Source organism: Aulonocara sp. 'chitande type north' Nkhata Bay, linkage group LG7, assembly GCF_057382095.1.
Source record: "Aulonocara sp. 'chitande type north' Nkhata Bay isolate Kocher_YH1m ecotype deep benthic linkage group LG7, A_spYH_male_GT1.1, whole genome shotgun sequence".
NCBI lineage: Eukaryota > Metazoa > Chordata > Actinopteri > Cichliformes > Cichlidae > Aulonocara > Aulonocara sp. 'chitande type north' Nkhata Bay.
Genome location: NC_141350.1, coordinates 26964695 through 27025642, shown reverse-complemented (window position 1 = coordinate 27025642; position 60948 = coordinate 26964695). Strand labels below are relative to the sequence as shown.

Sequence of the window (60948 nt, the reverse complement as noted above, 5' to 3'; positions counted from 1 at the left end):
ATTGCCGTGGCTGTGGAGGTGGGAGGGGTGTGTGTGGAATAGGGAGCAGGGGGTGTAAGGTCAGCCGGATGGCTCTCCAGCTTAAGTTAGGGTGATGGGGGTATGTGGCGGGGTGTGGTCTGCGACTCTGCTTCAGAGAAGGGGTGGTGCAGTGAGTTCAAGGGGGCAGTGCCAAGGAGGCTGGCAGGGCAGCTGGGACCAGAGAGTGGAGAGCTAAGCACCAACAAGGTTGTTGGTGCGCTCCACAAGGAATTGTAGACATTGTAAATAAATTGCCACTGTCCTTGCAATATTGTGTGATCATTTGGTCATACTTGCAAAGTGTAAATATCTAGAGATAAGATGGGATACATTGCTGTGTCAGACAGAAAGACAGTTCCAATGATTTAATTAGAGAAATAATCACTAAAATATTAGAAAAATGATGTTGTCCTGATAGCCATTATTTATTTTTTCTCTGAGCCCCTACATTCACCCCCGACTCTGCTCATTTTCTGTCTCCCAGCCCAATTCCGCTATCCTTCTGTCCTTCACACATTCTCTGTATTCTCCTTTCCCACAGCCTTGAGTCTATGTGACCCCTGGTGTGTCTATTGTTCAAAAAGTGGGGCAAGATGGACCAGCCATCTCCTTATTGAACCAGTAGTTGGGAAAATGAGGCCATGCTTAATGCCAGTTATTGTGTGTGTGTGTGTGTGTGTGTGTGTGTGTGTGTGTGTGTGTGTGTGTGTGTGTGAGAGAGAGAGGGAGAGAGAGAGAGAGAGGGCGCATGAGCAGGCAATGAACGATATGCTGTTTAATTCTAATCCTATAAGGATATCCTGTCTATTAAAGGATTATGGGTAGAAAACATATGCACTGTCGCATAATCACAACATAACAGTCTGTAATGACATAACTATAGAATAATCTCTTAATAATATTTTAATAGTGCACTGCAATCAGTGTGAAATGTTCTCCATGTAGTAACTGAACATTACTACATAGAGAAAAATATCTAAGAATAACTAAAATAACTAAAAATAACTAAAGTATCTTGAATAAGACTGGCTTGGGTTGAGAGGACAAAGACAGTACAAAGGCATGCTTTGGAAGAGAGCCAGAGATGAATAAAAACTAATGATTAAATGGAGAGAGGTGTATGAACAGAGAGTGAGTGAAAAGAAGTGAATGAAGAAGAAACTCTACACAGTACATTACGGGAAGCTCCAAGCAGCCTAGACCTATTGCAGCATAACAAAGGGAGAATTCAGGGTCACCTGATTCAGTCCTAACTACCTAACTATATGTTTTGTCAAAAAGGAAAGTTAAGCTGAAGGTGATTCTACAGAAGAAGGGCCTGAAAGCTGAAGCTCTCCCTCCCAGTCTACTTTTAAATACTCTGGGAACCACGAGTAAGCCCGCAGTCTGAGAGAGGAGTGCTCTAGTGGGCCGGTAAAGTACTATGAGGTCTTTAAGATAAGATGGGGCCTGATTATTCAAGACTTTGTACATGAGGAGCAGGATTTTAAATTCAAATTCTGGATTTAACTGGGAACCAATGAAGAGCAGCCAAAACAAACACAGATATGAGTCAACTGTCAAAGGCCATAAGAAGATCAATGCTGTTTCTGTACTGTACTCTCCTTTCTAAAAGGAAAAAAGGACGGTTAGCGATAGAGGCCTATATTTAGCGAAAACAGGTGGGTCAAGAGATGGATTTTTAAATAGAGGCCTAATTGCTGCCACCTTAAACATTTGTGGTATGTATCCCAATAATAGATACATTGATCAGATTGCAGCATTAATCAATCATAGGACTTCTTTGAGCAGTTTTATCGGAATGGTGTCTAAGAGAGACACTGGTGGTTTGGAAGAAGTGATTACTGAAGTTGAAGTAGACATATATGCATATAGAGTGTGTATACACATGCAGTGGACCCAGGGGTGGGTCCATTTCATACATACTGTAATAGAAGAGTTACAGCTCTTTTTAATTTTGAATACTTAATCAGTGTTGCAAGAATAATGTGATAGTAATATCCTTGGATTAGCGTTATAAACAGAAGGCACAAGGATTTTTGCAGGATTATATCCCAAATGAAGGTCATTGTCTGTAAAGACAACTATCAAGCAAATCTTTACCAACTTAAAAAGCCTGAAAACAACATCAAGTTAGTGTAAGAAAATCCTTCACGTCAGTCAGCCTGTGTACATTTATGCTACACACACACATACACTCAACAAAAATATAAACGCAACACCTTTGTTACTGCTCCCATTCCCCATGGGATGGACGTAGAGACCTAAAATTCATTCCAGATACACAATATAACCATCCCTCCCAAACAGTGGTCACAAATCAGTCCAAATGTGTGGTAGTGGGCACATCTGCTATATTGAGATAATCCATCCCACCTCACAGGTGTGCCACATCAGGATGCTGATCTGACATCATGAGTAGTGCACAGGTGTACCTCAGACTGCCCACAACAAAAGGCCACCCTGGAATGTGCAGTTTTGTCTCACAGCAAAATGCCACAGATGCCACAAGCAATGAGGGAACGTGCAATTGGCATGCTGACAGCAGGAATGTCAACCAGATCTGTCGCCCGTGCCTTTTTAATAATCATTAAAACCTTTATCATTTAAAAGCTTTTCTGAATTATTAATCACAGAAATCTATGATAAAGTATAAAAAACAAATCGTGCAACAAAAAAAGGAGGAGTCCACTGTGGGCGTGGTTTGTGGCTCATCTGCAGGGGTGGAGTGGACCAGTAGATTCAGAGGTGAACTGGCTGCTCCAGTTTGCATGCCAAATATCCATGGATATGATACTGCTGTCCAATGCATCCATTGGATGCATGTGTGATGGATAGAAAGCACAAAAGCATATAAGAAAGTACTTGTGTGAATGAAGAAAATAAGAATCAGACCATCTGCCATCACATTACTCCAGTGTTAGCAGCCTAGTATAGTATAAAGTATACTTTATACTGTGGCACTGTTCAAGTGACCTCAGGCAAACATCAACTGTAACAGTTTTTAAAACTAAGCTGAAGACTCGGCTTTTCTGTCTTTTCTGTAAGCTTATGGAAACTGCTGATTTTTCTATTGGTTGCTGTTGGGTTAGTTCATGTAAACATTGTGAATGTATGTAGGAAGTTGGGTTCCTAAAATGTTCCTAAAATGTTTTAGGAACCTTTTTATTCTATTTTACTTTAGTGTGAATCACCTCAATTTTATATGTACTATAGAAGTCAAATTTATTGAATCAACACCAGTTCCTTTCATCTCCAGCTACTTGCAAAGGTGAAGCCATTCCTCTGTTTCAGAGACTTTGAGAGAGATATCCATCCCTTCATTTCATCTCATCTCGACTTTTGGAATAGTAAGTCTGTCATCAGTTAGCCGACTGCTGCTGGTCCAAAACGCTCCAGCACGGTTACTAACTGGCACACACAAACGAAACCACATATCTCCCAAACTAACATTCTTACACTGGCTGCCAGTGAGTTTTTAAATTGATTTTAAGATTTAATTATCTAATGCTCCTAGCTGCCGCAAGGTCCAGATTAAAGCACTGAGGAGACCAGGCCTTTGCTGTGACTGCTTCTAAATTGTGGGACAAATTGCTCCTTCACATCAGGACCTCCCCAACATTGGACACTTTCAAGACCCATCTGAAAACCCACTTTTATTCTTTGGCTTTTAAATCAGAATGAGTTTGTACTGCTTTTATTTGTCTTATTTCTTACTCAAATCTTCCCATTTTATGCTTCTTTTCCTAAATAATATCAGGCATATTGTCTATATTATTATCTGTTTGGATGATCTTAAATGTACAGCATCTTGGTCAACAGTTGTTGTTTTAAATGTGCCATATAATTCATTTTGACTCTGACTACAAAAATGAATCATCATGAAGGTGTTTATCAGCTTGGTAAAATAAAACCTGGGTTTAACTGGGGCACATGAAAGGGAAGGTGTTTTGTGGCAGATGAACTGTACATAAAAATGTGCATGTTTTTAAAACACATAATGACTTGCTAACATGTGTCATTTCTTACAGGAAGAAAAAACCTTTGGATGTCAAAGAATCAAAAACTTGGAGAAACCTAGGTTAAAATAATGTAAAAATACCACAACAACTGGTCCCACATAAAAGTAAGTGCAGGTCGCGTTATCATTGCAGAAAGGATCAAATTACAGTTCAGCTGTGGATTTGTTTATTCTGTGATTTTTGAGGCCCCTTTTACTGATATATTCAACAAGTCAGCACAAAACATTTTGCAATCTGTGTGGTATTTCGGCAGGTTGAGCATCTTTTTGGAGGGAAAAGGGAGTGTGAAAGGAGGAGAGAGTAGAGCGAGCATTAAAATAATGTCAGGTGCGAGGGAGCGAAAACAGAGAGAAAGAGAAAACCAACCCAAGCAGCTGGTGTAATTACAGAGCGGCAAACACAGGGAGAATAAAGGGAGAGAAAAAACAAAAAAATGATATAAGATTGAATGCTGGGCTCCACCTCTTGCTGCCTCTGTGCAGCCCTCAACACCTGTCTACCAGCTGGACTAACTTCACTGGACCAGTTTGCTGTTTCTCTCTTAGTATTTTTAAACTTTTACATGCATTCTCTTAGAGTCCTGTATTTACGGCTCCAAGACTTATTCCCAGCACAACACAGCACATTACCTGGGCTGTAACATTAGCAGACCCTCAAAAGTTTGGAATAAAAACTTTTTTCTTTTTTTTTTTTAAATCTACAGCTTCTATAAACTATTACTGTCAGATGAATACAGGTTTTTATCATGAATATGGTATTTCAGATACCCTTCCGTTCTGGTAGAATATAACAAAGGATTTCCCCCTATTATTTTTTTCTTTCTTTTTTTTTTAAACACATCGTCACTGCAATGTCAAACACAAAGAAAGCTCAATAAACCAGGAATCCAGGATCAATCAGTGACGCCATTCCTGAGTTGCAGTTTCCAGAGGTTCCAGGTGTCGAGAGTGCCTACATGACTGAAACATGACCACTGCTCAAATCGGTTCATATGATGAAACATCACTGGCCCTAAGAATACTTAAAGAGAGATTTTTCATAGATTTTCCAGAGAGATAAAATGAGGAAGACTCTTGATGAAGCGGATATACTGGATCGCAGGTTGACCCAGGGCACTGCTCTGTGTCAGCGGTGGTCTTAAAATGTACTCCCAGTTTCTAGATGATACTTCCTTCAAGCAGTGGTACAGGAAGAAGCTCAGTCAACAGAAGTCAACATGATATACAGAACAAAGTTCCATCATATCTGCAGCCAACTACATTACACTACATTGCTCTCTCTCTCTCTCTCTCTCTCTCTATTTGCCTATTTGCACTACTCTGCCTGGTTTGCACTCAATGTCATTTACCCTTATATTGTATATTGTATAGCTTTCTTGTTATATGTAAAATTGTATTATATTATTTAATTTTTTTTACTTTAAAATATTTTACTTGCATTTTTAATCACTCTTATATTTAAATGTTCATTTTCTATTTTATCTAGGGATTGAGAGTAACGAAGTTTCTATTCTCTGTATGTCCTGTACATGTGGCAGAATTGACAATAAAGTTGACTTTGACTTTGACTCTCTCTCTCTCTCTCTCTCTCTCTATATATATATATATATATATATATATATATATATATATATATGTATATATATATATATATATACATACATATATATATAATATTATATTCATCTGTAAATTCTGCATGCTAATAATATCTAAACTTAAACTTAACTTAAACTTTCCCTCTGCTCTACATGTTCAGGTTTCAGATGTGGTCATTATGCTATCAGGGAATATACAAGTATAGGCTAAAATTGTGTTTGCAGTGGATCAAATACTTGTTAAGATTGATTCATTTGACCCCTTTAAAAGTCACTAATAAAGGCTTTGGAGCAGCACTCGTTTTGCTCTGCTTTTACCCACATGGGGGCAGCAGAGCATTTTGTAAAGACGACTAAACGTGATCAATTGTTAATGTTATTAAGGTGTTTATAGGAAACAGAAAAGGTTAATAAAATGAATAAATTGGATATTTGTATTTTTTTCTGTAGTAAGTAATCTCCAGCAAAGGTTTTGAAAAGCGTTTTCTCTCCTTTTAGGTGACTGTTGTTCACAGTCCAACAAAACACATGGACCCTGATGTTCACATATAGCACAAGGTCTACATATTATAGATTATAGATAGATTATTGATGGATGATGGTATGCCGTGAAAATGTCTGATGCAATTGAGAAATGATTTTAGAGATTATATCAAGTTATATGTAACATTTGTTCCTCGCGTGATATAAAATATTTAAATACGTTTAGATGGACAAATCAATGAGCAGAGATAAAAACATACACAGCTCCAAGGACCGAGTTCATTTACTATATCTACCAATAGGTGTCGCACTCGCCACACGAGGCCGAACAGCCTTATGAATACGTCTGGTCAGGTGCTACAATCGGAGGCTCGTTGGTCTAGGGGTATGATTCTCGCTTTGGGTGCGAGAGGTCCCGGGTTCAAATCCCGGACGAGCCCTCTTTTCTTTTTATTTGTACATTTCCTTGTTTCTTCAGAAAAGCAGTGACTGGAAGCAATTACTGCATGATTTTTCTTTTCTAACATCTACATGTTAGAGCAAGTTATACATTTCTTTCCATGATTTCTTTTAAAGCATTGTGACCGTATGTGATTTAGTGGTTGCCTTGTTATAGCTGAACTCCTCAGCAGCTCAGAGAGACACAGTGTTCTGGTTCCTCTGACTGTATCTACCTCCAAAGAGCTTTAAAGGATATGCAGAGGTAAAAAAGCCCACATGGGCTTTGCATTTGTTGTACTGTATGTAGTTTCTGTGTGCTTCTGTTTTGTATTTTCCATTAACCAAACCTTAGATGGTTTCCCCTCCCTGATTCTGGTTCTGCCACATTGCCTTCCTGTTGTACAGAAGATCTTGTTTCCCACCTTCTGCATCTGAATGCTGGGATGCTCTCCAAAACTGAAGGGTCTTCACCTCATATAAAGCAACTGCGACTGTTGTAAATTATATAAATAAAATTGAACTGAAGTGAACTGAATAACCTCAGACAAAACTTTCCTTAAAATAAAACCTTTATTATATAAAAATGCTTTTGATACAAAAAATGTCACAAGGGTAAATTACGCAAAGCATTCTTAGCAGAGACAACAAGTACAGGGTTTTACTGACACAGTGGTTTGAGGCAGGGCCTATAGCCCTCAACATAAATGTGTTGTGCTGCTAAAAAAGCACCCAACTTCAGCTACCTAAGCTGGAAATCTATTTTAGCTGTAATGTCACCTGACTGGAGATAATTTAATCAGGCAACAGGAACAAAGCTTACTCCAAGACCATGCAATTCCTGACCTTTACAAAGTGCTGCCAAACTGCACTTCCCTCTAACTCATCTAACACAGGTGAACTTCTTCCAGGCACAAAGGGGCAACAAAGGACACTTTCACCTTGATGACTGCTAAAAGAAGCACTTTTCTGACCCACTATCTGTCTTTGAACTTGAAAATGGTTAATTCTCGTGCCAATCTATAGTCTTTACGGTAACAGTGCCAAATATTCCTATAGGGAGTGAATAAAGTTGTGCCCCCTGGATCAACATGAAATATTGTTGGAGAAAATTCTTTCTTTGAAGCAGGACACAACCAAATTAAAACAGGTCATTCGTAAGTTTAAAATTGTTCATTCTTTTAGGAGCATGATCACCAGCTGTTACTACGACATCAATTTCTTGTATGTAACGAGCAAAGATTAATGGGTCAGCAAAGTCTCGAGATTTCATCCTCAGTGGACTACTAATAGACAACTTCTTCAAAATCTCTCCAGTAGTTATTATCTTACAAAATGTGGCAAAGCTCAGAGGCCAGAAAGTTTGTCTAACCTGAGGCAACTGCTACCTTTGGTTTAATTTAATCCAATTTAATTACATTTTATTTATACAGTTCCATATTAAAGCAACAGTTGCCTCGAGGTGCTCGGGATTACTCAGAATGCTTCAAACTGTGTGTGTTAGACTCACAGCATCTAAACCATCCTTCAAGCTCAGGTTATGCAGTGATGAGTTCATTGTACGAAAACCCGCAAGAGACTTTGTGGGGAGATCAGGGAAGAGTCATCTGAAGCATGGAGGTTTTCAACCTTTTAACCTCCTTCCAAAAATAACTCCTTCAAACCAAACATTTCAACTGACACAGAGACATACATAATGATCTACATACAAAGTACAAAGAACAAACATGGCTATAAGAATAATTTGCTATTAACTGTAAAGTAGCTTCACGATCTACTGTCAGTATAAGAGTGGCAATTTTGGCCTTTCTGTGTAATGATAGTAACTGATATCGTATATACACAATAGCAGCAAACATATTTTTGGTAAACAGGATGATGAGAATACAGAAAAAGTGATGGAAGAGGTTCTTAGTTACACCAAAAAGCATTAATTTCTCATAACTCAATCACTGACTTCATTACACATATTTACAATAGCTTTACATGTTGGCATTCGTCTGGTGTTTGCAGGCAGGCGGTGACTTTACTCAATGAAGAGACTGTTAGCAGTCGCTTTGTTGACTGGAGAAGGCTCTACTTCTTCACAAGGCACAGGGCTCAGCTATGGAGGATTGAAAGTTTGGAATGGAGGAACACAATGTGGGAAAAGAAGCAGACTTGACCTCTGTGATCATCCACTCATATTATAAATCAGTCATCAGATTTTTCCAATTCACCTAGCAAGCCTTCACATGCCTGTATGCTCCTGTATATTCATTCATCCTTCATTCACACACTCACTCACTCCACTGTCCTTTGTTTTCTGTCAAGCTGGGGATCACCCACTATGAATAAAGTATGAAAAACATTTCCATTATTTGTTGTTTGTTTTTTTTGTTTTGTTCATGTGATTTTTAACACTACAGTATATACAGTCCTGCTGACACAGATGCTGTGAGGAAGGACAAGACAGATCTGTGAAGATTGGGGGAGATGAGGTGGTGGTCTTTTGGATGCACTGGATCTGTGGTTTTCACACTCAATTGGTGAGGTCACTGCATGCTGAAGAGGAAGTAGCATGAGAAATCAGGATCCTTTTTGGACTGATGGAAACCCAAAACCGGCCCAGCACAGGAAGGTTTCTTCATTCCATGGAATGAAAGTTAAAGAGGGAATGCCCTGAGGCATGGCAGGGACAGCCTTGAACCTTCAACCTGTTCCATGAGAGTGAATGTTCAAGCAGGGCATTTGGAAGATTAGACAATGGCCACCCTGAGAACTCCTGGATGACTGGAATGATAAAAGGACCAATAAGGCACTTGAGCCTAATCAGCTGATATGAAGCTCTCGTAGCTAGCTGACTTCATCCCTTTCTTTCTCACAGGGGTCCCAGGCTGTTGAGGGTCATGAAGAGTCAGTGCAGGGAGAGGGAGGAGGGGGACATAGGTGGAAGTAGGAACGCTCTGTAGAAGGGGATGGAGGGCAGCTTTCCTCAGCTGACATGTACTGGGATCGGGGCGTGGGGGGTGGAGGGTATGGGTCAGAGTCTGAGTTGAGGTCCATGTAGTACTTGTGTTTGGTTTGGCTGCCATGGCCAGAGCCCTTCCAGCGACCCACTGACAGCCCCAGCCCAGCCGGCGGGTGGTGGGGAGTGTAGTCGCTGTCGCAAACATCGGTACTGCAGGGAGTGGTAGGTGGGACGGTGCCACGGACCGGGTTATAGGGTCTGAAGGAGAGATGACACAAACTTAGTTTTCATTGCAGTTTACATACAATTAATCTTTGTTTACATCATAATAACCGAAAAAAGTAAAAAAAAAAAAGATCGCAAAATCAACAGCAGGAGATGTGAACGTCTCCTGCTGAGGAGGAAGTCCAAAGCCCAGTAAAATAATTACAGTGTCATAAAGTTTGCAAGTGTCTGGTAAACACACACATGACAGACACTTGCATCTCTGGCATGTGTGTGCTTGGAGATAGGCAATGATAAGACTGTATGACCTATATGATCTGGTGGTAGATGGACTGTTGGAAGAGTAGAAGATCTCTGTGTTGTAGAGAGAGCGGTCAGTGGCTGGAGAGGGAGGAGGATTCAGGATCTACAAAACAGAACAAAAATCTGTAAGTAAACCGGAAAGTAAACCATAAACAGCCTGTGCACTGTGTGTGTGTGTGTGTGTACCTGAGGATAGAAGGCTCCCTTTGTAGATGAAGAGCTGCTGGATGAAGCTCCAGTCACATGATTTCTATCATAAAGAGGAGCTCCACTGCTGCTGCTGCCCATCAGACTGACAGAACTCATCATGGACTTCCCACAGGAGATACCTGCACACAATAGTTTACAGGTATTATTAACACCTGTGCTGATAAGTAGCAGTGTAACCATAGCACTGCTGCTGTGTGCTCCAGCTTACCTTGATAGGTACCATGCTGAGAACCGCTGGGGGTGATGAAGTTGAGAGGTACATGGGGTGTCCCGCTGATGTACTCATGAGGAAAAGTCCCACTGGGGCCTTTGTATCGTCGACACACCACACGCTGGCAGACAAAATAAGCTCCCCCGATGATGAAGACGAGCAGGATGATGGCAATAACTGGGCCGATAGTGTTGGGCCCAGTGCTAGGGATGCCACTGGAGGGAGGTGACACATGCTCTGAACATGGACAAGAAAAAAAGAATACAGTGTAAGACGGGAAGTTTACCAGAGAATATACAGCCATGTTTCTGCAGTTTGAATATCTCAGTGTTTTTACCGCAGGCGAGCTCATCTGATCCATCAGGACAGTCGGAGTAATTGTCACACTGTTGTTTCTTTGTGATACATTGATTGTCACCACAGCGGAACTGGTTGGGAGGGCAGATAGCTGGAGTAGAAGAGGAAACGTAGCAAGATGTTTCAATGGCATTTTTTTGTTTAAAAAAACAATAAAACCAAAAGCTGTCGCATTTATGTACATTTTATACGCAACAGGAAGAAGAACGATGGAAAATTATATGCCAGTGATTGGAAATTTTCTTTGTTTAGACCGAGCATGGGGGGAACTGTTACTGAATGCAACACAAATATGAGGTGGACAAGATAGCAGAACACATACGTGGAACCTCTGCAAATATTTCTGTTGCAAACAGACAAATCCAGCCATAGCAGTGGAGAATCAACAAAAGAAGGGTGACGTTTCAAAAAGTAGGTGGGTTGGTTTTGTGACTAAGGAGACCCAGGGAAGATGCTCTTTATATATTCTATGAATGATCAGATCGATGAAAATAAACACACTGAGAGCTCCAAGACAGACACGAACAGTGTCGCTGACTTATTGTTTTTATCTATGCAACTGAAATTTCAGCAGTTTAAAAAACCGCAGACATCTTTAAGCGGCAGTTGTGAGCCTGTATGAAAATGTGAAAAATGGCTGTTTGGTGCTGGCGCTACTCATTAGACCAAACACAACAATGCAAGACTACAAGGAGTCACTTTAGTAACTGGCTGTTTTTGTTGGTCAGGCTTCTGTGGCTGTAAATGCAATAGTCTTCTATTCTCCCTGTAGTTTAATTTAAACACAATCTGCATTAAGAGGAGCCAATAATGCTCCAAGCACGCACTTGGCAAGAATGGTAAGGAAAAACTCTTAACAGGAAGAAACCTCCAGCTCAACCAGGCTCACACATGGAGAGCCAACTGATGTGAACAGTTGGGGGTGAGGTTAAAGAGAAGACAGCAGAGGGAGGTAAGGTCACAAGATCCAGCCCTAACTATATACTCTATCAAAAAGGACGTTTTTATAAAACAGTTTTTGAAAAGCAGAAACTTTTTAGAAAGAAGTGCACTATTTGGTCAGTACAGTCCTATGGGTTCTTTAACATGATAACTATATACACTGATAGAGCTTTAGAGGACGTAGAGAGGATGATTTTTTAACCCCACGACAATTCTGGTCCTAATGAGGAAAAAATGACTTAGAAACTTCGTATAAAGAGTATTTATACATTTCATAACTGTAAGGGTTTATCTTACAATAGAAAGTGCTTCGAGGCAACTGCTGTTTTGATTTGGTGCTATGACTCATAGGTAAACTCAGGCTATTATTTGTTTAGTAGAAATATCAAGCATCCTAAAGAACACTGAAAGTAAAACCTAATTTATCAGTCACAAAACTTCCATGCATAATGCTGCAAACATCTGTGCCTGAGTTGAGCGTGTAAACCTACTTTCACAGTCCTGCTCATCAGAGTGATCAGCACAGTCCAATTCACCATTGCAGCGTCTTTGAGCATCAATGCAGCCTCCTTTGTCACATCGGAACTGGTATGTAGAACAGATGGGACAGTTGTCTTCATCACTGCCATCTTCACATTCTGGAAAGCCGTCACAACGCCAGGCCATTGGAATGCAATCAATCTCCCCTGTGGAGCAGGTGAATTGCTCTGTTGAGCAGGTAGGCGGCTCTGAGAAAAAACAGAGAAGACAACATATAAGGAAGAGAATGAAGCAGAGAGACAAGTCACAATTATCTGTGGAAGGGAGAAGCACTGAACTTTAGATTAGACCCTTCAGACTAAGAGGGACAAAACCTAAACAACAGGAGTGAACATGCATGCAAATGTATATACAGTGTATGTACAGTGTGTCATTAGACATTTAAACATTCCTATAAATAACCTCTGTCACTGTTAGAGTAATTACAACCAGCATTGCTTCCTCTCTGCTGCCTGTATTAATCTGTTGTGCAACAGTATAACTAAAACACAAAGAGTTATTGAATTGGAGTTGTAGAAGAAAAAGCCTTGAATGTCCTTGTACTTCTGAAACTCAATCAGATATGCAGGTCGGACATGTCTGCTTCTCTGAATTCTCCACCCAGAAATGAAAAGGCACCTGAGTGCTGTTACTGTGTTGCTCACCTCCACAGTGCAGCAGGTCCTGCAGCAACACCAGGTGCATGGGACAGGAGCAGCGAGGTGTTCCATCACCCTTAGCAATGCAGATGTGAGAACAGCCCCCATTGTCACGAGAACATGGGTGGGACGCTGTAGAAAGAAAAACAGCCATTGATACAAAGGCCAAATCATAAAGCCACACTAATATAGCTAATAGTTCTGTGGGAAAGATCTGTACCAAACTCCTGTGGGTCGATCTCTTCCACAGCGTGGATGGAGGTAAGGTATGATATCCGTCCCTGTATGCGTGTGCGCCCATCTCCAGTAAGTTTGTCCACCCTTTCAATCATCTGCTGCTGACGGTCAATCCAGTACAGATGGTCACCCAGCACTGTCAGCCCCATAGGCTGGAGAATGTTTGAGTCCTGTAGGACAATGCGATTTGCTCCTGGGATAGATGCAATGATATAATAAGAACAAGAAAATAGTTTTTCCTGGTGATGATAATTGAGAGTTTGTAAAATCCAACAACCCTACGTTGTTTTTTCCTCACTTCTCTAAATAAAAATATTGATTAACGACAACTCATTGCCACCAAACTAAATGTGTCAGTGTCTCTGGTGGACAACCTCAGGGATGGGAACAGTAAGCTTGGAGTAATAACCACTTATGTGATATATTTGAGCAATGTAAATGAAGCCTATGCATAAGTTCAATAAGGAACATCTGTAATCATTCATCTGCCTGCTTTCCTGGGTGTTCATCTGCTTTTCTGTTGTAAACACAACTACTGCATTCCCACGCCGTCAATCACAATACTGACAACATTACTCTACTCGCCCGCCTTGTGTGAGCCAATGGCGCATGGTTTAAATCTGTGCTCTCCCTCATTCTCCCTTTCTGACTTTTCGTGCATCCCCATCTGCACCTCAGACACCTCAGCCAGCGCACTATCCAAGCCTCAGTCTTCATCTTCACCACCACCAGCGTCTACACTCCAAGGGGCCCTGTCCTAAATCTGATCATCACTGGGATTTTGTTTTGCCATGATGGGTCATCTGGGTCTAATTGCCAAATACATGAATTTCTCTATCTCAATAAATCTTGTTCACTACTTCCAAATGATCTCTCCTTGTTTCATATTTGTTCATATTTCTATTTTATTTTCAATATTTACTGTGAGGCAATATTTGAGTCATATTCTGGCACTGTTCTTTGTTTTATCCAAATGTGTATGAAAACATTTCTTTCATATAAATTACTTCTTTTTATGGTGACTCACCTGTCAGGTCACTGCTCTCAATGCGTTTAAGGTCAGCATCAACCCAGAATAGTTTTCCCAGCTTATTGTCGAGTGCCAGAGCTACTGGTCTGATGAGACCAGTGGTGAACAAAGACTCCCTCTCTGTCCCATCCAAACTGGCACCTTCAATCTTAGCTGAGCGCTCCTGCACTGTGGTGAAATACATGTACCTGTAGAAGTGGACATGTGTCAGCAGGGTACAACTCAAGTTTATTAATAAAGCACCTTTGACGGACCTGAAGTCTCAAAGCACTATATAGCAAAATAAAAAAAAATAGGGATAATCACAATAAATTGTAATAAAAATAGTTAATACTGATATAAAAACAAGGTTAAACAGAATAAAATAGAATAAAAGAAAACTGATCATTTAAAACAGTTAAAATGAATTTAAGCAGTGTACAGAAGAAGCTAAATAAACTTGGAGTTGGAAACTCGTCCAACTTCCAAAGTGCTAAAGACTGAAAGGCTCTATTCCCTCACTCTTCATTGTCATACGAGGAAAAGCCAATTGATTCTGAGCTTGCAACTGAAGACTGCGAGCAGCATTGTGTTGGAAGGAAATGTAAGAGTGGACTTAGTAAAAAGTGGCAGAATTCTGCCCATGGCATTTTGTATAGCCAGGAGGTGAGAAAGAGGTGATTTATCTAAGCTGGTAAACAGAACCGCGGAGTTACAAATGCAAGAGCAATTTTCTCTTGTTCAACCAAAAAACTACAGCTCTCAATTTAGAAAATCTCCTTAATTGGAAAAGGAGTATGCAACAAATGTCACATGCAAGTCAAAGCCCAAAGAGGAACCAAATATTATATTACATTATATAACCAAAATTATGACTGGTGGACTTTCCTTGGCTGATTTGTGAATGTAGTTCGGGAAGAACAATAATCATGGTCTCCTGGTCTTTTAAAAACGAGACTGAAAATGCCCCAAATCAGCAATTTGCATGATAAAACTCTGAATTGACTTTACAGAACTTTTTCTTAAAATTTGCTTATAAACAGCATGTTTGAAATAGCCTGCCAACAGAAATGGCATGAAAATGAGCATTTTTGAGTCACCATTTTCCTCTGTAACTGATGATTAAATGCAGAGAGGTGTACTGTCTATAATGGAAATGGTCCTAGCGTGGAAGCCTGTAGGACTCCATAATTAACGTGTGTGTTAAGAGGACTCTCATCTCTCAGGACTTTCATTCATTGTATTATGAAGCACTTTGTGATTTTCATCTGTGAAAAGCGCTACATAAATACATTTTACTTACTTACTTACTTACTCCATTTACATGGTGGAGTCTATTACATAGATATGATTAAAACCACTGAAGGACCGTTGACACCCACAGCATGCTCTACTCACTGTAATAAATTATTATGGTCAACAGTACTGAACGCTGCCCTGAGATTTATAGCAGGACAAGCACAGATGTACTGTGATGAGCTCTGAAACCTGACGGAAGCTCTTCAAATAAACTCTTTCTCTACAGATGATTAGTTAGCTCCTTTACAACCACTCTTTCAATCATTTATGAGATAAAAACAATATTGGAGATTAGCTTATAATTAGTTAAGATAACTGTCAAGTGATGGCTTTTAAGTAATGGTTTAACCTCTGCCAGCTAGAACCATCAATCTTTCCAACTGAGCTTAGTAGAGTCACTGTCACAAAAATGAGCTTACCCTTTCTCAGCATGGACCACAATGGCCCTTGGCTTGTCTGTGTCATCCTTGATGACCACGCCCACAGTGTGACCATCCATCCTCTTGACGTTGATGGTGTTGGTTGTCTCACAGGTCCAGTAGATGTTCCGACTATAGGCATCCAGGCTCAGGTCATGAAGCTGGTTGTCCACTGGTTGAGCAGTGCTGCTCACTATCATTGACGACTGAAAACAAACACAGTAAGGTCATAAGGTCAACATTTGACCTGTTCTGACATTCACTTTGAGTCACATGAAGCATGAAAATAATATAATAAAAAGGTCTTAATCATGATTCTATTCTAATTTCTAAGTCAATGTTTATTTATCCTTTTTTCCACAAAAACAGCCAATGGTGTCAAATGCTGTGAGTATGTGTTTTAAGAGGGTGATGTGGATGTACCATGGCCCCATCATCTCTGGCTCTGCGTATATTCTGTCGCCCATCGAGCCAGTAAACCAGTCGTTCCACCGGGTCATAGCTGACAGCTCGAACATTTCTCATTACATGGATAGGAAGGATGATGTCGGGACTCTGCTCTCCTAAAACCATTCTGCTGATACTAGCCTTTTGACTGAAGAGCAGGAAACTTGAAGGAGCTGCAGACAGAGAAACAACAGAGAGGGGTGTGGGATTAACAGGGTGAACAAATGTAGAGAAAGGGTGTGCCTGGTGAAAAGACTCCATGTTCTCTCTGGCAAAAGAAAGCCAAAGTTTTCTCACACTCACGCACACACACACACACTAGAGGAGCTACACTCATGGGAAACAACTAAAGTATGTTGGCTTTCACAGTCTTTCTGTTGGCTGTTGAGAAAGAAGCGGCCGAGGTTTATCGTTTTACTTTCAGTCATTTCTGTTCCATTTGTCCTAACTGTAGACGCATAGTCGTATAACACCAGCAACTATTTTAATGATCATATTTTTCATTGACACTCTGTTCAAGCCACTAGCCTGCACTCTCTCTTACTTGTGTATATGTGTGATTCCCATCAGCTGTACTTACAGCTACAGTTTCGTCCATCTGGGTTCAAGGTGTAGTGGGAGGCACACCGGCACTGGGCACCAGCAGGAGTGGCCAGGCAGAGGTGGGCACAGTTGCCGTTGTTGTGTGTGCACTCATTAGTGCCATCCTGGCGAGAAGAGTGGAAGACCAGGATGTCTAGCATCAGCTCAAGCTGGCCCTGAGGAAACAGTGTGTTAAAGCTCAGCAGTTTCAGATGGAATATGAAAGGACCAACAACAAGTTAGCAGTGCCAAAAAACAAATACACTAGTTAAATGCACAACAGTAAAAATGAGATTACATTTCCTTATTAGGAATACAAAAAAATGTTATGGTCTTAAAATGAGCTGTGTCCAAGTATATGCAGGTCATTTGGAAAAAAAAACAAAACAACTGAGCACAAATTAGCAATCCAGTTGTTAAACATATGATTGAAACTTGGTATAATGTGGGAAAATATTTAAAAGAAATAGAAAGTATCTAGTGAGAAGATTTTAAAGTACAACCATGGAATAGAACAGAATAGAATATAATAGAACAGCTCTAAACATGAGGTTATTTGAGAAGGCTTGTGGATGTGGAAAGTGGACTGGCTTAGTTTGATGTAAACTGTGGCTTTGAATAAATGGGTCAGAGTGTTGTTTAGTTTCTTTTCATTCCAGTTGTTTGGTTCTTGTCTGTTTGTGTTGTCTTGGTTATATAATAAATTGTTATATTAATGTAAAAAATGAACACATTGTTTAGATAATTAAAGTGGTTTCATACCTGCAGCACCACAGTACGGTTGTATCCGCTGCGTTTGTCTGCACGTTCAATGCTACGCAGGTTAAAATCAGTCCAATAGATAAAATCGCGGTACTGTGTGAGACCAAAGGGATGAGGGAGGTCATCTACTATGATCTCTCTCTGAAGGCCTGCAGAAGATATTGAATTGGGACAACACAGGAAAACTCATAAAAGCCCTAAAATCAATACTTTTTTCTTTTTGCTGTAAGAATTTCTTGTGTAAATTTACCAAGCAGCCTTATGGATTAGACAGGAAAAAACTAACAGACTATAAGACAAATTCTTTAGTTTGCAATGTGCCTAAGGGAATTACATACATATAATTGTATGTATGTATCTGTATATTGGTATTACACTCTCCACTGGCCCTGAAGATGAAGTGAAACTTTCTGTGCATATACAAAAGCATTTTACTCTGTGCAATATCCCACAAAGTCTGTAGCAGCCACTGGAATTCAGTGGCTGCCAACCAAAAAAAATTGTCTAGAAAAAGCTAGTGATTAATCTTTTGCTTTTAAAATTACTAACACATAAACAATTGTAAAGTTGTGTCCAGCAGGCTCTAAAAATACAATTCTGAATATGAGGAGGAAAACAAATTGATGAGTTGACCCATTCAACAAGTATTGGAAAATATGGTCATTTTCTTAATTCCTGGTCACTCCACAGTTCTGCCACTTTCGCCTTCTGTCTTTGCAAGTTTTCTAGTGAAGCACTGCCAAGTGTTTAGGACGAAACCCACACAGGCACAGTGCAAACATGCAAACTACACATAAAAAGGCCTTAGGTAACACTGATATTTAAACAAGGCATTTTCTTGGCAACTGTGCTACTTTGCTAGTTTCCCCCTGGTCTGCCCCACCCTCAACAGTTTCTTTTGTTGTACTCGTGTTCCTACTAGATCGTCTATCTAACTTTATGGACTGGTTTTTGGACTTTGCTTGCCTCATTGCTGCTACAGTGTATTTTTGCTGACTATTGAAAGTTTAAGTCCTCTTTCCCGTGAATCATTACCATGGTAAGTTCTTGGTGTGTGTTTTCAAACCTTGCATGTTGGTGCTTTCAATCATGCATGTGTCTAGGTCAGTCCAGTAGAGACGATGGTCTACATAGTCAATGGTCAGTCCATTGGCACGGCCCACTTTATCCACCAAGGTTGTGATGGTGCTGCCATCCATGTAGGCTCTGGCTATGCGTGGCCGACCTCCCCACTCTGTCCAGTACATGTAGCTGCAGACAGAAAGAACTCTTATGCCTTGTGATACACATGACCAAGGTAATCACATCTGAACGTAAAAGGATGTAAAAGCTTTTGGTGGTTTTATTAAAATCTGTTTCTTTTTGTTTTTTGGGTACATTATTTATCTAACTGGCTAATCTAATCCAAACAGGGAACACGCTTCCACTTTAAGAAGACAACTTTGTTTTTCCTGTTATCAATATTTGATCATGGAATGACATCAGCTGGCTCCAGGCAAGTGTGTTGAAAGGTCTGGCCCATGACAGCATGAAGCCATCACCAAGTGTGTAGCAACTTGGCATGCTGACACACGTACTTAACAATCAAACAGAAAGACTCACACAGGCACATCAGTATGTTTTGGGGTGATCTGCATACAATGTAATAATGCAAGGTTTGTTAATAAACAGGTTTAACAGCACCATCCCTCACAAACTGAAGGTAACTGAGGAGAAGGCAGTGGGATGCAAATGTTGTTTTATTTGACTGTCCATTTGTTTGATGACATACATTCGTCTCACACACATATTCATTAATAAAATGTAGAAAATCAAATGACAGACTTTTCTGCAGATTGTATAGATAGATAGATAGGCCACAGGCACCTGGTAACGCCCCTGTACTATGAAATAGTGGAGGAATTTTTATATCCACAGCAGTGAACTGGGCCAATATATCAGGTATTTTTAAAACTGTATGGTCTTACCCATTGGCTGGGTCCAGTGCTAGTGATCGTGGGTTGTCCAATGATCGAGGATTGTCAAGATCCTTACAGACCAGAACCTGTCGATACTGGCCATCCAACCGGGCCACTTCAATGCGGTTAGTGCCTGTATCTGCCCAGTAAATGTTGTGACCCATCCAGTCAACTGCCATGCCTTCTGGGTAGTCCAGCCCAAACTCTATAATGTGTTCTACAGAGCTGCCATTCATGTAGGCTCTGCTGATTGTCTGGCAGGAAAACGAGCAGAGAGCAAAGTAAGAGATAGACAACAGGAAAGAAAAAGAGCAAATTCTCCTTTAACTGATAGAAGTGAAGAATTCCCAGTTTCTCTTAATCTGATGCAAAAAAAAACCTAACACATCAGGACATTTCTGTTGCAAAACATACCTTTGCCTGTATGTCTGTCCAATATATTCTTCTTTCATAGACGTAAACATCAAGAGCAGAGGCCTCTTTAACTCCTGTCACAGGAATGACCACATCATTGCTGTTGGTACCTAAAGAAATACTCCTGATGTTGTCCCTGAGGAGAAAACAACACAAAAGAATCCCTAAAATTCCCGTGCAAGTTACATTCTCACCTTCAAGGCTGATGGTGAAACAAGCCCGAGGTCAAAGTCTTCCAAGGTCAAGTCAAGTCCAAGGTGACAAAAGTTAAAAATCAAACAACGAAAGAATGAAACAAAATAAAACTTCAAACTTATGTCCTACTGTTGTTCAAGGTGCACTACAACAGTATGAAACTCCTATTTCTCAGGTTTGTGACATTTGTGACATTTACAAAAACACGAGATAATAAAATGCGAGAGTATAAATGTGGGGTGCATTTAGACAATTATAGAACCTGGTAAGGACCAGATGATTTTTTTATTGTGCCCTGATACATAAAAAATTAGTACTCAGTATTGTGTTCACCATCTCTAATTCAGGCCACCAAACAGTCCACTACCATTTGATACAGTGAAACGTCCTCCCCACTGATGCATGCATGTTGTGATAGCTGCTCTAGCCTCACTGTGTTAGAGCCATTTGTTAATACTAAAACTATAAAAAGTAAGAGGTTACAGTTGGACAGTGCTTAACAGTGTAGGAAAAGATGAAAGAAATTTGACGGCTGCAATACAGCAAATCTTCAGAACCCCCCCAGCAAAAAAACCTTATGACACTTCAGGGGAAAAAAGAAAAAAATCAGCTGAATTTGTTTGAAACCAAATACTGTAGCATGAGGTCTGCACAGACTGCCAAGAAGTAGCCACTTTAGTCCTCCTTCAGATGGCGCATTCAGGCACACTACTGAGTGTGGTTCACCCTCATTTTGAAAGCACTCGCATTCCAAGACACAGTGAAGTTAGACGTATAAAAACAGAATAAAACAGATCTGAAGCATTAAAATAAACTGCATCCATTGTGTAGACAGCTGGATTGATTTAAACTGACGTGTATCTCTTCCTTCAAATACAGAAAAGAATGAAAAATGCAGCTGTTATAAGCTTGTATAATCAGAATTACTGACACAGATTGACACACAGCAAAGTCAAAGCACCTACTAGACTAAATCATGTCTGAGATAGCAGACACTTTCTCAGGACTGAAGCCTAAACCCAAACTGAAGTACTACAGTCAGGTAAGGAGAATGCTAATCCCCTATGCCATTCATGTTTGTGAGCTTTTCCTGTTTTTTTTGTCATTTGTTTTTGACATAATAATAACAGAATGACTGTAATATGCACCAGTTACAGATAACAAGAGCAGCAGGGCATTTCATGCTATTGATTGAAAGGCAGACAGACCTATTAGTGAAGAGCAGGAAGGCTTCGGGCACCACACAGGTCTGGAGGTCTGAGAGGAGCTCCATCCCCATTGGACAGGCACAGCTGACAGCCTGCTGACGCCAGAAACACAGATGGCTACATCCACCATTATCACCAGCACATCCATTTGTACCTAAAAGAAAAAAACGTTTTTTTATATGCCATTTGATTTTTTTTTTTCTAAGTTCCGCTTTGTTGCTGCATGTACAGAACTCAGAGGAAAATAAGCTTACTCACCAAAGGTCTCTGTCACTTTAGTTGCCTTCAGCCCCATTAAATCTGGCAGCTGATCGATAATGATCTCTCGTACAGCTGTGGTTTTGTGGACCCTCTCAATGCTCCGTCTCTGCCAGTCAGTCCAGTAGATATAATCCCCCAATAGAGTAAAACCAAAGATATGAGGCAGCTTGTCCTCTAGTAGAGTCTGTCTGTTACTACCATCCACACTGATCACCTGAAACAGAAACAGAAATGATGATCAGAAAAAAGCGCAGATTAAAAGCTCAGCTTCTTTAATCCATCCTTACAGTTGTCATCATCCTAACCTATAGTTATTTTTTATAGATTAAAGGTGAAAATATAGTCTATGTCCATGTTTTAACTAAATGTAAAACACACAAATGATATAGATTAAAGAATTTGGTCCATATAAAACCATCAACCATTCACCAAAGTGTTGCCAAGCAGAATAATTAGTTAAAGAGGTTTGAAGAGTGGGATTTGAGTTTGACGCATGTTGTAGCAGCCAAAGAAAACACTGCTGGCAAGGTGAAACCCTTCCTGCTCCTAACAATATGGTGACACGTCACGTGTGTGTGTGTGTGTGTGTGTGTGTGTGTGTGTGTGTGTGTGTGTTTCTATAAGCAGAAATTGAGAGCTACAATTGACAAGGCTGCAATTAGAACTTGTGTCCAACCCTCCTCCTCACCGCCTGTGCTATTACTGGACTGGCCTCAACTGAAATAGACACGGGGTTTTATTTTAGACACACTACAGTCATTTGCAGTCTACATGAAGGTTTGCGAGCGTGTGTGTGCATGTGTGTCTGGTCACATGTTAACTACAAGGTCTCTAATGTGCCATGGTAGACATTTCGCAAACTATGAGCATGGTGGACAGATATATTAAAAATGAGTGCTGGGAAGTGGTTTAGCATAGTAGAGTAAAGCCTGGAGCTGGGGAGGGATCTACCGTTTTCAATATAACTGAAGAGATTATAATAGGCTATTGTTAATGCCAAGTTGTAGCACAAAGAAAATGATCTATGTTGAGACTGAAGGCCAGCTTATGAAAGGTAACTGCTGTTCTGGTATGTACTTTCTTACTACAGCCTAGGCCACACAGTATTAAGTACTGGGGAGTACATGACCGTGTTCACACTTCCATTTACACTAAGCATTTGTTTTCACAACAAAATCCAGTATAACAGAGGAACATACTGCACTTTCTAATTAATTACAAGCAAGCAAAAAGTTTACAGTTCACTGGTTTCTAAATGGGGTCCAGGTATGCTGTGGGATTTTGGAACAACCGTACATTATTGCAACATACAGCTGCACAAAACTTTGGGAATGATTTATTAATTCACATTTCCCCTAACTAACCACCAGTGCAGATCACCAACCACCAGTCTAATGCCTTTAACTGGACCAGTGATGCTTACAAGCACGCAGGCTAGATTAGAGTAAGTCCATGGCCTAAAGGCTGGTTGGCGACGCCCAAACAATCTATGGTTGCCAGGAAAAAGAGTGTATTCCCTGAAAGGTTGGTTGATCGCTTTCCCAAGTAGTAAACTTCAGTTTAATTCGGTTTTTTATACAGCGTCAAATAACAACAAAGTCGCCTTGAGGCACTTTCTATTCCAACAGACCAAAATTTTACTGTGAAGGTTAACGTTCTCTGTTTACAGTTTGGATAGCACTTGCACAGTTTCTGCACATATTGGCTAAAGTAACATCAGACACCTAACAAGAAAACACTTTAAACTAGGGCTGCCACAAACGATTATTTTGATAGTCGATTAGTCACCCATTATTTTTGCGATTAGTCGACTAATCAGATCATCATCCATTGGACGTACAGCTTATTGCACCAGCAGCATCTGCTCTTATATAACTATCATTAGCTTACAGCTTTAAGTGTTTAAGGTCTGTGCTAACTAAAAATAAAGACAAGATGATAGTTTATTAATTTTTAATGAAATTTGCAGATTGTTTCGGTGAAGTTTAATAAACTCCTTGCTATCTAAAATATAACAGGACACCGGAGTAAATTCTGGAGCATCTCACACTTCTGATAATCAGCTGTCTGCTTGAAGTTTATTTAGCTGTGTAAAAACTATAACTTTAATCTCAGCCAAACCGATTTACTCAGGAACAAATAAAATACTAAAGAAAGCCAAACAATAACATTTTTAAGTTCTCTAAGTGACTCATATATCATGTTTAACCTGAGTAGCGAAAGACGGCGGTGGGTTTGAAAACGATTTGCCGGGAGTCCGGTGTTCTCACGGCTCTAGTTAGCCTTGCCCCCGCCTAGCTAACGAGCTAGTGGGTAACAGACGTCTCCGAAAACGTCGGAGCGCTTTTGAAAATACGTGGTGTCTTGATAAACTGAGCAGATATTTGAGGTTTACACAGCTACATTCTCGCCTGAAAATATGTTAAACGTTTATTTTGTGACCCAGAAAGAATAATAAGAGTAAAGTTAAAACTAACTAGCTGCCGCCATTGTTGACAGCTGCGCTATGAATTCTGGGACACAGCTTCTTCTTCTTCGGGGTTTAACGGCAGCTGGCATCCTTGTACATGCAGTGCTGCCATCTTCTGTTTCAGTCCGTTATTACACTCTTAAATCCTACTACTCATTCCTGCGTCCTTTGTGATCTTACAAAGCTTCAAACGATGCGTCGACTATTAAATTAGTCGTCGACGATTTTAATAGTCGACATAATCGTGACTAGTCGACTAATCGTGGCAGCCCTACTTTAAACAGAAACTTTTTTTGTTTAAAAGTGTGTTGCATCTCAACTGGAGGCAGCAAGACTGTGTTGATTTGTGCGAACATGCATAATAAGGCAGTGGAAGCAAAGTATTTACTACAGGACCACTGACATTCTTGCAAAATAATTGCTAGGTTGTGCTTGATCAAGACGAAGCAGAGAGGCTGTCAAAAACGTATGCGTTGTCAGATCACACATGAACACATCTGGGGGCTGATATATGTGCAGGTGTACCCTTTGGTGTACCTTCAGCTCAAGTTTAAAAATCTCTGGCTGAGATGACACTAACATGATCATTTTACTGTTCATCATTGGATTAGCCATCAATAATTCTTATTTCACATCAATAATTCAACATTTGTCAGACTCCAAACTGAAAATAAGGAGTACAGACTATATGATACATTGACTGAAAAACTTGCTACAAATTTGAATTAAATTTAGTCGTCAGTATTACCTTTCAGCTCCTGCTTTTATATATATTTCGAACACAAGAAAAAAGCAGAATTAGAATGAGTGTTTTGCTGTGACGGGCATCTGTTTAATGAATACTCATTTAAATATCCATTCACAGGCCGAGGGGGTGAGCAAACAGAAATAAATAGAACATTCACTTTAATGGGCCTCTGATCCAAGGCAGGCTCCTAACCCCTCCACAAAAAAACCTATTCATTTATCACTGTGAAACAATTAGACATGGACATCCCAGTGAAAAGATGGCAGAGAGACTCCCTTTATCTCCTCTCTCGTCCTCTCTTACTCACTCTTTCTTTCCACTGACTTTTTCAGGAAGAATTATGCACTGGGAATGTGATTTTTTTTCTCATCTTTTTCATTTTGGGTGTGAGAATGTCGCTTTTCTTGATGGACGTCCGGGGGGGATGGGAAGAGGGGGCAAAAGAAAGCTAGCGGAAAAGTAACAAGGTCTCATCAAGCACACAGTGAGACATCAGAGCATCGGATGGTTCACAGACGCTCACACGTGGATTTTCTCTGATAAACATAAAGACAGACCCAGGATGAATAGAATCTACACAAAAAACCAAAGAAGCCACAAAGCTTATACCAATCACAAACCACACCACAAAAGCTTTGACACAAGCAGTGTTTTCCATAGGCAAAAAAAACTACCAATGCATTCACTGTAAATGTCTGGTCCAACATTGATGCTGATGTGAAAAAAAAAACTGCCAGGAAAACAGAAGCACTAAAGGAAAAAGCAAGAGTGATTTTAACGACTTCCTTACATGTGTCATCAGCACTTCTGTGACTGGTTAGTTTCCCTGAGCGCACTTGATCGTAATTAATTAATTAATTAATTTGCACTTGCGTTCACATAAAATACTGATTGTCTAACGTTTTCTGATTGGTATGATCTGATTTTTTCCCCCAACATAGTAGAGATGAGCACATTTGACTTCACTCTAGTTTTAAGCCTTAATTTCTTTAGTCTGGTAAAATAATCTTTACTTATACGATCCGTATACTGTCTTATTCCAAAGCTTTTCATTCCAACTTTTGGCATATATCTAGCTATTAGAAGTTCCACTACACTGAACTACACACATAAGAAAACCAGATTATAAAGACTTTGACAGGAATACATAAGAATATTTATCAGTCAGATGTTCAATATAGGGCTGCCACGATTAGTTGACTAGTCACGATTATGTCGACTATTAAAATCGTCGACGCATCGTTTGAAGCTTTGTAAGATCACAAAGGACGCAGGAATGAGTAGTAGGATTTAAGAGTGTAATAACGGACTGAAACAGAAGATGGCAGCACTGCATGTCCAAGGATGCCAGCTGCCGTTAAACCCCGAAGAAGAAGAAGCTGTGTCCCAGAATTCATAGCGCAGCCCAGCGCAGTTGTCAACAATGGCGGCAGCTAGTTAGTTTTAATATTACTCTTATTATTCTTTCTGGGTCACAAAATAAACGTTTAACATATTTTCAGGCGAGAATGTAGCTGTGTAAACCTCAAATATCTGCTCAGTTTATCAAGACACCACATATTTTCAAAAGCGCTCCGACGTTTTCGGAGACGTCTGTTACCCACTAGCTCGTTAGCTAGGCGGGGGCAAGGCTAACTAGAGCCGTGAGAACACCGGACTCCCGGCAAATCGTTTTCAAACCCACCGCCGTCTTTCGCTACTCAGGTTAAACATATATATAAGTCACTTAGATAACTTAAATGTTATTGTTTGGCTTTTTTCAGTATTTTATTTGTTCCTGAGTAAATCGGTTTGGCTGAGATTAAAGTTATAGTTTTTGCACAGCTAAAACTGTCAAGCAGACAGCTGATTATCAGAAGTGTGAGATGCTGGAGAATATACTCCGGTGTCCTGTTATATTTTAGAAAGCAAGGAGTTTATTAAACTTCACCGAAACAATCTGCAAATTTCATTAAAAATTAATAAACTACCATCTTGTCTTTATTTTTAGTTAGCACAAACACTTCAAGCTGTAAGCTAATGATAGTTATATAAGAGCAGATGCTGCTGGTGCAATAAGCTGTACGTCCAATGGATGATGATCTGATTAGTCGACTAATCGCAAAAATAATGGGTGACTAGTCGACTATCAAAATAATCGTTTGTGGCAGCCCTAGTTCAATATGATGCCCTCACTGGAAAGCGTGATGTACCATGTCTCTATCTATTCTAACACTTTATGCACACATCTGGGGGGGAAACAACTACAACAACATGTTAGACCTGTTGCACACCAGCAGATGGGAGGCATACAGAAATTCCACAAAGGCTAAAAATTTGCTTTAATTTGTCACTCATCGGGAAATATATAGACTGCTGATAGATCTATCCTATCCATTTTGGCATTCCCCCTATAAAGTTTTCCTGTTGCTTAGTCTATAGCCAGTCCATTTGGCCAGCCCAGAGAGATTTGGCACATATACAGCAGGTTAAATAAGTACTGACCATGTCAACAATTTTCTAAGTAAATATATTTCTAAAGGTGCTATTGACATTACTTTTCACCAGATGTTGGTTACAACCCAATCCACACATGCAAAGAAACCAAACCATAGATGTCCATAAATTAAGTTGTTTGTAATAATGAAAAAATGACTCAGGGAAAAGTATTGAACACACGAAGAAACAAAGGTGCAAAAAAGCAGAGAAAGTCATGACACCAGCTGAAATCCATCAGTAATTAGAAATCCTGCCATTTGTGCAAATTAATATCAGCTGGTTCAGTCCCAACTAATGGCCTGTAAAAATGTGTCATGTGTGTCACACAAGAAATACAACCTTATTGTTGCAAAACATACAGATGGCACTTGACACACAAGAATTTCTGAAGGTTACAGTGAGCACTGCTGGGGCCAAAATCAGAAAGTGGAAAGATCATTTTACCACAAACCGATCACAACCAGGTTCTCCGACAGAGCAGTGAAAAAAATTACGAGAAGCTATCCAAGAGCCAAGGAGCACTTGTAGAGAGCTACAGAATGACCTGGAATCAGCAAGTACAATTGTTTCAGAGAAAACAATAAGTAATGCACTCAAGAGCCATGGCCTATATGCACGCTCACCATCCAAGAATCCAAAGCATGTTGCATCATGTTTAAAGTTTGCAGACAACATTTAGACAAGCCTGTGAAATACTGGGAGAAGTTTGGTCAGATGAGACCAAAACTGAACTCTTTGGATGCCATAAAACACACCGTGTTTGGAGGTCAAAGGTCAAAAGGCACTGCACGTCACCCCAAAACCACCACATCAACAGTGAAGTTTGGAGGTGGGAACATCATGGTGTGGGGCTGTTTAGGCTGTGCGGAGGCGTTCTAAAGCTGTCATCACCAACAAAGCCTTTTGTACGGTGTTTAAATAAATTTCATTAAGTGTGTTGAATAATTTTTCCCTGTGTCATTTCTCATCATTACACATAATTTATCATTTGATTTCTTTGCATGGATGGATTGGATGGATTGCGATCAACATCTGCTGAGAATTTCATATCAGTAGCGCTTTTACAAATATATCGACTTAGAAAATTGGTGACGTGTTCAATCCTTATTTGACCGGCTGTAACACCCCTGACATTCTCTCATTCTATACAGCATGAAGCAGTGACACTAGACTTGTTACTCAAAAAAAAACAAAAAAAAACGCGCAGGGCCTTAAGCAGGGGAAATTCCACTATATACACCTCCCCATTTTCTGAGTCCCACATCATTCACTCACACACACAAAAAAAAACACAGGCACACATATCCACAAGTAGTAACCATATGGCTCAACAGAGTGGCTGAATGGCGCTACGCACAGTCAATCTGCATAATCACAACAAAGCAGCCGTTTTATGTATGTGTGCTGAGAAAGCAACACATCAGTCAACGCTTTCTCACATGAACACATGCTCGTTTCAAAAGGAGGGGGCCAGCGCGGTAACTTCAGAGGGGTTTTTTCCACAAAGAAGGAGGCGAAGGGGGAGTCAGATTTCTTCAACAAAAAGAGTTGAAAACACTAAGACAGAGGAGGGGCATGGGTGGGGGTGGGGGCAAAGAAGAGAAGCAAAGAGAGGGAACCTGAGGGAGTGAGAGCATTCCTCCAGTGTTCTTAGAGAAGTTCTTCACTTAGCCGAGGCCTTTTGTCGTTCTCTCTTTTAGAAGCTAAAAGGCTATGTGCTGTTAGGCTTTCAGCTGTTTGGTAGGCTTGCTACAACCGCTAACAGTTATGTTTCCAACACTTCAGAGGAGCTTACATGCTATGATATTAATCTCCTGATAAGCAGAACTACTATTCAACCCTCTTGTGGTCATCACACTAAAATTTGCTGGTTGCATTATGGGGACTTGATTCTTGCTCCACAGTGTAGAAACACTTTTTATCTTTTCACAACAGGAGTACATATACACACACATGCCTGAGGTACAATCCATAATCAGTTAAAACAGTTAAAGTGTAAAAGAATGGTGAAACCTTTAACCTTCTAGGACCTGGCGTCCACATATGTGGACATCACATTTTGGATTATTTAGACTAAAATACTCAATTTTGCTCTACATGGGCCTGATATCACTTACGAGGACATTATACTGCTCCTGTTCTATCAAACGTTTAAACAAATATCCTCATATGCGGCTCTTATTTTTCTTAAAAACAAAAATAAGGTTAAAAAAAAATCTGGTAATTCTTTGTTTTTACATTCATCGGGCCCCAATATATCCAAATATCAAAGAGAAATTAAAAATGCATGTCATGAAAGAGTTCGGGTCTTAGGAGGTTAAAGCACTTTTCTGATCTGATCAGGACAGTCCAACCAGATACTTACTCTGGATGGCAATGCCTCCAGTGACACTATGAGGAATCTTGGAACTGGATATGTTCTTCAAAGTGCATATTAAAAAAATATGTAGGACTGCTTTGTTACACTGTTATATTTCTTGTTTCATTGTTGGGGTTTTCTCTGTATTGTTGGAGTCTTTACCTTACAAAATACAGCACCTTGAGGTGACTGTTGTCGTGATTTGGCACTATATAAAAAACTGAACTGAATTGAAATTAAACTGACAAGGAGTAGAACAAAAATTCTGTAAAGGCTAGAAATTTTACTTTCATTTGACACTCATCTGGAAAAAGACAACTGTTGAACGTACCTCTATCTTATCCGTTTTGGCATCTCCCCAGTAAAGTTTTCCTGCTGTATAGTCTATAGCCAGTCCATTGGGCCAGCCCAGAGAGCTATTGACCAAGACCAGCCGGGCTGTTCCATCCAGATTGGCTCGCTCAATCTTCGGATGCTCACCCCAGTCAGTCCAGTACATGTAACTGTAATAAACAAGAGACAAAAAAACATTTTAGTTCCACTGACAGGAGAATATTAGATTAGGCAGGTATTCTTTTTGAAGCTTGCAAAAGAAATTTCACATTCCTCACGGTAGACAATTATTTGTAAAATCTAATGTTATGATATAAAACATTTTTTTTCTTTCTTTCTTTGTTAGGCCATATGCTTTTTTCAACATCAAAATCAATATTTCCCAACTTGGAACACTTGGGACTGCATTTTGATTTGCATGTTATAAACTCTCATGAATTTGGATTAATATATGGATAAGACGACTTTTGTATGTCGGATGACAGCTGTGTTCAGGTGGGAGAGCCAACTGAAGTACTCACCCATTAACAGGGTCCAGAACAATGGCTCTGGGTTCTTCCAAGTTCTCAGAAATCAAAATTTTCCGAGAGGTTCCATTTAGCCTGGTAACCTGCAACACCACATAACATTCCAATGTAAAAATGTAACACGACAATGCAACATATTTTTTAGATTTATTCAAACGGTTTGTTTGCATATATGTTTAAAATTTCATAGTCTTTTCTTTTTGAGTAATAATCACCAGAAGCTGTCTTGTCAATTGCACAGGCATAAACTTCAAAAGTCTGATTGGTAATCGGTTCACACAGATCCAAAAGTATGCAGACAGGCATTACAAGTGACCCAGTTAGACTTTTGTGTTCAATTCTTTTTAATATAAACCATGCAGCCTAAGAGTAAACTGTACTTAGAGTTTTACATAGTGAATTTTGAAAAATCTAATAAAATCTCTAATGTAACAAATCAGATATACCTCAATCCGATCAGTGCCCGTGTCAGTCCAGTACAGGTTTCTGGCAACCCAATCTACAGCAATGCCATCTGGGTGGTTGATCTCCGTGGTAACCAACATCGTGGCATTACTCCCATCAATGCTGGATCGTCGAATGGCCCGAACCTCATCATCCGTCCAATAGACATAACCTTCAACTGGGTCATAATCTATAGCTATGGCATGGCGAATGTTATCAACCTGCATAATTAGAGGAACAGCAATGACCCTCAGGAACCCTAGCTCAGGTAATTCAGGAGCAGTCAATCTTCCTATGTCTTTTTACCTGCAGTACTATGTCTGTGAAATCTGGCAGGTCCAGTGAGATCCTCCTAAGGTCCGTCCGTCGAGCCAGCAACAGAACTTGCTCTGCTCCTAAACAAGACAGACAGTTATTAATAAGTAATTAGTAATTTATTATTACATTATAGAAATAATGCAATGTATTCTATATACTATAAGCACTCCATCTACTTCATATCCACGGCTAATAAAGAATCCTCAATTAACCTAACATGTATGTCTTTGGACTGTGTGAGGAAGCTGAACCTGAAATAAACGGCGTACCTGAAGTAAACCCATGCAACCATAGGGAGAAAATGCAAACGGCATAAAAAAGTCCCAGCCAGGGTTCAAACCCAAAACATTCTTGCATGTCGCCCATGCACAAGGACAAAGCAGCACAATGGCAAAAATCCCAGTTCAAGTCATTTGTGTAGCATGTTATGTACTGCCTTCTAACTTGGACACTACACACTGTTTCATTGAAAACTACCACAATAACCGCTGACATCAAATAAGATGACTCTTGAAGGAAATTGATACCAGAATTTTGCTTTTTATAAATGGATTCAAAGAACTTTTAGAATTCAACTCCTACCCCCCCAATCCAAAAAACATATGTTTAATATTGTTAATAATATTAGCTGTAGTTGTATCTTAAGACAATGAGATGGCATTAAGCTTGAGGCTTCTATCCTGCATATGTAGGACTAATCTGCTGTTTAGTCATAGTTATTATGCACAAATACCCGTCAGACATTTCTGTCCTATCTGGAAAATCTAACATTTGCCAAAGCCTCCGTTATTTAAACATTTATATCAAGAAGCCATCCAACAAACCAACAAAAGTTGGAGTATTTGGTATCTGGGTTGGAGCCAAAGCCCACAGCCCAATATAAATCTGTCTGTTGTCAAAAAAGATTTCAAGCCTGAGCCAAGCTTGCACTATTATCAGTTTTCTTGCCTCCTCCTTACTCCAACCAGTCTGGAAACAAAGGGCTCTGCTATCCTGGGGGATTCTCCACTGTGCTTGGCTGTTGATTGATTTAACAGGAGCCAAACTCACCTCATGGGAGACAATTAACTATTTTTCTTTGTGTCTTACACGTCTGATTCTGAGGTGCTCGGATTATAAAAAGTTAAAAGTGTTTCTTTCTATGTTCCTACTTGATTTATCTTTCAAATCAATTCACTCAAATCATAAGACAAAACAGTTACTGTACAGCACGTCTGTAAAATAAATTACAAAACCTACAGACAATAAAGATATGTAACTGAACGTTACAAAATACACACCACGCTGAATTTTACTCTATCTGGATAAATCTCTAAGAAGTAAAATCTCATTTTCGAGGCCTCCAAATGTCAGCCTAAATATAAGCTCATATAAAACACACTTCTCCAACGTGTCAGCAAAAGCTTTAATCTGTGTTCTTTCAGCTGCACAACCAGCCAAAATCTGGCATCTCTCAGCCTTGGCACCAATCAGATTTTACAATGAGAGTTATTCATCGTTACTTAAATGTCTGAGGCAAGGCGGGATAAATAAAGGAAGAGAATGAAGAGAAAGGAGGGACAGCATCTGTGATTCCACTCTTCTCTTCGCTTGACTTCATTTTGAGACACTTAAAGACCCCTAACAAACAGTCTTACACACACACACACACACACACACACACACACACACACACACTCTACAGGCAGCGCAATAACAAACGCCTTCAATTTAACCAGCCAAGCAAAACAAATTAGAAGCACACACAAAAACACAAAGACACACACACACACACACACACCCACAGACACACAAACTGCAGCCTGACACAATAGGGCATTGTTGTTTTTATTGTCAACAGTGGCTAAGTGATTGGTTGGCATGCTTCATTCAAATTTAATACATTCCCATAACACAGCCTAACAGACACAGAAAACTCTAATACAGTGTTGTGCTATTGTAGAATAAAGCTCTATTGTTTTAGCCTCATGGGAATCAGCATGGTGGCCGGTCAGCTAACTGTTAAACTACAGGGTTCATTTTACTGGTTATTTTACTTGTTTTCTAGCTGATGCTCCCCACTCTGCATCACTTTTCACACACCAAACGCAGTGGTAAATGGGGTCGGCAAGAGTACACACTAATTATTCTAGGAAACTACAAATAGAACTGGGTTACTCTAGACCAGGGGTCACCAACCTTTTTGAAAGTGAGAGCTACTTCTTGGGTACCGATTAATGTGAAGGGCTACCAGTTTGACACACACTTCTCAAATGACAAATTTCCTCAGTTTAACTTAATTATGTGTTATCATTAATAATTAATGATATTCATCTATGTACGGACACTAATTATGTTAATTATTTTTCACCATAATTATAAAGAATGCAAGCAGTGTTGGGGAGTAACGGAATACATGTACCGCCGTTACGTATTTAGAATACAAAATATGAGTAACTGTATTCCGTTAAAGTTACCGTTTAAAAAGGTGGTATTCAGAATACAGTTACTTTGTTGAAATAAATGGATTACACTGCGGTACTTTCCTGTTTCATTTTGTTGCGGGTCAGGACTGTTTGGGTTTGTTTGACAGCTACATTCTTTCGTTCCAGGCGGCAGCTTTACGGTTGCCATGGTTACAGGGCGACGCTCTCTCTCTCTCTGCGACTGTGTGTTTCCTGGGTGAGAGAGCGCCTTTTCGTTGTTGTGCTAAGCTAACAGGCAGAATGCTACAAGCATAGCTCTAAAGAATGTAGCATCATGGGCAGTATAGTCCGTGTTGCAGGGAGAATGCACTGCCATACACGTTATGTGTCTGTGAGCGCGAGGAGGGAGAAAAAGGCGAGTGGAAAGGTACGAGTTGTCATCGAGGAAAAACGGGAGCTGGAAGCATGTAAATATAATAATAACCACTGCAGCCAAGAAGAGTGCCTGACGAGCCCAGTTGTAAGTAAGCTATTAAGACTCGACTGTACACCGTGTTCGTGTTTTCCTCCGAAAACAATAAGTTCCGTTGGAGCAGTCTTTCAACGCCTCTCTCTGTCTCTCGCAAGAAAAGTTGACCCACACAACAAAGTAAAGCTATTTTTCGGCTATGAGCCGACAGGGACCCCGCCGTATTAGTCAGAGGTCCCTTTACTACAGTTCGGAGTCGCGGACCTTCAGTAACAGTAATAAATCACACAGCAATAGTACATTCACGTTGTTGTAAAAAGCACGATAATATATTAAGTAATCCAAAGTATTCAGAATACGTTACTCTCATTGAGTAACGTAACGGAATACGTTACAGAATACATTTTGGGGCATGTATTCTGTATTCTGTAACGGAATACATTTTAAAAGTAACCTTCCCAACACTGAATGCAAGTAGGAAACAAGGTAGGAAACATAAATATCAATATGCAACGCTTTATTTCTATATATCTCTGCAAGTATTTACATTTTGAAGTGATCACTTCTACAACATTTTCACTTACCACTAACAAATTTTAACAAATCATGCACTGTGACATACATTATTTTTGTATGTATGTAACATACAAAAAATCAACTTTCAAATTTTACAGAACTTTTCACCAAATTGGCAGCATTTTAAAGCAAATTGCCACTGAGAACATCTAATATGGCTTTCTTTGTCTGTTAGTGGGAAACCTGGCATTGCATGCTGTTCACCAGTGTGTTGTAATCTGGGGTATAACTTGACACTGCAACTCTGAGTGAGTCTTGCAGATGTGCATCGGAGAGGCGTGTTCTGTGTTTGTTCTTGATGAAGTTCATGTCAGAAAAGGCTGATTCACAAAGATAGGTTGAACCAAACAGGCTGGCAACCTTCATAGCTGCTGTGCAAACACCACTGTACTTTTCTGTGTCAACAAGGCACCAGAAGTTTGGTGCACCCTGATAGGCTTTGAGGAGGACGTCATTTTGCAATGTTACAATTTCGATTTCCACCTGTCCAGCATCCAAGCTGAACATTGAACTTAGTTGCTCAGCAATGCATGTTGTGTCCACATTCATGAAAGGATTGGAAACGAATGAGATGCATGGCTCAAGCTGATCAAGGTCACAAAACCTGTTCTCAAACTCTTGACCAAGTCAGTTTATGACTTGAGTGTACTTTTCTGCAACTTTGGCAAAAGTCTCAGATGCAGAAGCATTGTCTTTCAGCACCATCTGCACAGAAAGAAAGTGCAGCACCTTTTTTCTCTGTAAATGCACAGAGAAGATGCTCATCTGGGCTTTAAATCCATTTAAAGCACTTATCATGTCAGCAACAGTCTTACCTTTGCCTTGCAGCTCACAGTTCAAATGGTTCAGTTTCCCAGTAATGTCTGTTAAAAACGCAAGGTCAAGTGTCCACTCAGTGTCCTCCAGCAGAGATGTGTCTTCCCCTTTGGATTGCATGAACTCCTGGATTTCACCCAAAAGTGACAAAAAACGAAGCAAAATCCGTCCCCTGCTGAGCCATCGGATTTCCGTATGTAGTAGCAGGTCACCATATTCAGCTGACAGCTCCTCCAATAGCACCTTGAATGTTCTGTGCTGTTTAGCTCTGGAGCGGATGCTGTTTATGATCTTCACGACGGGAGTCATGACGTGCTCGAAGCCGATCACCTTTGCGCATAACGCCTGCTGGTGAATGATGCAGTGGTAATGCATGAAGTTTGGGAACTCTGTGTCACCTTTACAGTGAGCGATGAATCCCGTATGTCGGCCGATCATAGCAGGAGCCCCGTCGGTAGTCACTGATACCAGCTTTTCCAACGGTACCTTTTTCTTCGCGAAAAACTCCTTCACCGCGTTATAGATGTCAACTCCCTTCGTAGTTGTCTTTAGCGGCAGTAGTGTCAGAAGTTCTTCTTTTGTGGAGAAACCATCAAATACCATCCGGATAAAGACCATCAGCTGTGCTGTACTGCTGCTGTCCACGGACTCGTCACACTGGATGCTAAACCAACTGCACTTTGCCAGATCCTGATCCAACTGATTGGCCAAGTTCCCGGACATAGCCGACACTCTTCTAACAATTGTAGTTGCCCCCAGCTGGACATCAGAGAGAGTGGAGATTACATCGTTTCCATATTTCTCGTCTTTAAGCACAGTTTTTGCAATTATCATCATTGCTTCTTTGAAAACCTCCCCGTCTAAAAATGCCTTCTTTTTCTTAATCATGAAATGTGTAGCTCTAAATGAGGCTTCGGTTGCTTTTTGAGAGTTTTTCACCGGTCTCGTGAAAAAAGACTGCTGTTTGCTCAAACCTGCCTTTAATTCGCGGGCCTTTTCCGCTCGCAGTGTGCTGCCCTTTGGGTAGTTAGCATGGTAGCTTGTGTGACACGTTCGGAAATGTCTCTCCACGTTGTGCCGCTTTGCCGTTGCCACAGTTGCCCCGCAAATGAGACACACGCATGAATCTTTCACAGTGGTAAAAAAGAACTCTTCCTCCCATTCACTGTGAAAATTATATGTTTTCTTCCTTTTTTCCGCCATGTTTTCCTCATCTCCTCACCTTTGCCTTTGCTGGTCTTCACGGCAACTGTTTCCGTGGAGACCAGCTAGCACTAAATATTAGATCATGATCTAATATTTAATAATAAACTTTTTTTATATATATTATCTCTTTTTTTTTCTCTTTTTCTTCCTTCTTTTTTTCTTTTCTTTTCTTTTTCTTTTTTTTTAATATATTATCTCTAACAAATTAACACCAATGCAATTGTGATTAAAAAAAAATAGCAAGAAAAAATAAAAATAGATGCAGCTTACTGGTAAGTTGTTATGGTGAGCTATTTTTAGAACAGGCCCGCGGGCGACTCATGTGGTCCTTGCGGGCGACCTGGTGCCCGCGGGCACCGTGTTGGTGACCCCTGCTCTAGACTGAATATGATTAGCACAGATATGAAGATGTAATTAATGATTATATAATTTATACTCACTATATATTAATTGCCCTTCATTTGTGGTAACATATTCAAAACAATCACGTATTTATTAAAGAAGTCGTTTGTTGTTGTCCACTCAGTAAAATTTCATGGTGTTGCTGATCATGGCATTAAGTTTTTATTTAAACGGTTTGCTAGCATTGCTACCATTCTCTGAGCTTTTTACTACATTTCGCAGACTTACAGACAGCTTGCTATGTCACAGATTCTGATTAACTTTATTTTTTATAACTTTTATCTAGAACTTCATTAATATGACATTACTCCTCCACATATGCTAATTTCTCATGAGCAACATTTAAACCCTTTTTAGGCAATAACTTACTCATGTACCTGAAATACCAGAAAAGTCCACAGTTATGTTACAGAACACAATACATCATTTTTCAGTTCAATGGAATTAATTTTATTTATATATTTATACATTTTGTCTACTCTCTCCAGTAGTTTGTGTTTTGTCCTTAGCTCTCTATGCTTTAATTTTTTCCCTCTTCTCTTTCCCCTCTGAGCCTGGCTCTGCCAAAGGTCTCTTCTTTTTAAAAGGGAATCCTTCCCCATTGGCACAATGTTCCTGCAATAGGAAACTGTTTGAGTGTTGGAGTCACAATATAATAATATATCTATCCTGAAGCAACTATTATTGATAACTACCATTGCAAAAAAACCCAAAAAACGTTATTTTTTATTTGTGCACGGCACGCATACTGAGTTTTTCACAATAAATTACTGGATTTATCTGTGCTAAACAGCTAAATGCAGACCAACAATGGAATGGATTTTTGATTTTAAAAAATGCAGCCTACCCTACCCCCTGGTTCCCCTGTGACATGCAAACACCCCAAACAAAAATAAAGAATGCCAAAGAGCAGAGAAAATGGACAAACAGACCCAGTACAGAAACTAAACTTAAAAACTAAAACTGAAGGAATAGAGCCATTCCTTTAAAACAAATGGTAAGTAGACTAGCCCATTTCTACTCAATTTGAGCACTAAAAACACATGTTTTTATCCGTACCTAAGCACTTTTAACTACACGTCCATTCTTTCGCTCTCTCTCTCTAGTGGACACATTGGGGGTAACTTGGGGTTCAGTATTTTACCCAAGGACACTTTGACACATGGACAGGGGAAGACAAGGTTTGGTTTATTCTGAGGTTATAGTAATGTAAATGATCCATACCTGGTTTGCATGTCTTTCTGTCTGGTTTAAGCTGCACGCCAGTGGGGCAGGCACAGCTATAGAAAGGCTCAACTGGAGAGAGTAAGCAGAGGTGACTGCAGCCTCCATTATCGATACTACATGGTGTCTGGACTGCAACAAAAATACACGTTGGGGTGAGAATAAGCAGAGAGATCATTAAATAATTACCAGAAAGTAGATCAAAGTTGGCCAGAATTATCCAGCTACAAACCTAATCTACAAACACAAATGTAAAACAGTGAAACACGTACTGTCTGGTTGGCGGTAGGGCTCCAGAACCTGTATGTCCATGGGAGAGTAAATCCCACTGAGGATCTCTCTGGTTTTGTCTCCACTGTGTTTGCTACAGGCGTGGATGGAACGAGTCTGCCAGTCGGTCCAGTATAATGTCTCCTCAGACAACGTTAGGGCAAAAGGATGGGTCAGGGTGCCTTCCACCACCGTTTCCCTGCAGGATGAAATGAAAGCTTATTAATTTATGTTTACTCATGTCATTAAAAATGCATTTTGAAATGCTGATACAGGGAATTAATGAATAAATATAAACAACGTGATTTATCGGGTTTTTTTGTTTGCTCTATAATGTACTTAAAAATCAACATTTGTGTTAGCATTCATGTTTGCAAATTTATCTGCACTTCCATTAACACTTTAACCGATCTTACCAGTGACTCACAGGATTATATTTCTCAAATCATATAAATGCTCAGCCAAACCATTTTCAACACCACAGACAAGAAAAGGATTCTTAGAACTGCAAACTCTTGTGTACAAATGAAATTTTGGTTCAATGGAGGCAACGTAGGAATGAAACTGTCCTCTTTAGAACATAAATATCTAAACCACATTCAGGTACAACCTCACTCACTCTCTCCATCGTTAATATAAAAAAACTACATAAAACTAAGATTGGAGAAGTGTTTGAGGAATCACTGATAAGGAATAAATGTTTCATTTCTGAAACACAATCATGTAAAGAAAAATATAAAGAAAACACAAAGAACTGGCTGTAACCAGTCATCATTCTTAGTTACATGCCTGAGTGTGTTTGTGTGTGTGTGCATTAGGAAACAGGAAAAATGTAACTAACTCCAGATTTCAAAGCTTTGTCCAGCTTTTGTATGTAATTGAGGGCGAGAGCAGATATTGATTTGCAGACAAACATTATCCACTGATAATTACTACAAGTTCTACAGTTACTACAAGTAAAAGGCCTGTGTGACTTGGCTTGTTCTAGACAGAAACATCATCAATCCAAAGCAGTGCTGGTAAATCCTGTGACACACAAAAATCCGGGATCTATGTTCAGGGATGGCCAGGATTTTATCAAACCAGGAAATTAAGATGAGCACTTTTTCTGTTTCTCTTAAAGAAAGTATGTCTGTTTGTCTAGTTCCTTCTCCTTGTTTTTTCCAGTCCTCATTTTCCCAGTCTCTGGTACATCTGGTCGAATTCCATTAACTATGTTTAAAAGGTCAGTAACTGGAAATCTTTTACAGATGGACTGAATGTTGGTGGGCTAACTAACTATCAGTAATATAATATAGTAACTATCAGTTATATGTGCTTTACTCTGCACTATTTGGTACATTCGTTTTTTGGATGGAAACAAAAAGAGAAAAAGAGTTAAAGAGCATATGTGGAGAAAAAAGGCCAATAGAAGGAAAAAGAAACAAAAGAAAATCCTGAGCTGTGAGCAAAATGCAGTGTGTGTGTGTGTGTGTGTGTGTGTGTGTGTTTTGACTGGGGAATGCACACCACAGCTCTGTTTGTCTTGGACTATTCCATCTATTTTTTTATTCGGTCTGTGCAGCTATTTTTCACTTCCCACCTCCATTTTTCTGTTCCCAGTGAAAACTCAAAGCGTTATTTGCTGATCGTTGATGTTTTTATTCTTGATCCTGATTAAGAATTTTGAAAATCATGTTTTATTTCTGCCTTAATTAAAGAGATACTGTCATAATAGGTGACTGTTGACAACTGAAAGAACTATATGAAGTAAGACATCAGTAAATCTCATCTCTCTTGTACGGTGACAAATATTGTTCTCACATAAAATGTCAATAGTGCTTCAAATCAGTGCTACACTGAGCTAGGGTTTTCTATTTCCAATTCAATACTGATACCTTGGTACAAAGAATCAATAAATACCAGTGATAAGACAGACAGGGAATGTATATGTTTAAGACATCCTCAAACATTGATCTTCTAATTTTGGCAAGATACACTGAAAAAAAAATATTGGTGATGTTCATCTAATTTATTTGAATTAGCTTTCATGTCTGCTCTAAGTGAGAGTCATCATGCTGCAGCACACTGCTGTCATTAAAAGTTGCAGTACTTTCTTTGTTTCCTGCACCTCTTTATGCATTTTATGTAGATAAGACAGCTGGAAAGAAACATTAAAAATTCAGTTTATGACAATATATTACATACCATTAGCGTACTTATAGTATTTCAAACGTCCTTCTATCTTCTACCATGTACATTGTAATTTAACCCCTAATGCGTGTAGTGCATCTGTCCTGTCTGCCTCTCCTCGCCCAACAAGTTGCAGAACGAGGCCCAGGGAGGAGCAGCCGTCTGCTGCGACCTGTGAAAAGGGAGTTTTTCCTTCCTACTGCCAACAAAGTGCTATTTTCTCTGAATTCCTGCAGGGTTAGGGCATGGGGTTGAGAGATATTGGCTTGATATAACTGGGCTCCTCTCACAGCACAAGCTTGGTTTGAAACCAGTCTCCTGCAGAGGGGCTAGCTTCTATTCCACTCTAAAGTTGTACTCAGTAAGAGGCAACAAAAGGGGATTTGGTTATACTGGCTTATTGTCTTTGCAGTGTAGTTTTTACCAGTGGACCAGAACAACAGTCAGGGTATGCGGTAATGTTTTTGGTTTTGGATTACAGTATATGGATCCCCATATACTGAACTGAATGAAAAGGAAGGAGGAAAAGCATACATCATTACACTCTTGGTTTGAATTCATTCTAAGACAGTCTTTTACACGCACGCACACACACACGCAGATGTACATAAAGCTGCATACCGTGCTGATCCATCCAGATTGGCTCTATGAATGAAGCTGAGTTTGGCATCAGCCCAGTACAACTTCTGTTCCACCAGGTCTATGGTGAGACCGTTGGGCCAGTAAATGTCCTCATTCACTATTACTCTCCTGATACAAGACAGAGATGCTTAGAATTGAGATTAAAAAAAAAACATTTTAATGTGACTTTTTTGTAACACATCTAAACAAAAAGTCCACACTACAAAAGTAAAACTACAACTAGTATACTACTGTAAACACAGAAGATGTGAGTGCAGTCTTATGTAGTTACCGTACCTGTTGCTGCCATCCATGCCAGCACGCTCGATCCTGGGTTCCTCCCCCCAGTCTGTCCAGTACATGTAGCTGAGGGGAAGAGCAAAGAAATATATCACTCATACACATAACATTAAAACCAAAATGGTTTTGTTCTTTTTTGGGGGTTTTTAAATTTATTTATTTAGTTAATTAGTTAATTAGTTTGTTTTTTGTTTTTACGTTTATACAACTTCTCAACATGTGATGTTTTATCTGTGTAATACGAGTTAATGAGTACTGTGCTAGAGGTTATTAGCATCTATTCCCCAGTCTCCTGTAGTACACAGGTCATCCAGAAGGCTGTGGAAAAGTGTTTTTGTTGGTGGATGATATCAAATATAACTTTTTGGTTTAAATGATAAACTTTCTGTTGGTAACAGGAAAATCCTGAGCTCCATCAGGACCTTATCCCATCTTTGAAATATGTTTTTAGTGTCAGGGTTTGGAGTTATTTTGCTTAATCTAAACCACCACTGATGGAACAAAGTTTTACATTTTAAGTTACATAAAGAAAAATTTCAGGAAAGGTGCAAGTTTTGTATAGTTTCCCTTTCACAGATACTAATACTAATACTGGATAGTAATACTGGATAATTAAAGTTAAGTAACTAAAGTTAAATTTGTACTTTTCATCTGTTTTAGTAATTGTTCTTATTATACTGACTTGATATCTATATGCTACTCACAGTGGTGGTATGGTGGCGCAGTGGCTGGTACTGCTGCTTGACAGCAACAAGGTCCTGGGTTTGAATCTGCAGTTTGCATGTTCTGCCTGAGACAATGTGGGGTTCCCTCCAAAGGAATACATCTTAGGTCATGTGGTTATTCTAAAATGGCCTTGGGTGCGAGGTAGATAAAGTGTAATAATAACTAAAAGGCACGTATGAATCGATGGTTAAATGTGGTTTGCAGTCTGAAGAAGTCTGAGTGGTCAGTATGACTAGGAAAGCATTATAAAAGCCAGTCCATTTGTGCAAAAACTATTCTTAAACTCCTGCAACTGTAGCTAAAGAATTGAAATGAGAAATCTGGGAATAATGTGTATATATACAATATTGTCTTTGCATCTCAATGTTGTCTTTTATGTTTTTTTAAATATGATTCCATATATATACTGTATATATACTACAGATTCAATGACCCCACCTGTAGTAACATTTCACTGGCACTGTAATGTGAATGCAGATGCTTCTTAAGAATTTAATCGACCTGCTTGAGTTTCATCTTTTCTCACACCACCAATGATTATTTTCTTTATAATGAAAAACATTGGCCTGAAACTCCAACACAGAAACACCGCATGGTTCTTGTGCTCTATAAAAATGTTATCTGTGCACACTGACGATCTAACTTTTTCTGTCATTGACATGTTTTTTAGCCTGTGGTGAAAAACTTTTCTTACTGTGAAATGTGTATTTAAGGGAAAAACACATTTAAACATAAAAAGGTCAAATGCCTTTAATGCAATAACAAGAAATGTGATTTCCAGCTCCACTGTTCTAGTCAGGCTGAATTTACCTGCAACATAATATGTGTCGTCTGATGTTCTCAGGTGCAAACAAAACTGACCACGGCAGCTTTTCATTTTTTTAGTCATAATAAAAAAAAAATAAAAAATAAAAAACAAGCCTCTGAAAAGGGAACTTTGTATAAAAATGGCTGTAGTTCATAAAAAATGTTCTTAACCCCTTGAATTAAAGGCAAAAGCAAAAAACAAACAAACAAAACAGCAGTGTCACTATCCATACACTTAAGGACCTAATTGTATGTACAAGGCGCCGTTTAGCAGGGTTTTTTTTTAACCTTTATTTATACAGGTATTTCCATTGAAACTCAATGTCTAATGTACAAGGGTTTTGGTTCTTAACCCTATTAAAACAGTGAAAGTAAAGTGCAAACCATAAAGCTCCTAAATGGGACACAACCTGTCTGGGTTGGAAACCCTGTGACTTCTTACATTACAGCCAAAGAACAAAGGCGAAGAACACCTTCTGTGTACATTTGGGACCCCACTGGCTTCTGACAATTTTACTCTTTACTCTTTGGATAAGAAAGCTTTGCCTACCTGTCTTTTTTTTTTTTTTTTAATCTGGGTATGTGCAGCATTTCCAGCAACATTTTCAGTTGCCCTTAGCTCAATTGTTCAGTAACCCAGTGTGTTAAAGAATGATCCTCATCTTCTCGGAATATTTGTGGTAGCATATAGATATAAAATTATAAAAACTGTGTCACTGTCACTGTATCAGTGTTTTTAGGGTTTGTTTTTTTAGATGAATTGCTATTTCTTAGTGCCCTAAACATGTTTATCTCTGTGTTCAGCTTGCCCTGTCACTCATTCAGCCAGCCAGACTCATTTTCCATCATCACTGATTGTAAGGTCAATATAATCATAAAAAATAGTACAGCTTTTTTTTTCCTGTAACAACAACAGTAGTTACATTTTGAAGTGTTTCTACTGGCATTTATAATAATTAGTGAGCTTTCCAGTTTCATTGAGGACAACATGAGCTATAAGAGATCAAATCAGCAGAATCAGTAGAGCCAAGAAACTAGAAACTAGGTTATAAAATGTAAAAAAAAAAGATTTTTGATATCCATATCAGTTTTACACCCAATTATTAATTTGATGTAGAATCTGGTCTGTGGTTTGATTGTGAGGATATTTTACATAGCCTACACCCCACCCAATATCTGATCCATTCAATAACAAAAAATGAATGGTGTCAGACACATCTTTGCACATTTCTGTGTGTATTTTGTTACCGCTGGCCAGGGTTGAGAGCGATAGCCCTGGGCTGGTCCAAGTCCATCCAGAACAACACCTTTCTTGAGGTTCCATCTAGGTTGGCCACTTCAATGCGATTGGTCTCTGAGTCCGTCCAGTAGAGCTTTTTACCCAACCAGTCACAGGCCAGCCCATCAGGACTGTCTAACCCTGATACTACCACAGTCTGGCCTGTTCCCAGTGCCTCTTTAAGGGCTGTAGGTAAAAAAAACCCAACAAACTCAGTTGAAACTGTTACATGAAAAAGGGTGTATATTTCAATAAATCATTAACACATGCAGCAATAGTTATTTTAGCTTTTTACGAGAAAGTCCTCACCAAGTAGAAAAATTAAAAGTAAACAGTGTCTAGTCTTACAGTTAGAAGACTGATTCCAGTGAGTCTGTTTGATGGCTTCTTCACTGACATCCGTCCAAAATATCAGGCGTTCAGAATACAAGAAGTCCACAGCTGCTGCATCTTCCAGGTCACTCACGATGATGGCGGACTCCCCTCGGACACCATCTGCATCTACCAATCGCACGTCACGTCGATTGGCAAAAAGAAGGAGCGGTGACCCTGGAATGGAAAAGATCCTTTATGTAACATTTCATACATCACTCAGATTTCTCACAATGTTATTTCATACAGAGACGCAAAGATGCTTATATTCGAACAGTTATTAAATTTCACTGGTTTGCTAAAAAAACAAAACAGCTATTGGATCTGCCTCTAGCAATCTGACTAAAGCTTTCAATTGATATCACGGCAATTCTCTCAAAAAATGAATAAACTTTTTCAAACAAAATGCTGCTTTATTTCTTCTGAATATTCTCATTTTTGTCTTTTTACCAAGTACAGACTGGAAATATGTGGGAAACATATCCAAAAGACTGACAAACACTCATTTCAGGGAGTTACTGCACTGGGGGAAAAATGCATTTTGGAGTCTCCATACTCTAACCTTTCGTGTCTCCTATAAGATCAGCAGAGGGGGAAATTAATGCATTATGCAATTATTACGGTACCACTCTCCACCTTCTCTAATGCAGAGACGCACACCTGGGGGTTATTTTGCAGTTCCAGCACGTGTTACACCAGCGGAAGCCTTTTCTCTGTACCTACAGTTCTACTGACTCTCTAATCAGTCTGCTTTTATATGTGTAAACTGGCTGACTGTTCTCTCCTCCTCTCTGCACGGCACACACACAGTGGTGTCTTTCACATGCCCAGTGAACTACAATCCTTTTCTGAGCTCAGAATTAAATATACATAAAAAACAAACCTATTCTCAGATAAATACTGACACTGAGCACAGTGCTGATTCTAGACCCACACACAGTCAAGTTCACAATAGAACATAAAACAAACCAGGGCAATATAAGAAAAATGTTTGTACAAGAAAGCATTCCCACTCTGTCCCAACCATGCGGTAAGTATGCAAATGTCAGGGTCCAGATTCCATAAACCCATGTCTTTGTTAGCGCGGTTCAGTAACTCAAGAGATGTTGTCCTCCCACTGTTGAAGCCAGTAGTGATCACAGCAGCTGCCACAGAGCCTCTGGGGAATCCTGTGGTTTTGGCCAGGCAGGGTGGCAGAGCTACTACGCTGTGGTTTGGCACAACCGTGCCTCCTATAATCCCACAGAACGAAGCCAGTCTGCCTCTGTTAGTACGAACGCTGCCCAGAAACAATACCCAAGCCCTAAAAGACACATGGTACTGCTTTTATTAAACATAGTGTCTCCATAAGGCAATGGTTTAAACGTTCACTTAGCAAGCTAAAGCTCTCAGTTCCAGGACGAGCAGGGATTGCACCAGGAAGGGTATCTGATGTAAAAATCTGCCAAGTCAAACATATTGCTCTACCTGTTGTGGCGCCCCAAAGTGAGCGCTGAACGTAGTCTCTACTGGTGTTATTGAAATCAAATTACATAGGTAAAAGCAAGCACGGTGGTGCGGTGGATCGCACTGTTGCCTCACAGCAAGAAGGTCTGCGTTAGATTCGAGTTCGGGTTCGAGTTCAGGGCCTTTCTGTGTGGAGTTTGCATGTTTCTCCCCATGTTTGCGGGGGTTCTTCCTCCCACAGCCCAAAGACATGCAGTTAGTAAGGTTAGGTTAACTGATGATTCTAAATTCCCCATAAGTGTGAATGTGAGTGTAAATGGTTGTCTGTCTCTGTGACAGGCTGGCGACCTGTCCTATCATTCATGCTGAAACACACCAATAATTCTTTAAAATATTCAGTTCAAACACAACGTTGTTATGTTACTAGAGAGGAAATAGGTAGCTTTACTGTAACAGTAATGAAACAGATACATTAAACAAAATGACAGGAAATTACAGCAATTCACATCAAGTGAGTGGGCATCACGTGTCCATGCTCATCCACACTCAGGCTACACCCTTGACATAAACAGTGTGCTTCCAGTACTGAAAACAAGTCTGAAGCGGTGCTGTTTGCTACATGTCAGAAATGACAACTGTGGATAATGTCCAGAAGCGATTCTCCTAACAGAGGTAGGATTTCATGTATGAAAACACCTAAGCAGAGCGAGGCCCCCCAGATGGACGAGGACAGGGATAACTCTGGGAATCAGAGAGCTGATACATTTAAGTGACTTTCAACACACTGGCAGTTTTTTAGTTGGAATAAAACCTGGAAATGAATGAAATGAATGTTAAGCAACACAAAGTTTAACACAGGTTACTCCTACAGTTTCATTGAACTGTGTTTTCTCTATCACTTATTTATTTTGCACAAAGAAAACCAAAACAATAATTTAAAGACCAACTTCCAGTTTGGTAACCTCAGTGAAAGAAATGTGCTGGAAAATTATCTATACATGCTGAAATAACAACTGAAGTAATTTTTATAACAGTGTTTATTCTTTCCTCAAAACACACAGGGCTGAGCCGTAAGAATGAGAGTGCCATTCTTATAATCCTATGAGTGAGTGCTGTTTTTTCCTACTGTTGCTTTTTTGCTAAAGGAGATGTTTTTTTTACATTTATGGGGGACTCTCAGAGAGCTTATTATACTCTGAGGAGTTTCATTTTTGTTATTGATGAATAAGAATATAAACTTTGTTAGTATTAATGTAAACGGGCTGAATGGACCAGTTAAAAGAAAGAAAGTTTTAAACCAGCTAAGAAAAATGTAAATTAATGTTGCCTTTATGCAAGAAACCCATCTTACTGCAATAGAACAAAGTAGGTTGGCCATGTTATGTCATCTTCATTTCATTCTACAGCCAGAGGACTGGCTATACTGATGAATAAAAATATTCCAGTGACAATAAAAGAAACTTTAATTGACCCTTCTGGTTGATTAGTTAATTGTGAAATTTATTCAGAACAATGGACACCCCCCCCCCCCCCCCCCCCCCCCTAAATTAATACAACCCAGTTATGATCATAGTTCCTTTTTCAAGATATTCTTCTGATAATAGCAGAAGGTCAGAAAAACACACTGGTACGGAATGATATAACTTTTTTTCTACTTCATATTTTGGACAAATCAACTACAACTGTATCCAGTTTAAAACTATTCCAAATAACTGTGGCTTTCTGCTCTTGTTTGCGTAATTCCCATATTAGAATAGATCGTTTTTTTGTTTGTGTCAACACAACTATTCCACAGAACACTGGATAATCCACAGCTGCCCAGGATCCTGTCTGACCACTCAGCTCGTGATTCCAGGAAAAACAGCTGTTTTATACAGACAGCCTTAAAATCCCACAATTCTCCAAAAACCTGTTTCTTTGTAATTAATTAGAAATCAGATTAAAATAATCTGTGAAATGAATCGCATTTCCGCTCCCAACAGCTTTATACTATGAGACACATTAAAAGCATATTTGAAAGGTCAAATAATATCATTAACAAAAAGTATTAAAAATATATAATGCAAATGCAAACAATAGAAGAATTGAACAAAGCAATGTCTAAACCTGTAAAGGAATTTCAACATACTGGCTGCTGACACAACAAAATGCACATCATATCGCCTATTTCTTTATGAACACAGACTATAAATTCACTTCTAAGGCACTGGCTAACAGGCTTGGTAAGTATTTGCCACGCCTGATATACCAGGATCAAAATGTAGTTATTTATAATCGCTCACTATCTAACAATTTATGTAACCTTTTTAACAGTGTCCATCTTTCAAAATCCCAGTACAGCCCAGTACAGCAGTAACTCATGATGCAAAAAAAGCCTCTGACAGACTGGAGTGGCCATATTTGTTCAGGCCCGGGCGAAGGCTTCCACTAATGCACAGATTTCAGCTGAACAGGTCAAGTCGACAGGGTTGTCCTCTGTCTCCGGCACTATTTGTTTTAGCTGTTGAGCCTTTGATAAGGTCAATCAGATGGGATCCTGATATAAAAGGCTTTGAAATAGATCACAGAAACAAAAACACTTACCCTGGTAAGTTCCTCATTAGGCTACAGACATTGGTTAATGCCTCCACTGGTATTTCAGAATGCAAATTAACTTGATTGGAAGGGTTAATTGTGTCAAAATTTAAATTTTACCAAGACTGTAAAATTCTTTTTAGTCAAGTTTTTTTCTTTTTTTTCAAAAGAATCAATAATTATGTCAGACAGTTTCTATGAAAGGGTAAATCATTAAGAGTCTCCCTTGAAAAGTTAACTTGGGATCATAAATATGGGGAGGCTTCAACTACCCAACTTTAAAAAAGTTTATTTAATTGCTCAGTTGAAATTTATCTCATCTTTCTTTTAGGCTGATAGATCTGTGTGTGGACTCAGATGGATCAGGATTCTTTGAAAGAGAAAGTTGGCAGTGAATTTGTTTATAAATGAATATCTAGGTTAATAGTGTCATGGTCCCTTAATTAAAGCTGCCTCCCTTAGTTAATTCTTTTAAGTTTTGAGTCCTGCATTTGGGTCCTCATCCTGACTGCCACAGGACCGTACTTGACAAATACCTAGAAAATCTGATAACATCATCATAACATCTGTTGCACTTAATTCAAATCTGGTATGACATTCACAAAATGCTTAGACTGGAAATTCTGGATGCATGAAACCAGCAAGTAAACTTGTTCAACTGGAGACAGAACAAAAATGTATTCCCAAAGCATATTCTCTATTATAGAGTCCAAAGCTCTGTTTGCATGAACCTAAACAGGTTCATGCAATGTCAGATTTAAACAAAGATTTAAGCATAAGAACTGATGACCATCTGTGATCAGATTTATGCTGGAATAGCTGAATTGTCACATTACAACTTCCTTCACCAACTGTAGATCCAGATCCAAACCTGAAATCTCAGAAATGTGTTTTAGATGTGATGTAGAAGGTGGTTCCTTCCACCACTGAATCTGGCTTTGTACAAGGGTACACTCTTTCCTGCACTCTTTATAGTACCACCAATATTATGGGGATTAATATTCCATTAGATCCTGAATTGTGTTTACTGGAAACAAAGGTCAGTGGATCTATGAATAAATATCAAGTAAAACTTATGTTTTATGTCATTTCTCCATTTGGCATTCACATGGACAAGTCTTGGTTTGGCAGTCGCCAGGAGAATGATACTTGTCTTCTTGTCTGACTGCATAGTATCAATTGTAAAGCTTGGTGTTAATGGTATGAGGTTGGTTTTCAGGATTTGGGCTCAGCCCCTTAGTTCCAGTAAAAGGAAATCCTAATGCTTCAGCATACCGAGACATTTTGGACAATTTCATGCGCCCAACTTTGTGGGAACAGTTTGGGGATGGCCCATTCCTGTTCCAACATGACTGTGCACCAGTACACAAAACAAGGTCCACAAAGACATGGATAAGTGAGTTTAATTTGGAAGAACTTGAGTGGCATTCACAATCTTGATTCTCAAAAGTCAGAAGAAATAGTAAAAAGTAAAAACTGGATTTTCTAAGGAGAGTTCTTGCTAGCTGAAAGTACTTGCGAAACAAGATAAAAAACAACAACAAAAAACCAACTGACAGCAAAAGAAAAAAACAGCAATATTGATAGTGAGTTGTGAGATTTGTCTGTCTGTCACTGTTAACTATGTTAGTCTCTTTTTTTTATAAACAAATCGGGGGTTTCTCCGATGCGTCATCTAGCAGGCTATTTGAGGAGCAGCTGGACAGCTCTCAGGTGTTGGATTATTGTCTCAGTCTTAAGTGGTAACACGTCAACTGTCTATTATGTAGAACTTTGATTAGCAGGACATTCACAGATCGTGACGCTCACTGCCCAGCTATTCTCAGCCTGTGATCTCTGCCTACCTTTCCGTACTACCTCAGTTCCTCTCTTCCAGACCTCAGCCTCCCTGCTCACCTGCACTGCCACTGGTCCAAGCCATCCCCGTTTCAGTCTCCATCCTTACATACCTCGCCCAAGACTGCAGTAAACATGTGGCAAACAGTTCGAGTTTCTCGTTCTCATTCCAGTGTTCTGTTTATCATTTCATCCTCACTGTAAATAAACCTGCCTTCACTGCAGCTGTGTCTGTCTGAGTGATCTGCCACCAGGGTCCACTAGTGTAAAATGGTAAATGGCCTGTATTTATATAGCGCTTTACTAGTCCCTAAGGACCCCAAAGCGCGTTACATATCCAGTCATCCACCCATCAGTGATGGCAAGCCACATTGCAGCCACAGCCACCCTGGGGCGCACTGACAGAGGCGAGGCTGCCGGACACTGGCACCACCGGGCCCTCTGACCACCACCAGTAGGCAACAGGTGAAGTGTCTTGCCCAAGGACTCAACGACCGAGACTGTCCAAGCCGGGGCTCGAACCGGCAACCTTCCGATTACAAGGCGAACGCCCAACTCTTGAGCCACGATCGCCCCACGTGTAATTCCTGACATCCTGGTACATTTCTGGAATGAACTCCTGATTCAGCTGTTTATTTTCCTCAATGTGCTTCATAAATGGGAGGTGAACCTAACCCGCAGAATCACTGAGCGAGAGGGATACTAATGCCAAGTTTTGGCCCAGATGTGCCAGAGGTCAGTTCGAGTTGCTTCCTTTCAGGCGTTTTTACATTCTGAAAAATTTGGGGATATTTTTTTAATATTAGTATAATGTGTTTAATAAGTTTAAAAGAGCATTTGCATTACATATGGTTCACTTTTTGAAGTATTCTGTTTTATTGTGAAGAGCTCATGATTGTAAGAGGAAGTCAATGTGGTTGTGATCGGTAAATCAGATATTGCATCTGTATATATGAAATTGTGTTTTTTCATATTGTGAAACATGTTGCAAAACAGTAAGGCAGACTAACTGTATTATTTAAAGATTGCATGAATATACTCTGCAGGTTAGTGCAGAATGAACAGGTTAGTTTGCTGTACTGTGATGGGTTTAAAGTAAACAACAGTGTGTTGGACTGGTGCACAGTGGCTGTGCGGTCGTGGTTAAAGTTTGATTACATGAAATGTAGCATTGGCTAATATGAACTTTAGCTGATGATGCTTCATACCAGCTGTATACTGTCTAATATGAAGACAGCATAAACAGTGTACTGTTAGTACATAGAATGGAAATTGGCCAGGACAACTCATGAAACATCTGCTGACATCTGGTTCAAGTTTATAAATCCACAAAGGGCAGCAGGTCAGCTGATCACAGCTTGTACACTAACAAAATCTACTGAAGCTCTCAGTTTTTATTATTGTGAGTAGTGATTCTTTTCTTTGCGCTGAGCCACTACAATTGATTTTAGGGTTGAATCCCACTGTAACCCGTGACTGTGCTCATTTTCCTGTTTAGAGGCAAAGTCACCCTCTATAATGTAGGCAACAGAAAATATGTTTTTCTTTTTCTTCTGACTCAAGCTGCCTACAATACTACTTTCTTACTTTGAGTCCATTTCACAGCCTGTACTTTTTTACTTTTACTTGAGTAACGAACATTACTTCAACTTTTACTAAAGTAATTTTTTTAAAACTAGTATTTGTACTTCTACTTAAGTACAGAATGAAGGTACTTTTGCCACCTCTAATGTTAAGAAATGAGGATGTCATAGGGGCAGCTCAGGTTGAGTGGATTCAGGCAAAATTACAGAAGCAAGGCTGAGATGGTTTGGACATGTGTGGAAAAGAATTTTAATACAGAGCTGCCAGGCTGGAGGGAAAGAAGAGGACCAAAAAAAAAGATTTGTGGATGTCGTAAAGGATGTTATGCAGAGGGTTGGTGTAACAGAGGAGGATGCTATGAATAGGATCTAATGAATCCACCGTAGTGATCCCTAAAGCGAGCAGCCAAAACCCAAAGAAGAACACTTAATGTAATGACCACGCTATATCTTGACTAAATTTTTACCCCAGATAATCCTCCTCCGAAACAGCAAATCAGCCCGTAAACTCATCAGGAAAGTCTCTAAAGATCTATTTTCCCAAAGACCTCTATTTAACTTTTTCTATACAACAGGCAGGTTTAAGGCACTTCTGCACTAGCTTTACCTTTCAGGCCCAAAAGCTACATACATCTTTTATACTGTCACCCCTAATAAAAAGTTCTGAAAGATCCTACACCATGACTTTACGTAGTAGGATCAAACTAAAGGTGCAGGGCATCAAAAATCTCCTGATGATTCCATCACTGGAAAACTGTTTATTTATATTATAAGATGCCAACGCCCTGTGGCAGATTCCAAGTAAGGACCAAGTCTCTCTGTGATCCTACAGCCAGCAGTGTGTGTTAAGTCTGAATCAGTACATTATGAATCCAGTGTCAGTCAAGTCATAGAAGTCCTGAGAAAGACAGGGTATGCCTGTGTGTGTGTGTGTGTGTGTGTGTGTGTGTGTGTGTGTGTGTGTGTGTGTGTGTGTGTTGGGGGTGGGGGCTTGAAAACAAAGAAGGGCTCCAAAAGAAGTTTTGAAGGAGTAGGCAATGCACTGCTGAACTCTTTTCCATGCATACACGCTCATGCACAAATGAACACACACAACTTCTCAGCTCTCCTGTTTTGTTCTGCCTGGAGAAAGCCAGCAGGCCCCCCTCACTTTACTTCTTATCAGAACCCATCTCAACAAAGGCGTCTGTGTGTTTGGTGAAGGGCTAAAAGGAAGGAAGAGATTTTCTTCACACCTCCCCAATCGGGACGAGAAAAATGTGCATGATAAGAGTGGGGAACATGGTTAGTGTGTGCATGTGTGTTAGAGAGTGGACCCCAGAGAAATCAAGGTAGACTGCCACAGACTTCCTCTGTCTCCACCTGTGCGAGTTCTTTCCTATTTTCTCTCTCATTCTTTCGTCCTACCTACTTCTCCCGCTCTTCTTTTCTCTCCATTTGTTACATCAGGCTTTTACAAAATCCAAACAGCATAGAGTCTCCAACCAGGCTAATGCAAACACGAAAAGTCATAAAGCATGCTGTAGTCCACCCGATTCTTAAAAAAAGAAATTCTGACTGTTATGACCTTTCAAACTATAGACCGATCTCTAAGCTTTCGTTCTTGTCCAAGATCCTGGAGAGACTAGTTCTCTCCCAGCTCCAGGCGTACTTGGACACAAACAATATTGCTGAGAAATTTCAATCTGCCTTTAAGCCATTGCATAGCACTGAAACAGCGTTGGTTAGAGTTCTTAATGATATTCTTGTAACCACTGATACTGGACGCTCTATGGTCCTAGTTTTACTGGACCTCTCTTCGGCCTTTGATATGGTAGACCATAACATTTTATTACTAAGACTTGAGCACACTGTGGGTATTAGAGGCACTGCCCTCGACTGGTTTAAATCATACCTCGCTGATAGATCCTTATCAGTTAACTTAGGCACCTTCTCCTCTTCCTCCGCTCCGGTCTGTTGTGGTGTGCCTCAAGGATCAGTTTTAGGCCCTGTTCTCTTCTCATTGTATTTGCTCCCTCTAGGTGCAATCTTTGAAAAATACAATATCGCCTTCCACTGTTATGCCGATGACATACAGATTTATTTTGAACTTACTGACGACCTTGCTGTGTCCCTGCACTACTTTCAAGAATGCATGCGGGAGGTCAAAGAATGGTTCCTGAGTAATTCCCTCGTTTTAAATGATAAGAAGACTGAGATTGTGGTGTTCAACAGTAAAATCCCTCGTGCCCAACTCTGTGCTGCCCTGGGTTCCTTTGCTAGTTTTTCTTGTGACTATGTCAGTAACTTGGGTGTACTGCTGGATAGCTCGCTCAAACTCGATAAGCAAGTGTCTGCTGTAGTGAGATCTAGCTTCCACCAACTGCGCCTTATCTCTAAGGCTAGGCATTATGTTCCGCATGAGGACCTGGAGAAGCTTATTCACGCTTTTGTGACCTCCAGGTTGGATTATTGTAACTCCTTGTACTACGGTCTTCCCTCTTCTCTTCTTCTTAGACTGCAAACAGTCCAAAATGCAGCAGCCCGCCTTTTAACAGGTACCAGGAAATTTTGCCATATTACCCCTGTCCTAGCTAGCCTGCATTGGCTGCCCATAAAGTACCGTATTCAATTTAAAATATTACTTCTTACTTTCAAAACTATTAATAAATTAGCGCCAAGTTATCTTAGTGAACTTCTCAAACCACATACTCCTGCTAGAACACTCAGATCTGCCACTCAACTACTTCTGACCCAACCCAGATCTCGACTGAAGTCTCGGGGTGACCGTGCGTTTGCTCTGGCTGCCCCGGTACTGTGGAACACCCTTCCTCTCGACCTCTGCGCATCTGATTCCATTGCACTGTTCAAATCACGATTAAAAACCCACTTATTCAATCTTGCCTTTCCCTCTAGTTAATATTTCTTTTATGATTTTATATCACGCACTTTTATGCTCATTTAAATTCTTGTTTGCTCTGTACCTGTTGCTTTCCTATGTATTAGTGACAGTTATCTGCTTGCATATTTAGTACTTGCTTTGGTCCTATTTCTATTATTTCTATTATCCTCCTCCTATACTCTATTTTACTTGTTAAGCACCTTGGCATACCCTTGGTTTTTAAGTGTGCTTTATAAATAAAGTTTATTATTATAAACCCAGTACTTTCATTCCTCCTCAGTGCTGTTACCATACCCCTTCTCCTCACGTTTAGCTCCTCAGATTTCCCTTCCTACCCTTAAACCGTTTTCCCTTCCCTTCTCATATTCTAATGCATCTCATTCAGTGAGTTTTTGCAAGGCTGGAAATCACATCAACTTTTTAGTAGTAACAGATCAAGCATATCCTAACTTGTAAATCTCAGAACATGAGTTTGGTGTTAAAGTGTGGATTTGCAAAACCCTGATGTATGCCACACCAGAGAGGTCCCAAAGTTGTTGCCTGAAAGCTTCTTTATATTAATTGTGAATATTGGCAAAACACACAGCCTAGCTGTTTTCAACTGTGATCATCCGCTTTTTATCCTCACAACTTAAGCATAAAACAGTTTCGATGTTGTGCCACAGTAACTTGTTAGCATGTGGCATTTATGAGGTTCAATTACAGCAGCATTTCATTTTCCATCCAATATTGTCATAATGTCTGACAACAGAAACACAAAAAACATGTGAATGAGAACAACAGTATTATAAATGTAGCTGTATTGTTGCTGCTGGGATTTAGCTGTTTTTGGTTTGTATTATTGTAGGGTCTTCACGTTGCAATATAAGGCACCTTGAGGCGAATGCTGTTGTGTTTTGGCACCTTATAAATAAAACTGATTTGATTTGAACTGAATTGCTTCAGCGCAGGCAGAGGTCCGTACTAAAACATTTTAAACATCAGATATGAGTGCCATTCATCTCTTCTTACAGTTTCATAAGGATACCTGTCAGCATACACACACTTGCATGGTATTGCACCTACAGTGGACTAAAGGTAATGCACCACAGTGATCGGAATTATACGTATGTATAAGACTCCAATTTGTTCATGTAAATGGAGAATCCTCTTCAGATACTAAGGTTAATTATGCAGTTCACAGAGTTCTGCACTAGGGCCAATTCTGTTTACATTATACATGTTTCACATAGGTAGTATCATTAGAAGGCAATGCATACATTTTCACTGCTATGCAGATGATACCCAACCAAGAAGCCTGATAACATCCACCAATTATTGAAATAATGTCTTAAAGACATAAAGACCTAGATAGACTCTAATTTCCTGCTTCTAAATTCAGATAAAACTGACGTTAATGTACTTGTCCCTAAAAATCTTAGAAACATGGTGTCTAACCACATGCTTACTGGAGGCCAGCATTACCTTGGCCTCCAGTAACACTGTGAGGAAAAGACTGAAAGTAGCTTTTGACCAGGATTTGTTCTTCATTGCACATATTAAACCAATATGTAGGACTGCTTTCTTCAATTTGTGCAATATCTCTAACATTAGAAATCTCCTCTCTCAGGGCGATGCGGAAAAACTAGTTTTAGGCTGGACTACTGTAATTCATCATTATCAAGGTGTGATCTAGTGCTATATAAATAAAATTGAACTGAATTAATACACAATCACTGCTGTGCTGCAAAATGCTAACTATGGAATGCTTGATACTCTGTATAAATATTGCTATATTCTATTGTCAATCACCATATTAATAGTTATGTTCCTAACAGGCAAAGCTATCTCAGTGTTTCCTACACTTGGAGTGTACTTATTATGCCTGGGTGGCCAGCCAGGTATATTATCTTACATAATCTGTAGCTAATGTTGCTATTGTGGCAGTCCTCTATGTCTTTCAGTGGCCTCCCAGAAAGGATCTCATCCTGTGGTTCTGTGTATGTCAGCTCCAACTGTTTTCCTCTGGAAATCTGCTAAGCACCACACTAAGAAGAACCTGCGGCAGGTGGTGAAGGGGTTCATGGTTACCAAGGGTAAAGAGCTAAACAAGGACAGTTGAAGCCCAAAACCGGAGAAACTGAGTTCAGGATGAGAGATTTTCTTGAAAGGCATAGACTCATGCACATACAAATACATCCTAGATGTGGATCTGTAGGAAACATATACATGACTTGGATGAATGTTCTTATGGTTAATGGTTAATTTGACATTACTCTGTTCAACTGTAAGTGATAATGAATAGTGTCATGCTTTCTCAAGGGTACAAGATAAATATGTTACTTTGAGCAACAGGTTCTTGTTGGACTTTGTTACCATTTATGACACAGAAAGATTTCATTTGAAAATAGTACAACAGGCCTAAGGAATTTTTCAACTGGCCTACTGTGCTGTTAGAAAAAAAACTGTTAAGAAAAAACTGAAGTCCTAACAAAACATGCTTCACTTTAAATAAGAGGACAGTTAAATTATAACAATGACACAGTGGTGCTCAGGCAAAAAGTAGCAAAATACAACTTAAACATACTTGAACAGAATTAGAGGACCTCTGTTGAAAGATTACTGAATGAAAACGATGTAAATATTAGTAAAAAAAATGTGTTTAAAGAATTATTTTTTGCTCACAAATTAGGCTTCATTAGCAGTTTACTGGATGCATTAACAGGTTTGTAGTATTTAAGTGCTGCAGATGAATAATATAAAATGCATGTTTTATATACTGCCGCAATTTATTTTATTTTCTATCAACTATTAAACCACGACATTGTTTTTTAGTCCCTAACCTTTAAAATAATTATTGCTGTTAGCTACATGTCATTAAATAAAAGGCACTGTGCTTTCTCTACGGTTAAAGTGAAGTGAAAACTAAAAGAAAAGAAAATTACTCACCCAGCTCTCAAGCTGAGAATTGTTCCTTACCTAATACCACAGTTGTAAAGTAATCATGAAGGACTTACTACTAGAAGGTTGGCAGTAGTTGGAGTAATAAGTAATGAGTGAGTATTTACTGCGTTTTCTCTGGCTGTGTTTGGTTAAAGGTTTATCAAAAATAACTCAGAGAAAGCGTATGAGCTACTTAGCGATCATAAAAAGGAATGATGAAATCTGAAGAGTCAGTAATACAGTGCCTTTCAGTCGGTTCTCTATTATCTACTATCTAGTCAAGGATTAAGAACGATAAGTTCTTAAGAAATGTCACTATTGTGTGCTTGAGGGCTATACACAATCCAACAAACACAAATACTGTGGACACATTTTGTTTTTTTGAACCTCATAATATACATTTACACAGTCAGCAACTACACTTCATGCTCTTTGTTTGAGTAGTAAAACCAGTAAGATTCTTTTAACACATAATTGACCAGCTAACCAGCTCAGTGACGACATGAGGTAGCTGACTCAGTAAAATTGTAATGATAAAATAGCTGAGTAGGTGCGGCATATAGCTCAAACTGTTAAGTTAGAATGAAGTCAGAGATAGCCTCCACTTTGGTCATTCTTCTTATGTAAATTATTGTTATGCAAAGTTATAACTAGCTTTGAGTCAGTGGCCCGGTGACACTGACGGAAAGTAGAAAATCAAAGATTGCAACTTTCATCAACAAATCTGGAATTGGTCTTATCTGTACCTTAAAAAAACAATTGAGTGAGCTTAAAGGGAGCTAGAGTTTTTAGAAGTTAATTTTATATGAAGTATTGGAGCATGAAATAATATGCCTGAGCTGTAAGTGGCCGCATAGAAAGCACCAGGACCTGCAAAAATGTATCCATATGAGAGAAAACTAAGCTCCGCCTCTCGCTGAGCCGTTTCAGGCGATTAAATAGTAATAGCGCAATTCAGGCGGTGGAGAAGGGAATGCTTATAAAGACATCGATCCTCATTGGAAAATGTTTGCCTGGTTCTCTGGTGTGCTCTTTCTCAAATAAACATACCGGCGTATTTGCACCATTACAGAAGAAAGACTGGCTGACATCCGACACCGAGCACGAATGGAGCTACCGAGGCCCGACAAAACAGCCAGGCTGACTTTAAAGTTAATTTATTTTCCTGTAACTGTGACGGCTGTAAAACTGAGGGGGAAAGCAGGGGTCCGTTTGGTTACACAATCCCTCTCATAGAGCGTGTCGCCAACACCAATTCAAAGTTTAAAGACTTCCATTGTGTTGGTTTGCCCTTGGGATATAAAAATTTAAAGTTTGACACAAGAAATCGCTGCTAGACTCAGACTGACCAAATGTGGTAACATTTGAGGGCAGTGAAGTGCACAAATGCGCGGCAGGCTCGGACCGTGTTCACCAGTGTTCTTATCAGCTTTCGTGCTTCCACCTTTCTTGAGGATCCATGTTGTGAACAAAAAGTAAACGTACCGTCAACCGCCGACAGAAGGCAACTCCAGAGCAGCAACGCCAGCAGTAGACCGCCCATTTCAAGTCCTCTGCACTTTAAATCCATAACTCCGGGTCCATTTTCTTATATTTACTCCTCAGTCGAGTTGTGAAGCCCTCCACTCCTCAGTGCTCACATGTACACATATGGTCTGTGTTCCACTGTAACGCCAGATGTGGCTGCATGCAGGAGTGTGCGCTTCTGTGTGTCCTCCGCTATCGACTACATTCCCCCCCACCCCGTCCCACTTAAGGCGCTCGCGCTACTTTATACTTTGGACTCTCGAGCTCGCGCACTGAGAGAAAGGGCAGGCGGGCGTGGAATTACGTCACTCAACACGAGCCTGTCCCATTTTTTATTCTTACTAATTTGACTTTTGTGTAAATGTCAGAAATATCAGATGTTGGACAGCAGTTAGAGTAAACGCTGCTCTGTTGCTTTAAGGACAGACTTTTATGTCCCTGCACATGAAATTCTAAAACAAGATGTAAAGTATGACTTTTAAATGAAGTGAACCTCTGTAAAACTAGGATGAAACAAAGGAAATTACTAGTTAAGAGACTCCTTCCACTTGTTGTTTATGTCGAGTGGGGCGAGACACTTAAAATAACCTGGATTTCTCTGTGTATGCTAATAATCCACGTCATTAAAGATGATAGCAAATGAAAAAATCACTTGATTGAATATCAGCTGCAACTGATTTTTTTGGAAATAAAGCTGACTTTTTTTCATAGGTTTGCAAAAAGACATGCTGCAACAGGTCATTTTAGCCTACACTTACAGGAATTTTTAATGGATTTGCCGATTTTGTTATTCATAAGTAATAAATTATCCAGTTAATAAGTAATAAAAATCATTAAATGTGTCCTTACAACAACAACAACAACCTTTATTTATAGAGCACATTAAAAGCCTAGGCATACCAAAGTGCTTTACAGAAAAACAATAAAATAATACAATTAAGAGCATTAATATCAAAAATAATAAGAACAGCAGACAATGTTCACAGTAGAAAGCCACTAATAAAATGGACTGCAGCACATAGATTATAACAGACCCAGTGCCGCATGATAGAGAACACCAAGAATGAAGGAATAGTAAAAGTTAATGCAATAGGTCGCAGTTAACAGTCAGCATTTAACGGGTAGAAAA

General features: G+C 39.6%; 1 protein-coding gene and 1 non-coding gene across 3 annotated transcripts; one reads left to right on the top strand and one right to left on the bottom strand.

Annotated features, from left to right (window-relative positions):
- The first annotated feature begins 6491 nt into the window (after positions 1 to 6491).
- trnap-ugg (transfer RNA proline (anticodon UGG)) lies at positions 6492 to 6563 on the top strand. The gene has a single exon. It is a non-coding gene; the product is annotated as a tRNA-Pro (tRNA).
- Positions 6564 to 7121: 558 nt separating this feature from the next.
- lrp5 (low density lipoprotein receptor-related protein 5) lies at positions 7122 to 60026 on the bottom strand. Of its 2 annotated transcripts, XM_086299734.1 has the most exons (29): positions 59778 to 60026; positions 45027 to 45227; positions 44648 to 44864; positions 41864 to 41932; positions 41567 to 41695; positions 38776 to 38972; positions 38504 to 38635; positions 31394 to 31482; positions 31090 to 31308; positions 30638 to 30726; positions 30115 to 30286; positions 21726 to 21942; positions 21468 to 21621; positions 20065 to 20200; positions 19660 to 19904; positions 18759 to 18943; positions 17693 to 17841; positions 16929 to 17106; positions 16325 to 16521; positions 15902 to 16107; positions 14202 to 14392; positions 13158 to 13367; positions 12944 to 13069; positions 12251 to 12487; positions 10798 to 10908; positions 10458 to 10697; positions 10226 to 10368; positions 10045 to 10142; positions 7122 to 9769 (listed from the first exon to the last, which is right to left on the bottom strand). In XM_086299734.1, exons 1-29 carry the CDS (start codon positions 59860 to 59862, stop codon positions 9448 to 9450), a joined length of 4944 nt encoding a protein of 1647 aa, XP_086155860.1. In that variant the 5' UTR covers positions 59863 to 60026; the 3' UTR covers positions 7122 to 9447. The 2 variants fall into 2 exon arrangements, with proteins under 2 accessions (XP_086155860.1, XP_086155858.1); XM_086299732.1 differs by lacking the exons at positions 38504 to 38635; positions 38776 to 38972; positions 41567 to 41695; ... (2 more) ...; positions 45027 to 45227; positions 59778 to 60026 and adding an exon at positions 35671 to 37858.
- Between the last annotated feature and the right edge of the window lie 922 nt (positions 60027 to 60948).

Bases quoted from the DNA above. Each gene is read 5' to 3' on its own strand.
- lrp5 (XM_086299732.1), bottom strand. From the start codon at position 36,874: ATGGCGGAAAAAAGGAAGAAAACATATAATTTTCACAGTGAATGGGAG. The intron at 19,905-20,064 runs GTATGTTTTGCA...TTTTCCTGCCAG, and splicing joins GGACAGACATACAGGCAAAG to ACAATCAGCAGAGCCTACAT. The intron at 10,909-12,250 runs GTAGGTTTACAC...CTTCTACTCCAG, and splicing joins TGATGAGCAGGACTGTGAAA to CTATCTGCCCTCCCAACCAG.